Below are 50,733 nucleotides of genomic sequence, written 5' to 3' on the forward strand. Positions count from 1 at the left end.
GTCAGTCTCTCTTTTATTATGATTTGTTGCGCATCACACATATTATATTTATAATTTGTAAATTACATAACTCATTACAAATTTTATTATGGGTACGTATTGATAGATTTGCTTTACATGAAAACGAGGATTCATTTGAAAATATGCATATACCCATAAATTGTTTCATATACTTGTATATATTATAAGCCATATCATATCATATTCATAAATTATGTATTTTATGACTCATTTTTTAAACATCATAAAAACACAGAGCAAAGCATCAAGCATGCATATATATATATATATATAAAATATAAAAGTTATATCATTTATGGATCATAAAAATATAATTTATTCTTTTTTGATCGAAAATATGCAACTCAATCTTTAAATTATATATACGATGTAAATTATGTACAACATATTGCATGGTTTCCAAAATAAGCAAGGAAAAAGAGTGTGAAAGGCAGCTAAAGCGTAAAGAGATGCACGTTCCACGTGGAAAGATCAAAGAACCAAGAACCAAGAACCAAAACGTGGGTTCTTAAAAATTTGAAAACTATAACCAAATTTTTTTAAAACTTAAATATAATTTAAAATTAGACTGTAAAAATAATAATATTTTTATTAAATATATATTTTTAATAAACATATATTATATCAATTAAATAATTAATTTATAATTACTTTATCAGTAATTTATAATTATAGTTTTATTTCTTACAACTATAACTTCACATATTCTATAGTTAAATAATCATGTGTTACGAGCAAAAGTTTAATATTAATTATTTATAATTATTTTATTAATAATTTATAACTATAACTTCAACTTTATATAAATATAACTTTACATATTCAATAATTAAATTGATTAGTTTAATTATTGGATGTATGAAATTATAATTGTAAAAACTTAAAATTATAATTATAAATTATTAATAAAGTAGTTGTAAATTATGTGTGTGATATAATGTATATATATTTAATAAAAACATTATTATTATTTTTTATTTTAATTTCAAATTACATCCAAGTCTCAAAGGATGTAATTGTAATTTGTGAATTCTATAAGATTTATTTATAAATAAGTTTGTTGCACAAAATTTATATGTAATTTTTTTATTTTGAGAGGGGGTGGGGACATGCCTTTTCTAAGCGTCAACTTTGTTTCCCACACGCAACTGAAAAAGAAAATGCAATGGGCAATGCTCCTTTAATAGTTCAGGTTTCACATTATGAATTGTTATTGTTATTTTGTATGAAAGGGAAGGAAAAAAAATAAAGGTAAAAAGTAAAATGCTGGAATAAAGCCACCAGGCATATGCCACTCCAAAAATCCACTCTTTATTACAAAATATTCCTTCTATTATGCGCCATCACTTCCCTCTGGGTTCGTGGTTTTAGCCTTTTGGGCTCCCACGTACAACTATTTCCAACCCACTCTCCGAGTCACCAAGTCTTTATATTTTTAAGCATTGATAGAGTCTATGTTGAGCTGGTATTTCGGATGAGCCAAGCTTATTGGGCTGGGCTTTGGTTCGTCAGAATTTATAAAAAACCCGAATAAATAACCTTGGGAATCTGATCTTTTGTTGGTGTCGTTGGATTGTTAGGAGGGAAAATATCGTGCCACGTCACCCAACTCAAGTGGCGGGAGACACCATGGTTCGACGAGACGTTGCACAATCGTAGTGCTAACCTCGGCTTCAGTGGAGGAATAACCACAGTTATGATTTATGAACACCGTTCTTTTAGCTTTTGGAAATTGGAATCATTCTCCATACAGAAGAGAGAGGCCTAGGACCCGAACAAGCAAGAGAAGAAGAAGATGAAAGGAAGAAACTTTCTCCACTTGAAAACTTCTAGAACTATAATTATACTATAGTCTCTCAATCTCAACAAGGCAAACGTCAAGAATTTAAGGAGTTATTTGAAATTATTTTCATTTTATTATTATAAAAATTAATGTTTTGTAAAATATGTCTTAAAAATAAAAATAATAATAAAAATAAATATTTTTTTTCATCCTTCCTTATTCTTCAAAACAATAATTACATAACACTTAAAAATTATTTTTATTTTTTTATTTTTTAAAATAATATTTTATTTTTTATTTTTTAAAATACTTTTTGAAAATTCGTTTCTAAATAAATTTTTTTTATTTTGAAAAATAAAAAACTATTTTCAGAACATATTTTCAAATAAGTCCTAAACTTTTTGTAGCCATACCTGTAGTTCAGAAGTATAACGTCAAAGGAACTAAAGAAAAATCAATTTTAAATTTGATGCATAACTTGATTTACATACTTTATTCAAGTTTTATTATAAATTACTGTATTTTTTTAATATTTTAAATTTTCATATTTTTCTTATCGACACCTTATATCCTTTCACAATCAATGTTATAAGAATTTATAATATAAATTAAAAAAATTATAAAAACTTAAAATATTGATAAAAAATATGAAAATTTATAATAAAATTTGAATAAAGTGCATGAACTGAGTCTATAATTTTTTTTGGGAGAATCAACTTATTTTTCTCCCGTATGTAATATGAGGAGAAAAAGAAAACGCAGAAAGAAGGCCCCCGGCCCCCGGCAAGTGAGCCAGCAAAAACAAACAATTTACAGTGAACAAATAAAAAGGACAAGAAAAAAAAAAACTAAGACTGTACTCATGACTCGGCCTAGTTACCAGTTCACTCGCCCGACAAGCAACGGGTCCGACTCAGACTACTCAACCCCGAGTCAAGAAGCGCCTCCCAGTCGACATCGTCCTCTTCGGCTTCCTCCTGCACTCTCATTGTCTCCAATATCCTTTTCACCTTCTCTCTAGCCCTCTCGGTTCCCACCTTCTCCACCTTCTTCAACACCTCCACGACCCCCGCCGCCGTCCCCACCGCTTTAAACCTCAATCCGCCCTGACTCAATGCATACAACACCGCCACGCAGCTCTCCCGGGTCGACCCGGAACCCAAGTCGCCACTGCTCAACAACCCCGCCAAGCACTCCACCGCCTGCGCATCCAACATTGCCGCCCGCCCATCCCCGCAAGACGCTAAGTTGCATAGTATGAGCAGCACGTGACCCCTCATTTTACCCGACTTTAACATGCTCATCAGGATCGGCACCGACCCGATTTTTACCATCTTGGTCCGGTTGCTCTGTACGAGGGAAAGGTGGTAGAGCGCGAGCGCCGAGTCATTCCGCGTTCGCTCGTTCTCGGATTGAAGCAAGTGGAGCAGCGGCGGCAGAGCGCCCAGCACGCCGATTGCAGTCTTGTTATCGTCGTGAATGGCCAGGCTGAAGAGTGCACCGGAAGCGTGTTCCTGCACCTCGGGGGATCCGCCCTTCAATACGTCAATCAATGGAGGAACGATTCCGGACCGGAGTATCTTTACTTTGTTCACTTTCTCCAGTGAGAGGTTCACCAGAGCTGCCACCGCGTTCACCTGAATATTAGTGTGCTTGGACACGATTAAGGATCGAAGGACGGAGAGTAAACGAGGACTGCAGAGATAGGCCCTCGTATCCTCTCTGGTTTTCGTGAGCTTTCTGAGTGAAATAATGGCTTCTTCGATCTCGGACACTTGCGAGCTCTTCAACTTCGCCAAGGTTTCCTCTTCTTCGTGTGAGCTAGGAATTATGATTTCGATTTCTGAGGATGAAGCAGAGGAGTAGCAGCTCGGTCGACTTGAAAGTTGCATTGGCGGAGATGCAGGAGAGGAAGCCGCCGATTCCTCTGAGTTCCAGTACGGGTGTGCTGGCCGTCGAGTGACCTCAGTCGCAGCGTGATTAAAGTTCACTCTTGGGTCCTTCATTCCTTGAATCAGCTCTTCCTCTGTGATTACTGCCTTCTGCGCCTCTATTTTGTTCTGGACACTTGAATCTGTCTTCCGGGTCTTCATCATTAGTCCATGCACGAACCTCTCAGAAGAAGAGACATCAGGCGGCTCGGGAGGGAGGTTGGCGGAGTCCTGACACCATTTAGCAATGGCAGATTTGAGGGCAAGGTTGGGAATTACAGTAGAAAAATCAGGAGTGGAGCCATCGGAGAGCAGTGGTGTGAAATTTAAATTTTTACAAGCTTGAACAGAGACTCGTTCGAAAGTATGGCCAGAGGAGATGATGACGGGGTCTGCCATAAGAGACCCCGAGATAGGACAGAGAAATTCCTCCGGGGCCTGTTTCTTTTCATGTTTTGAATGCTTGGAAGGGAAGGTCGACGACGACCTGTAGAAGATCTTCCATTTCCGGCCGGGGGTGACGGCGTCGTTAAATTTCTCTGGTTCTGTTGCCTTGTGAGAAACCCGATTCTTCTGTATGGATCCGTGGACCACGAAACTCACAGCGTCCTGAAACTCCATGTTTTTGCCCATCGTCGAGACGTTCAAAGGCGCGTGGCGGAGCAGAGCAGGGCTATGACTAGTTCAGAACTTTACCACAAAATCGGATTATGAAATCCCGGAACGTTTAGGGACATTGGTTTCGAGGAGCGTTGGGCATTGGATGGGACTCGGGAAGAGCAAGCCAAGGATGCTAGAGAATGATTGTCCGTAGTTGTTCCGAATTTTTTTTAACAGAAGTATTTATATTTTTAGACCAATCTAGGTCAGAACCCTTCCGAGGAAAAGCTCTGCTATCAGTATCAACACTGTATTCCTAGATTTTAAATTTAAAATCTCTAATTAAAATAATACAGTTAAACTAAGCGTATAATAGTTATAATATATATATATTTTTCAAAAACAAAGAAACAAATATGTACTGTGAAATTAAAGTAATTTAAATCACTGGCTCTCTTCACATATATTATGTGAAACCAATTGATGCAGAAGTAGAAGTGAGACACTAAGATGAGAGAAAATAGCTGATCATTGATCAAGGTTTAGCTTTGTTTCACAATTGAGGAAGAAAAGATATGTGATGCCTATGAATTTAGAATGAGATTAAATTATTGTATGGAGGAATTACAGCTGAATATCATCTGCTGATCGATGATGAGTTGATAAAATTGAACATATTGCGTTGGACACGTGATTAATAGGATCAGTGTGTGGTGGTAACTGGAGAAGCTCCCATGTGATAACTCAGTCCATCCCCAGCTATGACCAGCTTTAGCATATCTCAACAACTTTGGCCTTTTGGTCTTTTTGTTCTGTACAAAGCTTCTTGTTTGTTTCCCACGCCTGCACAGATCTCACACGGCTCTGATTCAAGCAACCAACCATGTTCCTACAATTCTGGTGTTGGGATCATGAGCACCCTCTCTGTTCTCCATTGTACTAAACACACAAAATCGTTAATGACCCTGACATACCCTTCTTATTCAATCCTGTTTTTGCATGAAAGGTAAATATTTCGGCTAAAAGAGGTTTTATTTTTACAAGGTACCTGACTGAAGCGTTGGGGTCCTCTGCAAATAAAAGATAAATGAATAAGCACACAAGCTGCATTCTGAGGATTGAAAACGACGTCAGGTGTTGAAAATTACCAGGATCTCTCTTTTTTTAGCTGTGTGTGTATATAATACAATGCTCGGGGTGATTAATTAATTGACTTAGATGAAACCACTTATCTACCTGCATCAAAAAGACAAGGGGGTGTTTTCTCGGTGTTGGGTGGGCCGAGGTGTTCACTTTAGCATTTTAGCTTTTAGAAGTGAGGAAAAGGGAAATGGGATCTGGCAGACAAGCATTGGCAGGAGAGCGAAGAATTTCCAACGCACAGTACCCACAAATTGCATAATTATTGGATCCTTAATGGCCAAGTTTCTTTTGAGGGCTTGCTTAATTGAACCCTTTATGAGTGTCCTAGGCTGGACGTACATCTATCTCCTCCTTTTCTAAAAGTGATTGCTTACTTTTTCCTTCCCTGTCCCACCCTCACCCCATCTCATCTTCCTCTCTTTCTCAATACAAAAATATTCTTCTTGTTTCTTCTTCTTGGTTTTTTTTTTTTAAATCATGTTTCTCTCCTATGTGCGTACATGGGAGTGTCCCGAATTAATGATCGCAGCTCATTATATTACTTGTCTGGAGATATTATGCATTATTAATATTATTATTAATCGGTGGTTTGCATTGTATTACACTCCTTCATCAAAGTGTCGAAGTTTAGGACGTGGTGGGGTATCAATTGCAATCACTCTTTGCGGTTTGGGACATTCATAGATTTGTCTTTGTTTTTACATATGCCTGTTCATCATGTGAAGCTTTCCATGAATCAAAAGAAAGGCATGCCTTTTAACTTTACAGTTTGTTAATGCATAATTTCGGTTGCTAATAGTCAACATGTTCATTCTTTTAATCTTTTTATTGCCGTTGAAAATTGAGGTCCAATGTGAGATTTATCTTTAACATATTCGGATGAATGTTAAAGTCCAAGTCCCCTTAATTTGATTTTTTTTTTTTTTGGAAATGGGAAGCAATCGTATGCTTCATGTAAATAAAAATTAAATGAATATCAAATGCGGGTAAATTGATGCTTGATTAGAGTTTGGGATAAATTCGAAAAATTTGTTATCTTTACAATTTATATTTTGATTGACATCTGAACATATTATCTTCGTTTGTATCTCCCACTGAAATCTCAACTTGTCCAGTATTATTGTATAATATAAATTTATACAATAAGGGTAAGATTCGATCGTCATATTTAAGAGGCCCATTTATGAACAAAAAATATCGAGTTATATGTGAATTTATTGTTTTTATATCATATAATATGAACAAGGACAAGCTATGAAAGATAAAGAAAAATATTATGATAGAATGCCTACCAATTTAGACATGCCCGCAAAAAAATTGAGATATTATGAGATAGGAATAAAGTAAAATAAAAAAAGAAGGGAAAATGATAATAAAATCTTTGTAAATTATATAAATATTAATTTTATCTCTTAAAATACTATAATATCACTAAAGTTTATAGGAATCTTTTTGTTAATAACTTTTGTAAGAAAAGGGTCATTTTACCTTTATTGATATTATTATTTTTTGTTCAATTATTACACTTTTAAAAAAAATTATAATTTTTTAAACAAAAGTTGTGAATAGAGTTTATTATTTTAAAAATTTATTTTTTAATAATAGAAATTATACTTGATAAATTATGATTTTTTGTTCAATTATTGCTATTCATAGAACAAAAGTTGTTATTTCTTAAAAAAATAATGATTGAGGCTTTTTTTTTTGATAATATAATTATATTTAATAAATTGTTATTTCTTATTCAACTCTTACAATTTATAGAACAAAAGTTATAATTTTTTAAATAAAAGTTATGATTGAATCTCATTATTTTTAGTAAGGATAAAATAATCTTTAAAAAAAATTACTAACAAAGAGGTTCCTAAAGACTTTATTGATATTATGACATTTTAAAATATCAAATTATTATTTATATAATTTGAAAAAATTCTATTATCATTCTCCCAAAAAAGATTGATATCAGATTAGAGTGTCTCACTCTTGGATGCTTGACTTAAGATTAGAGCCAATAATTTGAGCAAAACTCGATGGGCTAGCTCAATCGTGCCTGAAAAAAATTAGAATCAGGCTTAAAAAAAGATACTTTTTTATATTTAGGTCGGCCCAAATACTCGAATAAGAATATTTTATTTTTAAAAAATATATAAAATATAATATATATTAATTAATTCTTTAAGTTTTTGATCATTTTATATTAAAATACTATATATTTAAGTTCTAAACATCGTTTAAGTATTACAAAAATATATTATATATTTTTATAAAATAAAATAATTAATTTAAAAGTAAAAATTAATTAAAAATAATTTTAAAAATAAAATTTGGATATTCAGGCCGCTAAAAGCTCGAAAATATTCAGGCCGAGCTTGACTATTCAAGCTTTTTAGAGAGTCAGACTTGTTTGAATTTAAATTTATTTAAATTAAACTTATTCAAACTGAGTGTAAATAGGTTCGATCTATTTAAATTCTCAGCTCTACTTAAAGTTTTTATATTTCTACTTTCTGCACATTTCACAAAAAAAGAGTTTTCATTGCAATAAAATGAATGGGTCAACAGTTTGATTTGGAATGGGCTCCTGAAGTGGTTGCCGACCACGCAGTTGCTTCCGAAAAAAAAAAACAAAACAAAACAAAACAAAACAAAAGAGAAAGACGGCGCTTGCGTGTGGGAGTAGAATCCTCTACACGATTCTGAGAAGATACCATAACCCACACGGTTTCTTCACCCTGACTTACCCTCCAAGTCATGTCAAAACCTATATGAGCGAAACCCTCCCTCTTGCGTGTTCCAACTTCATCCGTTCCTCAATTCTCTGAACCCAGCCTGAACAACAATTATTAGCTTGACAAACTAATCAATGGCGGGCGGAACTGAAGCTTTCCCAGATTTAGGAAGACACTGCCAACATCATCATTGCAACCTCCTCGACTTCCTCCCTTTCACCTGCGACGGTTGCCACCATGTGTTCTGTCTCGAACATAGATCTTACAAGTCCCACAATTGCCCCAAATCCGACCATAACAGCCGGAAGGTTGTCGTCTGCGAAACATGTTCCGTGTCTATCGAAACCACCGGAGAAGACGACAAGGCAATCTTAGAGAGGCATGAAGAGTCCGGACTTTGTGACCCCAGGAAGAAAAAGAAACCCACCTGTCCTGTTAAGAGGTGCAAGGAGGTCTTGACGTTCTCTAATACCAGCACGTGTAAAACATGCCACATGAAGGTGTGTCTCAAGCACCGTTTTCCGGCCGACCATGCTTGTAACAGGGCCGCTTCATCTTCCTCTTCAGCTGTTAAAGCTGTTAACGGACGATGGAATGATCGGTTCTTAACTGCTCTGTCGTTAAGGAATGGAAAAGACTGTGCAAAGAGTCCTACTTCCCCGCGTCCTCCCGCTACTTCGTCTGTCAAAGCCTGCTGAGACTACTCTATCATGGCATTGTATGAATAAATTGTTCATTTGAGATGCAAGTTGCTCGGTTTTTTATTTGGTTTTATACTTTGTAATTGAATCTTCATTTCACTGTCCTATTTTTTTTAAAAAAATAATTTATAAAAGTCATTCAATTTTTAGTTTGATGCTAAACTTTGCTACTGAAGCTAGCCACCGAGTGTCAGAAATCACAATACATCTGCAATGCTCAGGAATAAACTCCGTATCTAAACAGAATGATTACATATGATACTTTTTAAAGATAATTATGCTGTTGCACGGCAATCTTTCCTAGATATTGGATATTGATGTCCATCGACCTCAACTCGTAACAGACAAAGCATTATTCATCGTCAATTTACACCCGGCGAACTAGCCAAACAGGCAGTTGAGAGATACAGGGAAATGCTCTGCAGTCTCGTCTATGTCGCAGCTATTTCACGTTGCCATCTCGCGGAGCTTGCTGTTTTAAACGGGGCCAGAGACAGAAGAATCTTCTTCCTTGGTCCCTGAAAATTCAAGCGCCTCATCTGAGAAATGAGAAGGAATCTAATACGGATGTGTTGTAGTTAAAATAATTACATCCATTTCACTTCTGCCTCTGGATCTTTCACCTCTTGTATTATCCTAATAAAGCACTCAATTTACGTTCTTATACAATCAAAAATAAAATTCAATGTAGGCTCACGTGTCCACCAAGAATATTAGAATTGTTTATCTGAACATCTCCATTAACGATGTAAGAATAGCAAGCCATATAACACACACACACACACACAGTTTTGAAGTGATATTGAAATTGCAATACCATTGGTATCCCCAAGTCTTTGAGGTCTTTGTCTCCCATTTGCTTCAACACTGTCATATCTACCTGTAGACCAGGTAATCCAACAATTAAACGAGGAACAAAACAGAAAGTACAAGTGCTGATTTAAATGGAATAATAACGGGGCGGAGATATCTACAATAGGAGCAAGGTCCTTACTTCTTCAGCACGGAAAGCGATCTCATACTTTTCCAGTCCAAGTGAATGCAAGAGACCAGAAACAGTAAGAGGTACTCCCCCCTGCGACAGCATAAAGTGAGAGACCAGACATGGAAAAAAGGGAAAGAACGGGTTAAAAGAAGACGACTACGACGACAATACTTGTGAGTTTTTCTCCCCAATGCCATTCATCTGTGCAAGTTGTCGAACTGGTTTGGCATTCTCATCAACTGTGCCTTTGAATGTGGTAGGTGTGAACCTGATGGGCATTGAAGAATGAAAAACACGAGTTGCACTTTTGGGTGAAAACCGTTGCGGGCCATCATAATTTGTCAATGAAGTCACAGCCCCAGACGAATTTAACCGGATGCCTGAAGGTCTAGCTCCGGCCTCATTTAAAATCCTAAAAGAAGTGTTAAGTTTCTGCACTGAATTCCCCACATGCATGTGATCAGCATTTTTTGTGTAGGATATTTGCCTTAGATGGAAACTTTCTTTTGCCTCAGGCATTGGCTGGAACTTGCTATTACTTGCTGATGGTAGTGCTGATTTGACTATATTTTGATTCATGTGGCCTATGTTTCGGCGTTCTTGTATTTGAAGATGCTTCGACCTTCGGCGCATTAGTTTCAATCTGAGGTCGTTTGCACTCAGCCCCATTTCTTTGCTCATCTCAAGAAAAAATATAGCCAATGAAAATGGGACAAAAATAGAGAAAGAAAAATGATAAATCTTGAATATATTATCGACGAGATCTGAGATGTTACCGTTTCCTCTGTTCTCGGGAGCACCCCAATATGTGCCATCTCCTCGCTGCCTGAAAATTCGTGTTTCATCATTACATAGCTGTAAACACATGTTCTCGCAACCACGATGAAAAATAATTAAACATGCATTCCTCTCAGGCAATAAATTGCCCAATTTTAGGACACATCGAAATTTTGTGCAGCAATGTTCCTAAGTACTAGCGTTGCAAATGTGGAAAAGAAATAAATGCTACAAGTGAGTCTTTTCAACCATTCTTATCCTCGAAATGAAAACCCAATAAGCACAAGCGCATGGTATCACAAGGAATCTAAAACGTTGTATACTCGCAAAGTCAAGACTATTCCTTAGTAAGAAAATGAAAGAATGAAACCGCACGAAGTTAGAGCAGAAAGCCAGAAACATAGCAGGAGAGAACCACCTTTTCCTCGAGACAGACGAAAGATGAGGATATATTCTTAATCCATTCCCTAGAGATCGTTTGCTTCCAGACCGCGGCCAAGCATCACAAGGTGCTTCTCTAGAGTTTGACGCTGTTCCGCCTCTCTCTACCACCTGCAAAAAATATGTAGAGTGAGATTACTATATCCATGCCCATTCAGTGACGCAAGTGCGACTCGTTCCTATAACGGGAGAGTTACTTCTCCAGAAATTTAACACACAAATTCCGCTACCATCAAACAGCACGCGGGCTTCGGTAATCCCAACACAAAATGAAATAAAACAAGCAGCGTTGACTTGATTACAATTAGAATTACGCCAAATAGAAGAATAATCGAAATGTTCTCCAGCTAATAAAACATGATTGGATCCTTTGGCAGCTCAACGTTGCGGAATGAAAGTAAAGAAGGGAAAATCTCAAAGTTGTTTTGATGGCACACACAACAATACTTCTGTATCTTGTTCTGGAGGACTTATGGGCACAGAATGTACCTGACCAGTGCGCCCCAACGTGATGAAGACTCTGGGCTGAGACATTAGCGATTGAGCAGGGAAGACGATGAAAGGAGAAAGCTTGTTAGTTATCCAAATCAAGGAGAGAGCCGATCATTCATGTCGCAGAAGGAAAAGAAGGGGCACACTCTGAAGCAGGTCGCGTTTCATAGGAAGAGAGTCCACTCCAAGTCAAGCACTGCAGTGGTCTTTATTCGTTTCGTGACCGGTAGACAGTGTTATAGCGTCTCTGCATTTGCTATATCAAAACGCTACCTAAAACCTTCATTTTATTCGATAAAAGAATATAGTAATAGGATGCTGAGATAATTGGGCTCTACTTGGCAGTCTGGAAAGGAAAGAAGGTAGATTTTTTACATGATTTTCAACCCATTTATGGTTTCTATAGTTGTAGTCATGAATTTAGAGAAATAAAATGGTAGCGTACATCTATAAAAAAATGTTAGTGTGCATTTTAATTCAAGGGGAAGGGAAAATCTTTTATTTTATTTTATTTCCATTCATGTGATTATCAAATATGCCTTTTATATACCTTTATTTATAGTATTCCCTTTTTATTCCATAAAAAGTATTTCCTTTCAAAAGTACAAGATGTTATTAAATATTTTAGTGGAGACCATGTTCTTAAAAATTAAATATTTAATTTGTATTTTATTTTTGAAAGTGCAAAAAACAATAAAAATTAAAGACGGCAATGCTCCGAATTAACTGTCCGTTCTTTTCTTGAATGGTATACCATAGCCTTCTGCATTAAATAATAATAATCGACGCGGATTGTGGAAAACAGCTAGCGAAACTAGTCAAATAGAAGATAATACATATTACTTCCTGTAGATACAAACATATCATCGGATGAATATAATAAGGATTTTAACGAGCAACTCAGTTGTCGGTACACAATAGCTTGTGTGTGTTACATATTTGCCGTTGCTGATTTAATCTCTTCCATGGTGATCGTCTGCAGTAAATGAAAATGCCGCATTGCATCAGATAAGGAAATCAAATTTAATCAAAGTATGCACAGTCGAGTAATGTCGAGGAAGAAAAGCCAATTACTTTTAGCCAAAACAGCATAAACAAGCAGCTACTATGGTAGTTCATTCATCTCAAACTGAAGGACCGAACACCAAATCTTAACTAACAGTTGAAATTTTCCTTTGAGACGTCTATTTAGGAGATAGAATTAAAGAATTACCTGTTCATTGCCAGCAAAATCGTTGTCAGAAGTGAGAAACAACATGCAGTGGCACTCCTTCCTGTTCAAAAACTGACCATAAAAAACCAGGCGAGACAAGGGAATTTCGTAGTTCAACTTTGACAACATATCGAGTACAAAATACCAAAGGGCTCTCAATTGCATAAAAATATTCTACTAGAGTGGAGATCATAACAATTCAGCGAAACTCGTGAAGCCCTTTCTTACTCTCAGACAGAAGGAGATTCGAATGCATACGACTAAAGCATGCCATTCAATTATTTTCACATACAAAAGAGAATATTTGCCATTCAATCTATTAAAAATCCTCCACGGCAATTATTATCAAAATGAAATGTGATCCCTGTCAAGGACAAATTAGTTAAACAAAATAAGTAAAAATTCCTAAATAATGTCATGGTTGATATCCGCCCTTTAACCATCCATTGACCATAGGGACAGAGCTAATAAAGCTTACAATGCGTAACCAAAGTTGCAAGATTTTAAACATACCCCTTCAAACTTCAATGTTTTCTTAAAAGCTCTCAACTCTTTTATTTGGCCCCTTTACATATCCAATCCAAGTTGATGAACATCTTCAGCTTACACGGAACAAGAAGCCAGGGGATACTTCAATGTTCTTTTTAAAGTTGAATGACCTTATCCTAATCAAGAATCTCAAAAATCCTAGCTCACTTCTACCCTGTTTAAGTCAATAACGCATTTTCTAAGAAATTTCTGGTCTAGTAGTTGTCATCATGTCCATGCATACTTTCTAAAGAGTTAGTAGAAGTCTCTAGCTTTTTGTTAGAGAAAACCAATGGATTTCATCTTCAGGAATGTTGTATAGCCTATTTACTCTAACTTGTTCCATGTTGCTATCAACTAATGATGTTTAAATCAATGTCAAATTCATATATTTTGCCCTGTAAGAACAAACGGCAAGTTTGTAGATACAGATAAAAGAACAGTGCGGAAAATATAAATGCGGTAAATATAACACGCCCAGCAATAAACATTTTGCTTATGAAAACAATGGTTTTCGGCTTGACATTTTACGAACATGAAAGCTGTAAGTTCTCTGGTGGTTAAGGAGATAAGCCTACCTCTCTCTCATGGGAACACAAGGACAATTCCAAAAGCCCTGCCCAACCTCAGCAGCTTTATCATCATAATGTCTGAAGCACAATAAGTTTGTTATGGATACCAAGTCAAATTATCTGTGCAGTTGCCTGCAGAACTGTAGGATGAAGACAAAACTTCTGGTTGGAAACAAGATAAAAGAGTGAGTATTTACCGGCAAGGGCACAATGGTGCACCTAATGCATCTTTATGATCAGCCAACCCCTATTTTATAACAGAAATGACATAAGAAAGAAACATTACTAATAAATGCAACCACGTTTGAAATCCTTTATATATTGTGAATTTGTGATGTAAAAGTAAATGCAAAATATATAAATGTAAATGATATGGACACATCATATTTATATGAGCATATTCATTTCTCATGTTAAAGATTGGAGCATGTGTTATTACTGGAACATACTTCTTCAGTAAATTACCATCTGAGAAAGTCATTTTCTGAATGTTTACAGTTGGGAAAATGCAAACATAGAAATGTGGTTTTCTGCACTGAATAGCAATGAATCAAGATAGATAGCTTAATCAGATGGCTATTTCGTTGCTCTAAATTACAGCAAGCTACAGTAATGTCTAAAAGGGTTCTCGGGGTCAAGAAAGGATAATCAGTTTTCTAGAAGTAGTGAAAGCCCTTAAAAGACTGGCTTGCAAACAGATAGGTAAGAGAATGGGCAAGAGGGGAGGCCAAACTGATATCCTAAAAACCAAATGGTCAGCCTACATGGTTTAAGATTTGATCATCAGACCATCTTATCAATCCATGTGATTAACCATCTAAGCCCATACCCTAACATGATCCATAAACGCGATTAAATTAGCAGCAACCATAATTTCACATGCTCATAGCAGATCCTAGAAGCCTCATCAAATTGGTCACAAGAGCAGAAAAACAGCATTCCTAACCATCCTCTGGTTGATGAAACAAAGTTAAGATGTTCACACCCTAATATACAAGCATCCAGCACAACAGAATCCATATTGCTGATCTAAGGAGGAGGCAAGGCCCACTCAGTTCCAACCTTTGCACCTTATGGCATCATTCCATATAAGATATGATGCATGCTGTTCGAGATTGCACCTTTGCTAAGGAGAAGTGGAGAGCTGTTGTCAAGGAAGAATACCGGCAAGAACTTGTCTTTCAAAACCAAGGATTGGATTGCTTGGAACCTTAAGAAGGAAGGGAGGAAAGCTTACACAAGACACATCAAGTGGGAGCGAATCTTCACCTATGTTGCCTGGGACATTTGGACAACGAGATGCCATAGATTGTTTGATTCTGAAGATATGGACATGTCAGAGATTGTCACTGCGACCTCATTCAGATTTTGACAAGATAAATAACTACTGGTACGTTGCAACATGTTTATATGAGAGGAAGTAAGGAGCAGTTTAGAAAACCCGAAGGGAATACTATGCTTCTAGAAGGAAATGGTTCAGTTAATGGAAGAGGCATGAGTTCCTGTGGGGGAATAATTCAGACAGGACAAGGGGCATGGATTTTGGGCTTTAGCAAAAAATTAGACCTCTGCCCTCCTACAATTGCAGAATTGTTAGGAATCAAGTTAGGATTCGAAACGTGCTGGTACAGAAACTACAGGAATGTGATAGTGCTGTCAGACTGCATAGGAGCAATAAACTTAATCACTAGAGACAATATCATTGATCATCCATACAGCGACGTTGAAGAAATCAGGAGACTTATCACAAGTGATTGGAATGTGCTCTTCGAGTCGCAAAGTTCGGAACAAGCTTCTCGAGCTGATGGTCCAGCCAATGTCGTTCACTCTATGTCAAACACCTTTTGTTTCTTTGATCAAATCCCACCCTGGCTGCCTGTGGTGGGAAATTGATGAAAGGCTTTTGTTTTAGTTTGTAGTTTGTAAGTGACTGTTGCTTCCTATCCAAAAAAATATATATATACAAGCATCCATAACCTCTACAGAAGGTTTCCTAACACGAAAGTCATATCGATAAGATAATTAATGCTCGGTAAAAGGTGAATATACCTTAATGACAACAGAAGTGACCCCCTTGTCAGCACAAAAGTAAGTTCCTGACTTACGAGCGTATTGCTCTGAGAACTTCCTCATTATTTCAACAGATTTCTCTGATGGCTCCACTGGAAGAACAAGCAAATTACTTCCACATATATGTAACGTCGACAAAATTGGTCCCAAAAAAAAAAAAGAAAAGAAAAGAAAGCATACAAAAAGCTGAAAGCATAAACGTAAAACAAAAACCATGAAATGCTTTCTAGTTTGCAAAATTTATTTAAAAAAAGATTAAAAAAAAAAGGCAACCGATGTATTTCTTTTATGCACATAGATACGCTGCAACGCTTAACCAGTTGACCACTTTTGATCTGCCCAAAGGCCCCGAAAAAAAAAAATTCAGCTTTGACTACTGCAGAGCTAACATGCAAACCGAATTTGCACATAAAAAATTTATTGTGGATACTTTAGTCAAACGAAGAATTCCTCCACTCAGGTAGAGCACAGCACAAATTGCAAACAGAAAGAAATACAAGGAAGTGGCCGCGAAAACAGAGGAACACACCAACATCCAATTGAGCTCTGGAAGAATTTTCATCTAAATCCATATCGTCACTGATGACGAACTACGAAGAAAGCGAATTGGAGCTTAGATTGGCGAATTCTGCAGTACCGCGATTGAAGCAGGAATTACCTTGGGCTCGAAAGACAGGGAAATTGCGGTGGCCTCGAAAGGGTGACGAAATGGAAGGATTGCCAACGGCGAAGGAGGAAGCTTGTAAAGTCATTTCCAAAGATTTCCGCAACAGAGAAGAATTTCTGTGACTGATCAGTGTGGGCGACGAGAGACAGAAAGAAGAAAGCAAACGATGCTGTGGTTTTATATTTTATGGTCTGACTCTCAAATTAAAATATTTATTTATGTGTTTTATCTGATTAAATTGAATTGTGGGATTATTTGTAAAGTCATCCTTGCCACTCGTGAGAATATCGGCCAGGAAATTATACAGACCACTTGGTTAGTCTAAATATCTTTCTATCTATCTATGTATTCACATCACCCCCGGGCCCAGCTATCACCTTTTTGCAGTTCTGGCCCACTTTCGGCCCATCTGCCTTCAACAAAGCCCAATAGAGTTGGATATTTTCTGTTTTACCCCTAAGGACATCTCTCATGCTCACCACTGTCACATGATAAATGGAATAAAAGATGATTTAATGTTAAATATTTTGAAGTGAGAAACCTACATATAATGAGAAAAAATATGTGTGGAATTTATTTTTTATTTTTATTAATGGTATTTCTTATTCATTTGTCTCTCTTCTTGGAGTGTGAGGTAAAAATTTGCGTACTGAGAAGTCAGAAAAAAAGACTTTCTAGTTCAGAAAGCAGAATCAGAAATCACATGGCTAAAGTTAGAACGGTAGATGGCCACCTCAAGTTCTCGACCGTTATACTATTTATTTACTTGTTTTTTTTTAAATGTATATGATTAATAATCAAGATGAAAATTAAACAGCTACACACATGAAAATTGATGATACTACTGTTTCCCATAAAACTTTTATCAACCGCCAACTCTTTCATGAATCAGTTTTTTCTTGGGCATATTCTGCAAAATCATAAGCATTTTGATTACATTACTCATCAGCAAAACTAAAGAGAAGAATGACAGCAAGGTCCTAGAACTTCAATTTAATTACAATTGAGTTGCAGGGAATTTTTTCTGAAAAATAAATTAAAAATGACAATTTGGTGGTTGCATATATGAAAATTTCAGTTACAAATAAGGAGACTAAATTATTATTAATTCATGATTTATAACTGAAATTCGAATCAATATTGTAAAAGATAATATTTCAGTTCCTTTGCGAGAGCATTCTGGAAGGGGCCGGAGTGATGTAACTGACAGCCTGCCCACAATCTGTGTTGACTTCACAGTTTGCTTATAAGTTTCCTGCAGCAAAACTCAGGACCAGAAAATGACCTTCTCCTTCACATGAGGGCTTGCATGACTGTCTCATCTTCTACAGTCAACAGAACCAGACAAGCCTCTACTCCTTCATATATAGATCTGTACTATATGTATGAACCCTGTTATGAGTAAGTTCTCGACTGTCTTATTCTTCACCTCTCCCACGGGAAATCCAATTTTGATCACCATTTTTTAAATGGTCAGTACGTTAGAACAGAATAAATGTGTTGGTGATAAAAAAAAAAGAGTGCCGCTTCTAGCTAATAACCTGAACTTATATGTGCAGCTGGAAGATTTGTACATCATTCATAGAGAGTTGGCGTCGTGGCTGCGGTGAAGAGAATACAATAACAGGGAAGAGGGGGCACATGTTTCGAACTTGAGTATTAGTAAATGGATCCTTTTGAGGTCATGTTCTTTCATGTCTGACATTTCCCTCTTTAATATTAATATTTAACCTATTGGGTTTCCCAGTCCCCACGCAGCGTCATAATTATTTCTACCAAAGGCTTCTTCGCTGTCTCAAGGATTAAATTTAAAGTATTAGTACTGTGCATACCCAGACGATATGGTCCCCTCCTTCATCAACCCTCTTCTTTTTCTTTCTTTCCTTCTGTCATCATCGTCTGAAACTCCTTGTCATGAATCTGCGCCGACCGATTACGGGGATGAAATTAAAACTGATATCTCAGTTTTCGATTGTGTCTGGTAGTATATTAAGTCTCATAACACACCAACTAGAGCTTTTCAAGTGTTTTACACCCCGAATAAACCCCGTCTTAGACGTAACTACCAAGTTTAATTTTCAATGCACTGGTCAATATCCAAAGGAGAATGTAATTATATTCTAAGAAAATCTGATAATAGAACATGTTATATCCAAAGGAGTAAGTAATACGTATGGTATTCTTATATACAGGCATGCATATCTAATAGCCTGTTACTGAACTGATTGACATTGGGCGAGCAGATATCAACGCTATCAGTTTAAGTAGTTCATAAATTGTTGCATGCAGAATGAGTACGCACTATTAGTAGTCGCATTAAGCAAGTTACCGTAAAATTAATCTGAAATAAGAGATTTCATCGTTATAATTACTGAATCAATAATGAGAATCCAAAAGAACTTAACCCCATGACAATTCGAACTTCTCGTATGGAATAATCATCACCCGCTAGGACCGCTACAAAATTGCGTGTTTGTGTTATTTACATGTTATTAGGGCAACGGATATGAATGCCAACAAAACATGCTCCAAAGTTCCGAGTGTTTGACACCTAATAACAAGGGCCCTATATATGTTCTATAATAATCTTATATGTCTTGTCCTTTCCTTCTCGTTTGATTGTTTAGAGCTTAGACATTAAAACATACACGGTATTTCTTGATACAAGTGAGAACTTTGTTAATAAAATTTAGAAGTCCTATCGTCTTCCTCTAAAATGCCAACAAACATGAAAAAATTAACTCATTCATCCTTTCTGCCTTATTAATTAGTTGCCCCTGGAGATGCATAGCTCAGAATCATAAGCACATTTATCACCCGTACGTGAACCAACATAATACACATATACTGTAATGAAAAATATCGTTGGTCATGTATAAAAGTATTCATGCTTATTAACTTAACCACTGCTTAAGCATTGGAGCTAAAGTAAGAATGAATCCATAATTTCATACGCACATAAACACAATGTATCATATGTGCTGGTCTGAGCTTTTCAGATAATATTTACGGAGATGAATGTATTTGAAGGTGCACACAGAGACGAGAAATAGAATGATCACAGCCAAAAAGGGATCCGATATCCTCATGTCCCAGATCAATCGTCACCCAAGAGTCCGATTAGCTTCCGTTATGCTAACAAATTTATCCGCTAAGAAAAATTAATTGAATCCGATACTCATCTGGTCATCAGCAACAATACAACTCTTGAGTATATACAGCTATGGGTTTTCTTCCGGAAGTCGAATAATATGGTTTCTTTATAATCATGGGCATGTTCTCTTTTTCATTGAGTTTAGCTTACGAGTTTCCAAGAAAAAAGCTAATAGAAAGGCGATCAACGTAGTCAGAAATAAAGATCTAATTACAGTACTGCTGGTGGATAGCATTCAAGCAATTTTTCATTTTAGAAGCATAAAATTAACTTGAAGAGTTCTTTACCAGCCATCAAAATGGAAACATGTATCATATCATAAATATATATGCTCCTTCAAGAGATCAGAAATCTTCATACAAAGAAAGTAGCAGTAAAAGCATAGAAAAACAAGTCAAACGGCCGACAAATGTAAATATCGTCTCTTACACACACACACACAGAGACTCACACGATAAGAGAATAACAGTCAAACATCCAACTCTTGAGAAAAACACGGAGCTTATATTATCCTATAAAACTAGATTCGAGAAGTCTACCCGAGATCAAAAGGAAGGAAAAGTTTGGTAAAAGGAACAGTATTACAGAGCAATAGTAGAGAGAGTATGCGTAATAAATTTGCTTGATGAAGCAAATTAAAATCGGACCAGGATGCTTGATTCCCCAAAAGAAAAGACGATGAAGAGATCACCATAGAAGGCTTCTTCCCCTAGAAAGAAGAAGCAAAAGGCTCAAAGATGAGAGGAAAGGCCAAAGCGAGTCTTGTAGGAAGAAGTGCTTTTTCTTTCGGCCATGTTTGTGTGAAATGGAGGGCAAGTCTGAATCGTCGTCTTCTCTTTCTTCTCCTGACGTCGTAATGATGGCTGCTTTAGGCTTGTGGGGTGAGGATGATGAGGATGGAGGACCAAAGAGAAATGGAAGGTGTGGGAGCAATGATGGCGATAGAGCACAAAGCAAAGAGACATGATGATGACTGGCGTTGAATCAAATGCCAGAGAGAGAAAGAGAGATTCAAGGTTTTTTGTGCACCCACTCTTTATCCCCCTGACATGGTAGGGATAGATTAAATACTTGAGCCACGAAAAGAAAGGGAGAAAGAGAGAAAGGATCATCATCAAACCTAGGGTTTATCTAGGTTAATAGTATTAATATAATTCGGCTCAATAGTAGTACTAGTTTAATTTCTATGTTTCTTTAATAATGTCGACTCAAAAGCAAGAGGCAAGTGATCCATGTAGGTTGTAAAAAGGTGCACAGACGATTTTCTTTTGTTACCAATTCATATTCATAAGATTTGGGAAGGATGACATTTGTTTTTTTTTTTAATAAGGGATATTACTGATATATGGGTATCTTAAACATATATATTTATACTTATTATTTAAAATTTACATCCATATCATGTCATATTAGGAACTATTCTTTTGAAATGGGATGCCGAATGGTTAACGTTTTTTAATAAAATAATTCTCCTAAATTCTGATGCTTTTGTAGATTTTTCCAGCAGCTTTGCAAGTTTTAATTAAAGGTAAAATTCAAAAATAAACTAAACTAACGAAGTCAAACGTCTTTCCACTTTATACGTACAAAGTTCAGTGATTTGAACTAAAACCTAATGGAACTCAGACTTCGAATCGTCATAATCGTGGTGGAGACAGCGGTGCAGTTAATTAATGATTGCTTACATGTAACACAGTGCACAGTACGTGCTTGAAACCCCCCCCCCCCCCAAAAAAACAAAAAACAAAAAAACGAGGAACTTAGCAAAGCATAGTACAGCTTCATGGTGTTCGTTCACAGGCAATGACTCATTCTTGCCTCCCGTTTGTCAAGTGTCATCATCCCATGGATTTTAATTTTGATAATGTCTCATTAAATAAATAAGATATGACGGTCAGAAATTTAATGTTGTTGTTGACTCGCCATACGTGTCAATCGGTTAGGGCCGGGGGGGGGGGGAGGCATTCCACAACAACGTTGAAGCACTGGAAGGAACACAGATGGCCTATATATTTGGTTTTTGTGAAGAGAATTTTAGAAAGCATGGAGATGATGCCAGATTCGGAGTAAACTTTGGTATTGAAGGAACGGTGGGTGAATAATGCAAGCTTGATATAATGATATTCATCTTATGCTGCTAGGCCTAAGAGTAGCTTGGATTGTGTGTAGAGACAATCTAGCAATTGAACTTGAATGAGTGCTGTGGATACCGAAGCCCGCCTTCCCCTGCACCTGCACCATTTCGACCAACAACCTCATTAGCTGCGTCATCGCCATCAAGAGTGCTTGGACTCATCACTCATGGCTGTTTCGTTATATTTCTTTTTTACAGTGCACATGTGTCTTTTCATCAGACATAATCTCATTTAAAATACGGCTAAGTACTAAATAATTTTTTTAGTTATTTCTTTTATATATATATATATATATTTTAGAGAGTTCATTTGTAATGTTTTTAAAAATTTATTTGTCAAAAGTTTATTTGAGTTTGTTTTCAAAAATTATTTTTGACCTTTTGAAATTTTTTTAACATAAGGCCATTGGAAAAATGTACAAAGACACAAAGGGCAAGTTATATCCAAAACCATTGGGTTTCTATAGTTAGTAGATGGGCTGTCAAAAATCAAAATATTAAAATTTCTTTGACATGTCTAATGAGCTATAAAATCGTCGCATCTATTTGCTTCTTTATAAATATGGTTAATCATCTTGTCCCTTATGGTGAGATCTTTGATTTTCTTGATAATCATTGAAAGGTGATAGTTATCAAAATGATTGCGTTTAATAAGTGATAAAGCATCCACGAAATCAAAGTAGATGGTAATTTTAGAGAACTTTTGCTTCTAGCAAAGGTCTTCCCTTTCAGGATCCTCATAAGTTTTGTTGTGATGTGATGATAGTTGAGGTATTAGAAAAAAAAAAAAGCTTAATCCAATTAACCTTGTCATCTCCAATGATGTCTCCAATAGCAATAGCATCGCTAACGCTGGCTGAGCCATTGATGTTGATTCTAACCTACTCAAAATTTAGACGGCTCCATTTGGCTTTATATATCGTGTTTATTTTTCTCAATTGGTTAATTGATTTTGCATTGAAGCTTTCGATCATTGATAATCTATTTGAGTGCCCGAGAAGATGATGTTACTATTCAAGATATCATTTTTTGAGTATAATTTTTTGCATATAACTTTTCATATATTCCAACAAATACGAGCAAGAAGTCTTAGCTTTTAAAAGTTGTGAGTATAACATTTTACATCTAGCTTTTTATATATTTCAGCAGGCATGGGCAAAAGGTCTTTATTTTTAGCAAGCACAGCCTTTTGAAATTTGAATGTTCGAGCATTTAATATATCTAATGGTAAAAACTTGTCTTTTTACCTTCCTGTTTATCTAACTGATTTTCTCAAAAATGTATTCAAATATAAATTTTATTGTAATAACTAACTTTTATTGAAGCTAATTTATGATAAACGAACACAAACTTAGAGCCATTGCCAAATGCCAAGAATAAAATTAGTTTTTAAATTACAAATTATGGGATTTTGGTGTGCAGTTAATGGTTTATGCATAAGTTTTTTATCTTCTAGGGTTAAGGATTAATTTTGCTCTTAAACTAATTACCAAAGCTCACAAATGACCCTAAACTCAACTATAAATCATTTATATCTTAATTGCTAAGATTTGTAAATTTATCACCTTGCCGTTTATAGTGTCAACTTTTTCTGGGCTTATATTTTGATTTTTTTTATTATTTATTTATTATAAAACATTACCTTCACAAATATTTTTTTTATTTTTTAATAATTTAAACCTCTGTCTCTCTTCATTGTCCTACTAAGATCTTCGAATGAGCCACCTTAAGATCAACCTAACCCACCTTCATGCATGCAATCAATCTGAGTAGGAGTACAATTTATACAGTCGTGCATCTAGATCATCATTTATTGTTGTCTAAATTCAATCTATTTCTTAACAACAATTACACTTCCTCCTACTACTCTCAAGCCCTTAAATCCTTCATGCATCTCACCCAAGTCGAGCTCAACAATCTCTTCATCATTAAAGATGTTGAAAGTCTTTCGAACTTCTCATTAGCCTTACTTCTGATCATTTCTCATGGCTGGGTCGGCTAGGGAGGTGTAGGTGCTTTGACTTTCTATTTATCTCTATTTTTTGAATAGAAAACAGAGGTGGATGATGGAGAAGAATTCATTCTCCTCAATACTCATGTCATGAAAAGCTGCTATGAGTGGTATACTTAGAGTCAGGAATAAGGGTTGAGTTTAAAGGCCTTGTTTAAATAAAAATTTGAGCTTTTAAAATTAATTTTTTTTAAAGTAATCTAGCTTGAGGGCCTAACCCTGTAGAAAAGGGCTCAGGCTCGAATGGCCTTTCAAGCCCTATTATATTATTGTTAATTTTTTTTTTGTGGAACATGCATTTGAATCTAAGAAGGACCTGCTCGCTTAAAGCCCTGATCCTACACCCATTACATTATTATTAATTTTAATTTATTCTAAAATTAATTTAACATAATTTAATAAATATCAGTGTACAGTATACAATTTTTTATATTTTTTATTTTTCTATAATTATTATGTTTGTGTATTTATAAAAAACAAACTATTTTTTAAGCAAGATTTGAATTTTCTTCCTAGAATTCTAAATGTGTATTGTTTTGATTTTTTAATTTTAGAATATTTTAATTAATTTGTAGTGCTTAATTTTATTTTAATTTTTTTAATATTAGAATAGGACTTACAAGCTCGACCCTTAGCCCTTTAAACAAAGGCCGAACCTTAAAAAAGAGGTAAAAAAATGGAAAACCAAGCTTAAAGGGTCGAGCCCACCCGTTCCTTAACTTTATATATGCTTTACATCACCAAGATCTTACCTTATTAATTAACTGATATACTAAGCAAGTATTTTGTAATGAGATAAGCTTCTTGTTATTCTTGTTGAGCTCTTGACAAAGACTATGGGCTATCAAAAATTCGCTCATGAATTCCAACTTCCATAGGATGAATAGAGCTAAATTTTAGGATAAAGGATCTGACCCTATTATGTTGGATCGAGTTTTGAAAGTGGTGTTGTGAATGTTCAAGAATAGCTTAGTAGCTTTAGGGGATAAAACAACAATGGCAGGAACTTATCCCAGCTTCAACAACATGATGGGATCATAATTTTAGGCTAAAGTTTGAAGGCTTTGATATGGGTGTTCACCTAACATGTAGAGGTTTTTGATATCAGCAGGCTTGTCACTCTTATCAAGCCAGATTATGGTCTTCTTTGAGCTATTGCACGAGGAGGATATGGTGAGAATGGATGCTCATATGAGTTGAATTGTGATGAAACTATGCTTGTGGGTTGAACTCTATGGATGAAGGCTCGGCTATGTTAGTGGCATGGCCTTCGATCTTTAGCTCAATCAAGCATAGAAAGTTGACATATTACATTATTAGCATCCATTTTATGATGATTTTCATGCATTATTGCATTCTCGGGAACTCAATTCTTGCATATTTAAGCATTTCTAGGCCTTTGGAATCAATTAGGGTTCATTCATAACCTAAAGGTATTTTAGTCATTATGATAATTTTTAGGCAATTTTGAGACATTAGCTTAGTTTGTGTCCTTTGTCCCTAAAATCAATTGAATAAGTTTGAAATTTAAACTCATTTTAGGTTGCAAAGAGACATCAAAAGACATAAGTTGTAAAATGTTTCAAGACAAAGACATTAATATTATGTTGTTTTGTTTTATAATCTAAGAGCTTGGAAATAATATTATATCTTGCAATTGGCTTTGAGTTTTGATTTAAAATTTTTCACACATGCTTTGATCACTTTTATGTGTATAATTATAGGTGCAAACATGAATTTGGATAAAGATTGAATAGCCAAAAATATTGCATTACAAGACAAGCTATAAAGCAAGAAAACCCTAAAGTAATAGATGTGCAAGAGTTGATTTAAAGAATTTCTAATGACTTTAAGCATTGAGGATTTCAACCAAGCAGCCCTTTATCATACTTTGATCATCTTTTTATAAGTGTTTCATGAGTTTTAATCAAGTGTGAAGCATCCTATAAGAGCTACGTGTGCATCTAAGTTAACCTAACTTAAATAGTAGCCACATTCATTTTTGAACATCCTAATTAAATTTGTTAAGTAGTTTCAGATATTTTATAGCTTTGATCACCTAAAAATCCATCCTATTTTACTCATTGTATACCATCACAAGCTGAATATAGGGATTTTAAGTCATGTGCACACTTATTCACCTTATTTTACACATTACATTTTCACACATATTCTCTTTTACTTTTCTAAAATTTCCAGCACCACTTCATTTAATTTTCTCTTATTTTCCTACACTTTCTCAGCCATAATCCTTCATCTTAAGCAAGTATTAAAGTCATAAAAGTCATCTCAAGTAGGATTCAAACTTGGATTCAATGAGTATTCACCATGAGAGACTATATTCTCAAAGCTTCTGAAGAAAGATGAAGCCACATCTTGAGTCCTCTTAAACTTTTTTTCTTGCTTTCAATTGCTTTAAATTCTTTTATTCTCCTTCTTTAATTCTGTAATTCACGCTCTTGATGATTGGTTATAGGTCTTAGATTAATTATTATGGCTTCCAAAGAGGAGAGGATGTACATTTGATTCTTAAACTAGTCGTACACTCTAAACATTTATGTTTATGCCTCAAGATTTAGATGAATGAATACATATTTCCATTTCAATCTCTTATTGTTTGGACTTGTATTAGCTATTGTTTAGGTCTTAAACTCTAATTAATATCATAATTTTAATTGGTTTAAGGTATTAAATATGATCAAGGCCAGAACTAGGACTAGTTTCAAGGATTGAATCACAAATTAGTATATCTATTTTTGGTAGTTTGTGTATTGGATTCTAAGTGATTACTAGATTCACACACAAAATGAAAAAGGCAATTGAATCTAAAACAAAGTGAGGAAAAAAAGGATTGAAATGGTGGATTTTAATCTTAAAAAGCCACTTTGACACTTGGTTGATTCCTACATATTTTTTTTACATTAAAATCAAACATAAACATTTAAATTTTCTAAAATGACCTAAATTGCTTCTTAAAGATAAAATGATTTAAAATGCTCACGTTATTATACCTTAATTTTTTGAAAAGCTTAAAAGTTTTTAAAAGTAAAAGAGACAGTGCAAGAAGCATCAATCAAAAATTGATTTGAGGAAAATGCAGGCCCTGTCAAAGACAATTGCAGATCTGACAATCTGAGACACTCAATCTAAAGCCGATTAAAGACAACAATGCAATCACAATGTGACAACGCATGGGTGATTGGTTGAAGAATGGCAAAGATAAAAAGTAAACACTGAAACAGAGAGGAAAATAGTCTAGACAGCTTCACAAACAAGCACATGCACCAAAACCACACAAGGACACAGCAAAATGGATGATCAGAACAAATGAAAATGGAAGGAAACGAGTGTTCAAAAAATGAAAGGGGGGGGGGGAGGAAAGAGGGGAGATGGGAAGATGATGAAGGGGAGATGAAAGTTGCATGGAAGGGGAGAGGGGATATTTTTTGGAGGTAAAAGTAACGTGCACTCACAAATAATATTTTATAATAAAAAATATAAATATATATATATATATATATATATAAAAAGGAACCCACACCAATCTATGTTTGCCATATTTAATGTAAGAGTGATAATGGGAGAAATCTATTGAGAAATATAATTGACTCATAATTAAATGTAGAATCATTTGTAAGTTTTCATGACCAGTTTAGAAGCAAAAATAACCCTCAACCTTATCATATTATGATCTTTTGTTTCTCACGTCTTTCTGCTTGCAGCTTCTTCCGCGTTCCTCTGAGTACTATACTACTGATTACCAGAAGTACTTAAGTTAGATTATATATTGCATTTAATATATTTCCTATTTCTCACAGCCTCTCAAAAATTCTAAAGGCCTCAACAAATACCAATTTTCATTCGTTCATGATTTCACAATTCTCTGACAAATTCCAGCGCAAAACCGCCTCCCAGACAGTGCTTGTGGACAAGTATTCGCAGCAGAAAAAGTCGGGAGAAAGCCTGAGCTCTGGATTGTTCACTGTAATCCACATTCAATTCTAATGGCTTCCAGGAGTTGAGGTGACACAATGGGCTTTGCCGCCTCCTCTTTATCCTTACCCGAGCTGTTAGCATGCGTATCATATTTCTCTCCGGCGCCCCATCCCCTGTAAAGTATCACTTTGCTGGGTTCTTGAGACACTAGAACTGCCCCTGTTGCTTGCTGTAACATTTACGGCACAAAATTATCAGGCCTTGTGAACAAGGAAGATAAGTGGAAGAGGGAAGACGCTTGCTTCCATACCTCTAGCTTGAAAACCACCTCTTGAACTGACGTCCCTTTTGCCCTGCCTTTGACATTGACTATGGCAAGAGGGTGCTTTTGGAAGTGAGCCTTGATTGCTTTTGCGATCCCAGTCACAACATTGCTTTTTCCTGAGGAGCGGCCACACGACACAAGAATAGAAATGTCATACCTCTGATTTTGAATTAATTTTGAGGAAATACTAAAGAGAACATATATATATATATATATAAAGAAAGTAAAGCATGGCATGGGGCAGCAATTTAGGTAGGAGCTGTCAGCCGTCAGTGCTTGCTTAATGCCATCCGGCGGATATCCAGGATGAATCGTTATTCAAGATGTTGATAACAATATTTACCAAAAACAAAAGGCTCAGATATGGTTTCCACATAAAAGCTGAAAACCATAAGGTATTACAATACCTACGGCAAGGACAGGCCGTTTCTTCATTTTCAAGGCCTGCTTTCGCAGAAGAAGCCTCTCTTTATTGGACAGATTCAAAGGTCTAGAAGGCAACTTATTTGAACTCTTTTCATCTATAGTTGGAGCTGATGATTCTGGACCGCTTTTGGATAATTTGATTGATGATTCAACTGCTTCGTTGCTAGAAACACAATGCCTGGTATCAACGCCAGATCCATCCATCTCATCCCACTGAAATCCACATCAATTTTGCAACATCAGAATTCAGAAAAGAGATAGAACAGGAACAAATACACAGCCAGTAAAAAAACCAAAAGTGAAAAAGCCGAGACTCGAGGAGGGAAAGCTCAGACATAACCATACAACATACAGGGTGAAAATTGCAGTCAATAATTACTTTCATTAGTCATGTTCATGAGGTGATTGCCTGAGTCTCTTAATGAATCCAACTAGACCTTAACAAAAACTCCATCATTACCAATCAGCTTGTTAAAATTAATAATTTTAATATTCCTGGGGCTAAGATCATGAACGTTTTTATTTCTAGTGAACAAGCTCAAATAGAGGACAATCTCCATGACAAACTTAAATTGCAGATAGAAAATTTAAAATCTTTGGCAAGTATGATGTGTTCACATGTGATAAATACAAAAAATAATCAGATATGGAGATCAGTTACTTCACCCCTGTCTGTTTTTCTTGGAAAGCAGGTACTGTAGAAGAAGGCTTAAATTTGAGCGCAGTTGTTGATCTTGAATGTCCAATGGATTGCAAACTCTTTTTCTCCTCTTTGACCTTATGGAACAAAAGTACTATACATTTCATTCTTGTAACTAGGAGAGGAAAGTTCAGAGTTAGAGCAGCATGACATAACTCACCAACTCAAATCTTGATGCATCAGTTATTTGCATACTTTTAGCCTCCTTATCTTTAACCTGGTAAAGGGAATTATTGATAACTTACCTTAAATGAATTGGACAAAGCACAAAGTATTTCAAGAAAACAATGATAATAACAAAATAGTTAAAGAATTATCAAAAGAGGACCGCTTACCAGTTGAAGTTTCAATTCGTCTATGTTCTTATTTAACTTTAAAACATGCAGCTTCAATGACTGCAAGAAAAAGTGAGGAGAAAGGAATTATATGGTGACATGCATATAGGATTGGCAAGCAGTCGGTTCCCTTCTCAGAAATTAAAAAGGATGAACTCAAGCATGATTATAATTAACCAAGATTAGCAGCATAGATTTTGTCAATCTACCTAGTCTTCATTTGACAAGTGGATTGACAAACAAGTGAGCGAATGACAATCAACTACAACTACACCCAGACAACTAACTCTCCGATTTCCCATTTTTCTTTGTATGTGAAGGGTAGAAAACAAAATTAACAAACACTCCTGCATCAATACTAGAACCAGACAATGCAATTTTTACCTCCCGGCGCTGACTCTCTATAGATCTCTTCATTGCTTCTCTTTTGTTTAGAAGTGTCTGTGGCCTCAAACGTGCCGGCCTACTATAATTCTTTCCACGATACACAATGATTGCATAACCTTTGCTCACTCTTTCTACTGCCACTAATATACCACCACTTTCTGTTTCCAAGGTCCGAGCTGTTTGGTGGACATCTTCCAGACTTCTTTCTTTACAAATTATCTTCACAAGTTCCCTGTACTTCCAGTGAAGGTGCATATTTTCAACAGTTCCATCAAAAACCCCTCGTCTACCTGAGGATGGAGAAATCCATCAGAGAGAGACTAGCTTGACTTAAATGTTCTCCATAAAGATTCTATTTATACAGTTCTAACAAAAAACCATCAAAGATCTGTGACTGAATTTGAACATCTTATTCTATACCCACCCATTAGCAGGAAAGGCTTCATCTTCAAGCCAATCTTCCGTAGCATGTACCTCTCTTCTTCAGTTATACCCTCTTTATCTACTTCTAATTCCTGGGGTTTCTCAGCCTTCTCCAGTTCTTCTAGAAGTTTTTCTGCCTTTTCTTTATTCTCGAATGCCTGTATGTGAAAAAGATCATATTTATAAATCTAAAAGAGAAAAGGATTGAACAAAAAACTGCAAACGGGGGTTAACAATGAATTCATGCCTTTGACAACTTCATGCTGGTCCTTTTAATAGCTGCCTCAATCAACCTTCTTTCTCCAGAGATAGATGTCTCTTTCTGGATGGGAATATCATTGCCTTCAAGACCGTCTACAATTCCATGTTTCAGTTCTGGAGTGGTTATCACTGACGAACTCGTTTCCAACTTCAGTTTTTCCTTGTAAATTGCACTATTCCTCCGCTCTTCAATTGCTGAAGACACTGCAGATGGCAAGAAATCCTTTCCTCTATACAAAACAATGAACTCCTTATCTCTAGCAAGAAGAGTTGCTCCAGTCAAAAGCTGCAGAGAAGAAGATCTTATATCAAACTGACATCCAGAAAGAAAAATAACCTAAGGTTTTACTCATTTTAAACAAGATTGTGCTGAGTCAAGTTATTTCGTACAGACAACTCAACTGTTATCATAGCATAAATTAATAAGATTGATTTACTGCTGCCACAAAACCAGTGTTTTGCTGAAATAATTCTCATTCTGGATCAGTAATGCAATTTAAACTACAGGCAAATCTGTGTTCTTTTTCATCTTTTTGGGACCAAAAAACAAGAAGAAAGGAAGGTTTAAGAAAAATAGCTTGCATACATGTCCTTTGACAATTTACAAGTTGTTAACACGTAATTGCATCAATGATTTTCACTCATACCATATGATACTTAAAAAAGGGCATAGGCATTTACAGGTTATACAACCTTCATCCACTATTCTCCTGTGATAAAAATCCTGAAGGACCGTACATTTCATCATTTGCATTGTTGAAATTAACTGCAAAAAAAGTGACTGACCTTCAATTCTTCAGCCATAATCTCACTATTAGTATTCTGCACCCCTCTCTTTATAGCAATCTTAGCAATTTCACATCTTTCCCAGAGCTTAACAACTGCAACAGCCAATCCTTGAAGGTTTCTGTTTCTACCTGTCAACCCCCAAAAGAAAAACAAAAGTCAAAGAAATCAAACAAAATTTTGGTCACCTTACATCAAAGTATGATGCCAGAGGCCTAACCCACCTAATGCAAAATGGCAGGGCAATGGTTTCCCAAGTCTCCTTAACGTGGTCATTTCATCATTTGTTAGTTTAGGATTCACACCATATGGAAGAAGGCGGAAAGGCTTCCTATATCCAGGAACAATAGCAGGTAAAAGATCAGCATCAATAGGTAGAGGGTCATATCCCCACCAATCAGTAAATCGTGGACCGAGCCCCATTAACAAGCGGTCAGCTTCTTCTGCAAGCTCTGCCTCACCTGGCAGTTGAAATCGTACTTTGTTGGAACTACCAACACCTTGTATTAAACCTGGCTTTTCTGTTTTAAAGTCTAGTATTTTCTCAGCATATGTCTCTGACTTTATACCAGATGATTGGTTCTCTGCTTTGCCCCTGTCTGAATGCTGTAAATCATCATCAAGGGTGTCATCTCCTGACAACTTATGAGCAAGGAAGTAAGGATACTTATAATCAGTCCCTCTGTACAATATTATCTTACTTCCAGATCTCCAAACAACCAGACCTCCAGTTTTCCTCTGAGAATCACACAGTAAATAAACTAACATCAGATAATTATTGGCTAGTCACCAGCACCACAAGCATTCCAAAAGAAAACCATATAATTATTGACATTTGCAATGAATGCTAGAAATGAAAGAAAAGATTGACCACTCATTGATAGAAGCCACTCTCAACTCTCAAGTCATACTGTTTCATAGAAAAAAGACACTAGTTATGGTATGTAAAACTATGTTATTTGAACATGCTCTATCTAATCAATATATAATAAAATTTATGGGAAGCTACATAATACATAAGCCGTAAAAAGTGCTATTCACCTGAAACTCAATCTAATTTGTCATAAATATGGACTGGGTGAGGCTTCTGGATTTGCTGTCAGACTTTCCATAGAACACTCAATCTTCTTAACAAATCATTTTTAGGGGAAAAAACAAAAGAAAAGAACATTCAGTTTATGGTATCATCAATGTTAGTGGCAATGAAAATGAAAATGGAGAGGATTGTAGTACCATGGTGTTAGAGACAGGTGAGAAACAGAGAAACAAGACAGAGGTGCAAAACTTAATTTCTCATTAAGCATAGCTTCTGAATTTGCCATACAATCCCTTTATATAGATTCCCAATCCCTGCAACCCTTAACAGCTATTAACTAACTAACAATTATTAATTTTACTAGTTATACACCACGTTGTTTCTAAAGACGAAGCTAGAAGAGATGGCAAGGAGAAGGCACTAAAGAAATTAACGATGATAATGAACTTGAAGAAGACAATGAGGATGATGATGAACAGATTATAATTATTATTAGCATTTAAATATTTAGTTGCTTAATTTCTTCAGGACTTTTAAAATGATGATGGAGGATGAAATATTGCTTATGTTATACGTTGCTTCATTGCTTGTTAACTTTTAGTCATGTTTCACATTTAAAAATAAGAATATCTCTTGTTTATATGAATTAAAACTATTGACTTTAGTGCCTGAGTGTAACTTTATATACTTATCTACCAACCATATATGCTTATATATCTCAATTATCTATTAATTGATGTTTCATATAGCATGCACACTGGTCCAACATTAAATAAAATTAGAGAAATTGGATGAGAAAGATCTGGTCTTTGAACAATAATATCCTCATGACATCACAGACAAAGCATCCAAAAAAGAAAATATGGGGCAAAATGAATGCAAAGCCCAACACTCCAACTGTTCGAACAACATAAAAATCCATGGCATCCAGTCTAGAATTGTCTAACAAAACTCAAGTTAGCCGAAACAAATAAGAACATTGGGCTGTCTGGACAGGAGCACTGGTAATCGCACTAAGATCATAGAAAATTTGCAGCATAATGGATAACTTGCAAAAGCAAGCCCCATAAGTTTTTTGGTTTTGCTTATGGAAAATGGTAAGTTACCTTCAAAAACTATAAATACGTTTGATGTGTCCAGAAGCTAACTTCGACATGAGCAGAAGGGAAACAGAATGGCCTCTCTGTTCCCCCCCCCCCCCCTCTCAAAATAGAAAACGCAACTGTCATTGAAAAAAGAAAGTTACAGAATGGTCTCATTTTTAATATGGCCATGTTGCTTGTACGCATAATAGCCATCAAAAAATATTTCAATTTTCTATCTTTTCGACTTCCCAGATATAATTTATAACTCACTTTGTTAATATCTCTCCACATATCAATAAAGAGTCCCCAAAGTTTATTACGCTTCTTAAAAGTAATAAAACTATTTCAATGATCGCAATAGCTCACATTTGTCGCAGGCTACCAAGAAATTAAATTACCGTCAATTACTTCTCTACCATGTGCACAAGGAACTGGAACATAGAGGAGAATCATATGTTTCGAGAAAAGCCTCTCACCTCCAATAACTCATGAGTCCTTTTCATGTTCAATCTAGAAATATCCTCGCAAAAAATCTTCACAACTTCCGACCGTCTCCAACGCTCATGAATCCCATTCACAATCCCTTCCGTGATCCCAGCCTTCCCTATCTTCAACTTCTGCTTCATACGAATCCCCAGAGTCGTCAGCCTTCTCAATTCCACACGCGATAGACTCAACTCCGCCAATGTGGGCACCTTTTCCTCTTTCTTATTCTTCCCCAGCTCCTTCTCGAATTTCTTCCGCTTCTCCACCTCGCTTGTGAGTTCATTATACCTCACTATCGCAGTTCCTGTTCCTGGTTGAGGAATTGGGCTCTCGGGTGTACTCCAACTGGAGTCAATTGTGTGCCCAATTCGGTACTTAGGCAGCTGTTGCGGCAAAGGAACAAATATTTCTCCTGCCGAGCTGTTCAGAGCGGAATCACCTTCTGGTTTAGAAGAATGGCTATCCTCGGTGTAACCGAGGCTGCGGAGCTTCTCGGCAATTCGTTGGATGGCAGATTTGGGTAGGGTCTGCGTGTCAGCCGAACAACGGACAAATAATTTGGGGCCTCTGGATGACCGTGGAACTAGTGTTTTAGAGATTGGAACAGGGAAGAAGAATGAGGAAGAAGATTGATGTGACGGGAGTTTTGGTGGGATGGCGAAGGTGTGGAAGTGAGTTGCCGGAAGCGACATTTCTGTAGTTCATCAAGGCAAGAGATAGTGGGCAGAAGGCCAAGGCGGGAGCTAGACACTCGCATAAAGATCGGATTATTGGATCACTGAGATTATTATGTACTTTATTTAAAAATCTGTTGAGAGAATCAAACTCTACCAGAACACACGAGTTATCCAACACACGTCACACCCTAAAAATGCTTCGACTTTTATGCACCAACACATTTTTATCCGTGTCTCTGTTGAGATTCAGGAGTTTGAGTCTGCTGATGTTTTAATTAGGTTTAGGAAAAACATCGGTATCTTTATTTAGTTGTTTAGTCTTGGGGCCTGAATAGAATTGGGCTAGACAATGTTGCATGTTGTGAGCTTCAAAACAGATCAAAGGCTTTGACCGCAAGTTCCTTACGAATAACCTTCTAATTGTTACTATCAATAAAATTAAATATTTTATTATAAAAAATTATGCGGTCAACTTTGATCAAGTCTACAAAAAAAGTTAATAAATGCACAGATTAACTAATATATTAAGTTTTTATCAACAATTTTAATCTTCACATTTTTAACATTTCATCATTTGGATGTATAAATTTTTTTCTACAGTGACATGACATGTCATCTAGGCAGTATTTTCATAGCCTTTTTATTCCAAAAAAAAAAAAAACAGACCAGGGTTTAGCAAAACAAACGCACATGATCATAAACCCATTAATGTGTATCATTTTGAGAGGCTACTCTATGTCATTATCGTTCTATCATATCATTTCGAGAAGCGTGGGGTAAATTTTTTTCATTTTCTCCCAAGAAAATGACTTGCGTGCTGCTTTCTTTTTCATGTATATTTTATATCTGTCTGCCGGGAATTTTTTTTTTCTTGTGTTTTTTGGCCAAAGAATGTTTTTCTTATGTTCGCTGGTTCCTTCTTCTTGCTATTTTCTCTGCTGACAATCTCGTGTTGAGTTTTTTTGGATAGAACGGTAATTTGATATGCTTGATTAATTAATTTTTCTGTAATTAAATTTCTCATTTTTAGTTTTAATTAAAAAAATCTAACAGTGGAATATAAATATGTGCGCCCGAACGCCACAAGCAGGTTCGTGTGGCACACGGGGCCAGGAATAGGTGTGTGGCCAGAGAAATTGGTAAATTATTTCTGCATTTCCCAGAAAATTAGAAAAGCACACGGCACCGAAAGGGATCCCAACATTTTCGAGCCTCATCCATGGCATCTCTTCTCGCCAACGGTGTTTCAAGCTTCTCTCCGCAACCTAGTTGCGAATTGAAACTCCCGAAGGGGTTCTGTCCGAAGCTTGAAGCTCCTAAATTTCCAATTTCAAAGGTCAAACTCAAAAGTGGAGGGCTTCTGAAGATTCGAGCTGATGTTGGTTACGATCTCAGTTCCTCACCGGGTAAGTCCTCGTCTTCAACCCTCAGCTCTGATGAGAAGATTCGAGAAATTCTCCGCAATCGCGACTACGATAAGAAATTCGGTTTTACTTTTGATATCGACTCGTTTTCGATTCCCAAAGGGCTCTCGCAAGAGACAATCCGATTAATTTCTACCTTAAAAGAGGAACCCGATTGGATGCTCGAGTTTAGGTTGAATGCTTTTGAGAAATTCTTGAAGATGAAAGAGCCTAAGTGGTCGGATAACAGATACCCGCCCATTGACTTTCAAGACATATGCTATTATTCTGCGCCCAAGAAGAAGCCCGCTCTGAAAAGCCTAGACGAAGCCGACCCAGAACTTCTCAAGTACTTCGAGAAACTGGGCGTCCCTTTAAATGAGCGAAACCGTTTGGCTAATGTTGCCGTCGATGCTGTTCTGGACAGCGTATCTATCGCAACGACGCATAGGAAGACACTGGAGAAGGCGGGCGTTATCTTTTGTTCTATATCTGAGGCTATTAGGGAGTATCCAGATTTGGTGAGGAAGTATTTAGGGAGAGTTGTGCCTAGCGAGGATAATTACTACGCAGCTCTGAATTCAGCAGTGTTTAGCGATGGATCATTTTGTTATATTCCTAAAGACACCAAATGTCCTATGCAGATTTCAACGTACTTCCGAATCAATGCATTGGAAACGGGACAATTTGAGAGGACTTTGATAATTGCGGATGACAGGAGTTTTGTGGAGTATTTGGAGGGCTGTACGGCACCTTCTTACGATAGGAACCAGCTTCATGCTGCTGTTGTAGAGTTATATTGTGCCGAAGGTGCAGAAATTAAGTACTCAACTGTGCAAAATTGGTATGCTGGGGATGAGGAAGGGAATGGGGGGGTATACAATTTCGTCACAAAACGAGGCCTTTGTGCTGGGGCTCGCTCTAAGATATCTTGGACACAAGTGGAAACAGGATCAGCCATTACGTGGAAATATCCAAGTGTTGTTTTGGAGGGAGATGATACTGTTGGCGAATTTTATTCTGTTGCTCTGACAAATAATCATCAACAAGCAGATACAGGAACGAAGATGATACACAAAGGGAAGAATACAAAGAGTAGGATTATCTCAAAGGGCATATCGGTTGGCAATTCAAGGAACTGTTACAGAGGGCTTGTTCAGGTTCAATCAAAAGCAGAGAATGCTCGAAATTCCTCCCAATGTGACTCAATGCTCATTGGTGATAAGGCAGCAGCCAATACCTATCCTTACATACAGGTAATGTACCTTTTTTGTGTCTAATTAATACTTTATTCATGTATAATTGTATGTGCTTGCAATGTAACCATAAGTATAATGCTTTTGGCTCAAACTGTTTAAATGGTGTCGATTATTCACATAAAGATTCAAAAGAAGGGAGCGATAAGTAGATGTTCTTAGGGGGGAAAATCGTTTTGATTTCTTTTCTTTTCAATTAATTACTGTGTCAAGTTAGAAATTTGCTAAATGTATTACATAAAATAGTACTCCAATAAGTCTGGAATCAGATATGAGATAATATATATTTTAAAAAAAATAAACACTTGCAATTGAATTAGACTGGTAAGGCTTGTATTGTTTGTCTTATCTAATACTTTATTTATGTACATGCTTGCATCAGTAGCCATCAATATAATACTTTTGGCTCAAACTGTTTGAAGGGTGTCAATTATTTACAGAGATTCAAAATAGGGAATGACGACAAAGAGTGGTTTTTCATAAGAGGAAAAATGTTCAGGTTTTCGTATTTCAGTTAATAATGGTGTCAAGTTAGAAAATTGCTAAATGTATTGGATAAAACAGTGCTCCAATAATTTCGGAATCACATGAGCTAATATTAAAAAAAATAATAGCAAACAATTGCAATTGAATTAGACTGGGTTGAAAGTCATCTGATAAAACCCTAAATAGATTAAATTCAGAAGAATCCGTATGTCTATTCCTTTTATAAGTGTTCTTCTTCATGGAAAGAATTATAAGCATCTTGGATGTTGTTTTACAGCATAAAATCAATGGCGGAGCCACATGTAATTGAGGGTACTTGGGAAAAATGACATGTTTGAGAGTATAGATTTTTATATTTTACAATTTGTACCTTTTACTTGTCATACTTTGCACCCCTTATTTTCATATTTTAAACTTTAAACTATTTCAATCTTACTTTTTTAGCCCAGATCTATTCAAATTTTTAACTGAGTCTCATAAATATTAGCCCACAATTTCACTCTACCTAAATATCAATATTATTTATTAATTGTTTAAAAATAGAAAAAAAAATTTAATCTGACTAAATAGACTCACTCCTCATCCTGAATACTACTCAGGGACTAGTTAAAAAAAAGACAATGATAAATAATGAAAATTCAAAACTCAAGAGTAAATTAGGTGAATGTTTTTTGCTATGTCACTGCACGTACGAATCTACAATTGAAAGCTTGATAGGGAACAAAGAAAAAGAAAGAAGAAAAGAGAAATAGTTGATTTGAAAGTGATAGAAATGTCTTCCTTTTATAAAAAATCCTGACTATGTCATTGCCCTCCCTGACTCAGGATCTGGCTCTGCCACTGCATAAAGTTATAGTACTTTTAATACAACTGAACAGGTAGTTTCTTCCGGGGCAATCCTGTTTGAAGAAGACTGAAAATTTTAGCATCCTTTAGTAATCCAATACCGAGTCTTCATCCAGATTCTCATATGCATGTTTTTCAATCACCTTGGATTAAATGAATTTTCTTTTTTTTTTTGGGGGTGGGGGGAGATGGTCGGAGGTTTAGTTTTGTTTCGGAGAGGCTGGAAGCTTTTCTGAATGAAATCTTTGCATAGGAATTTGGTCATCGGGTATCTTTGGCGAGTAAGGGTCCATCTTTTGACTAAGAGTTTTCCTATGATAGGGCAACGAGTTATATGTCTCTCGCATGTGTCAATTTATAGTCATGATGTTGAATTTCCTATCCTAACTGATCCCTCCCTCCCTTGTTCTCTCTCTCTCACCATGTCTGGTTTGTGTACAGAAAGTCAGAGTTTCATGCTTGATGTTTTAACATTGCTTAACTTTTTGCAGGTTAAAAACCCCACCGCAAGGATTGAACATGAAGCTAGTACCTCCAAAATTGGTGAAGATCAATTATTTTACTTTCAACAGAGGGGAATAGAGTACGAGAAAGCCATGGCTGCTATGATATCTGGCTTTTGCCGTGACGTATTTAATGAGCTTCCTGATGAATTTGGTTCTGAGGTGAACCAGCTAATGAGCCTGAAACTTGAGGGGTCCGTAGGTTAAGCAGTTTGTGAGGATCAAAATTACAAGTTCTTGAAAGGAAACTTGTTAGGGCCAGCGCTCGAATTTTGATCGTAGGAAGTCTTTAACGGTATTGCAGACGAAAAAGTAGTGTAAAAGGAAGGAATTATAGACGATGTAAATAGGTGGTCTCAGGTTGTGTGGCGCAGGAATCATGACTATGTATCAAATCTCAATAATTTGATGTGTTCGTGGCGGGAATGTGTTGCGTGGCATAGCCGATCATTGTATAAGCCGCATTATGTATAACTTATATTTTGTGTTTTTTTTTTTTTTGCCATAAATTATATATATCGATTCATATTTTAGGTTATATCGTGTATCATTATTTGCTTATCTTGGCGGCATCAATGTATGAATTGATGTTAGGTTAGATGAGCAGTATAACATTTTTTTAAACTTCACTTATTAGAGATGAAGCTGAGGTCAAAATAATCTATTAGAAATGAAAGCTTAGATTGATTTATATCAGAAGTTTCGAAAGATTTAGCTCAATTTTTAATATTTTAAAAAAGAATTATTTCATTCATGATTCAGGAGGGTTGGCTGTATGTCTTCTTGAAAAGGTTTCACGTGGGAGGGGGCAACACTCATGCTGGTGCATTCGATAGTTGGACAAAATACTGTCGCGGACAAGATTTTTATCATTTGGCAGAGAGGAAAAAAAAAAAAAAAGTTGTGCCTTGTGAAGTATTCAATCTATCTATATATACTGGCGCTTACTTTCCTGTGCATGGCACGAGAAGATGAAAAGGAAAAAGAAGTACTTCAATGAAATACCAGTTACAATGCATCAATATATTGTATTTAAAATGCCAAGTTTTAAAATGGCACAATAATTCCATCCAAATAATAAAGATATGTCCAATGAGAATTATTAATCAGCACAAATTATGAAGTTGTATGTAAACGCACCTTCTTCATGTCAAATTACAAAATATTTTAGAATATATCACATTTGTAGTTGTACTTCCTTTACTATGACTATCATCATTTAATAGTATTCTTGGCCCATCACTTCTTTTAATTTTAACTTGAGAAAGAGCAATATAAAGTTGTTCATGTGTGAAAGCTAACTTTGTCAAATACAATCTTACAAAATTCAACGATTGACATTGGCTTTTATTTATTAGTAAAGGATAGAATAATAGAAAGTTGTCTTCTTTTCATTAAAAATGCCAACCAACTTTTTAAAAGATTCATATCCATTTTATGAATTAGGACCTTTTGCCTACTCAATGTTAAACTTTCATATATAACTTACTAAGTTTTATGATCTTAAGTGTTTATTTGGTTTTCAGTTTATTAAGAGTTCATTTGCTAAAATTTTATTTGACAAAAATTAGTTCAATGAAAGTCAATAGGTGTAACGAAATTTATATTTAAATATATTTTTTTTAAAAGTTAGCCTGGTAAACTTAAAAGTTATTTGGATTATAGTAGTGAAATGTACTTTTAAAAAATATGATGCAAATGTAATATATTTGAAATATTTAAAAAATATGATAAAGATTTTAAATAACATAAAATTTGATCTACAATATTAAAAACTTGATCTCTAATTATTTTTATTTTTTAATTTTTAATGTTAAAAAATGTGATAAAGATTTGTATTTTTTGTTATACATTAATGTTAAAAATTAATATAATTAATTATTCAATTTATAATGCTAAAAACTTGATATCTAATTATTATTATTATTTAAATGATAATTATATTTTTTATAAATTAACTACATTTTAAATACAAAAAATAAGACATTAAACTTGTGACAGCATGATCAAATAATATTTCACTTTTTAAATTCACTTTGAAAAGTTTAATCATTTTACATTCATCAAATCCATTTTCAATAACATCCACAAAGCACTTTTAGGATACATTTTCATCTTCTTATTATTTTTCCAAACAACATTTCACATCCCAAACATGAGAAAGTACTTCTCAAAGTTAAAAGTGAATTACCCAAACACACCCTAAGCCTAATTTCATTACATAAACATTGTGAAACATTCAATCTATCCATATATCTATAGCTATACTCTATCTATACACTTACACTTATATTCTACACATCTATATCTATCTATTCAATCTATATCTATCTATCTATCTATATATATATATCATTAAGCACAATGTTAAAGCATTGTAGATCTACAATGCTTTGAACAGTGAGCTTTACTTTTTTATTTTTTAAAAATTAGTTAATAGGTGATTTTATTGAAATTGTGACACCCATGGTAAAAAAGTGGGTGTTAAATCTGTCATTAAAAAATTGTGGATAGGAGGCCCATAATTTAATTAATAAAAAACTTTTGCTACACATTTATAAATGTTAAAAATTTAGACAAGGTGTAAAAAATAATAAAATTTTATATTTTGAAAGATCATATATGATTCATGATAAAAATTAGCAATGGATATAAAATTCTTAGTAAAAATAATAAGTATTAAATATGCAAATAAATTACCAATGGTTAAAAAATGGATGTGGGATCTATGATTTAATTAATAAAATTTATTTATATAGGATGAAAAATCTTTTCCATATAAATTCTCATTTATAAATAAGCTTGTATAACTAATAAATTTAAAATATGAATAAAAAATTAAAAAAATTTATCAAGAATGATATTTTAATTCAACACATATAACTTCACTGCTAACTAATAGTAAGATGAATAAAAATAAAAAATTTAAAAGTAAAAAATATATTTATATTTTATAACTCTTGACTATTGATTTTAATAGAGACTTGTATAAATTTTAAAAATAAAATAGAGATCTTTACAATTAAAATAAAATAGAGGAGAGAGCAATGTATTTTACTTTAAGTAAACTAAAATAATTTGTTAATATTTATTTTTATTTTTATCTTTTAAAACTAAAACACGGGGCATAAATGTAGTTCAATTGTGATAGTAATTCAAAAACACTGAACATTTGACCCCAATGATTCAAGTCAGCCGAACAACAAATATTCAGGGGTACACATTTTCTATATCATTTACTCCATTTTACCCCTACGATAAAAGGGGTGTAATAGTGATCATTTACAACGAGTATACATCTTATTTACAAATGCTCCCAATTCATCGGGCGCCCAATAACAGATAGTCAATGACACGAACCGCCATGAGAAGAGCGCTCATAGACTGGCGGCAATACCGTTCCTGTAATAGCAGTCGCAAACGGGAAGGAACAATGAATCAGCAAGCAAAAGATCAAGCAGCTGAGAAATGAAAGTGAAAAAGTCGGTTAATTTTCAAGACTTGTAGAAGAGGTGTGACCATCTTTTCCCAACGATTTATTTTTGGTGCTATATCATTGCCATTACAAACACAGAATCTCTGCTCCCATACTCACAAATTGGGGTGCAAGTATTCTGCCACTGTAAGGGGTTTAGGACCGCCAAACCAATCGATTAGAAATATATTATCGATTTCTAATTTGTAGACTTCAAAGTCGTGATCCTCAGGCCAGCCTGTTGAAATTAAAGAAGCCTCGATCAGTATATTAGCAATCAATAAGAAAAGGTAAGAAGGCGGCAATCACAAGAAGTCATGCGAACACTGAATGAAAATATGCTTCTGATCCATCAATTCTGTTCGGAATTTACCTTTCATCTCCGAGTGCTTGGAAAACAAGGCACTTCTAGCAAATTCGGCTTCCGCAGATTTCTTGTCAACTAACTTCAGCTGAAACGAAGATGCAGCGATATCAAATTCCAAGAGCCTAACTTATAAAAAAGGCGTCCCAAAAAAATAGATTTCGTTATGGTTTTCCCCTTTGCCAAGGGAGTTGATGTAGATTTATAGGTAAATGTATTTTGGACTCTGGAGAAACCTAACTAAACAAATAAAAGCAACAAAATATTATTTACCCTAAAAAAGGCAACACAATATCAAATTAACGACTTCCAGTTTCATGATATATAAATTGCCATGACTTTTTCTTATATGATCAAGGAGGCTCCCTCACCAAACCTAATTAATTGAATACTTGCAGCTATTTGCAGGAAATGAGGCAAGGCTGCATCATGTTTTGAAAGATGCCACAAAATTATAGCTGTCTTGTTATTCTGATGATAACATTTCAAATGGTCATGGGAAAGTAGGACACATTAAACACTTACAATTAACGTCATGGAAGAGCAATATAGTATACAAGTAAAAAGGGGAAAGTGTTGCACCAAAAAAGGTGTTTTTTTTTTTGGGGGGGGGTGAGAACATGAGATAACTATCATAAGGAAATCGTCTATTACCAGGGAATAGAGGGACAGCATGAGATAACAAGGTTGAGAACCTTCTTGGTGTCAGCTCACTTGATAAACATACAAAATTATCAACTACAGCAAAAATATGATATTCTAATGGGGCATGCACAAGAATGAAGACCAAATAGAATATAATTTAGCTACAAAGTGTAAATTCCAGAAAGAAAGGCGCAGAAAATGTAAGATTTTGATGTCAGGGTTACACATGCTGTGCAATCAGACTCAATAGTATTCATTTTCTCCAGTACCTTTCCAATTAGAGTAATTTTGGCACAAGTAGGATTCTCTGGATCTATCTTGCCACAAGATCCAAGAGGGTACTCACTGACGGTAAACGAAGCTCTTTCATCCTTCAGAGCATTTCTTGCTGTTGGATCTAGAGCTGTCAAGTAAAAGTATGGGATGCCACTGCATTTGTCAGGTAGTCCATCGCTAAACGATACCACATTCCTGCAAATAGTTAATGCCATGTTACAACTTCTTTTGAAACAGATTATGCTGGAGTACCATTAAGATGGAATACATGAAAAAATTGTTGGAGTACTTTAAACTTCTCCTGCATAAGCTAGAAGGTTGAAATGATTATTGATTCGGTATCATTATAATAGTTCTTGTCCTTGAAATTATTGAACACAGTTTTCCATATATCTGATATTAATCAGTGAAATTTTATAAAGCATGTGATATTAGTAAATGTGTATCTTCAGCGCAGGAATTGTTAAATTCGAAAAACTGGTGATGTAGAATATTAAAATAAAAGTAATATATCATTACCCAAAGGGCGCTCCACCCAGTTCACTTGAGATAGTACTGCAGAGAAACAAAGGGAATAAGATTGTGGCTTCGATATTTGAGTTTCACAAGATAAATGTATGACAAAGATCAGAGTACAGATCACAATAACGAGTTTCCAAGAGGATATGCCACTGCATTTGTATAACAAAAAGCTTCCATTAACTTGACCAATATTTGCAGCAAGGAGATGATCTATATAACAAGGGAAGTGAAAAAAGCTATATGCATTGAGATTCAACTTTGGCTCACAAGCGAAGTCAGGGATAGGAGTCAAAATGGAAGGTGAGATCATTCACAATTTATCAACCCCTAACCACAACGCTGAAACACTCAATTCCAACACTTAACATTGAAGAAATTGATTCACGGTTAATATGATCACAATTTACTGATAAACCTAGCTCTGCCAAAGTATTCCTGCACAATATGTGGCTTTAATGACCATCAATAAGCGTTACCCAACAAACAGTCAATCATAAGAAAAGGTAACAACGGTACAAACAGAAAATGGGCGAAAAGAGAGAGAAACAATGAAATTGGGTCAGGCACTTGGGGACGGAGAGAGTTACTTTAAGACGCCCCAGGAATTTTGAGAGACCAGCCAGCGAGCAGTGGCGGCAGCATCATTCGGGTCGGGCTTCGTTGGGATAGAGAGTGATCGCCCATGGACGCCCATTGAAAAGAAGGTGAATTGAGCAGCGTAGAAGAGAAGTAGGGCCCTGAGAAAGATTCCCATATTCTGTGTGGAAGTCGAGAGGCAAAGTCAAGTCGAAGAACCCAGGAGAGGGAGACGATAAGATTATTGATAGACCCGGCGGCATTTTTGTATCCGAAAAAGAACCTGAAAATATAAACGCAATCGTAATGATAAAAACTAAAAAGAGAGAGAAAGGGATATTATCCGTGGGAATCAGAGTAAGATAGGACATTTATTGGAGCCAAAATTTCGGAACTTGTCAGGAAACGCAACAGTATATAGCATTAATGCCCTTCAGATTGTGGAAGATTTTTTGATGAAATTAAAATTAAAATTAAAATTAAAATTAAATTTTAAAAATGTGTTTAATATAAAAATAAAATTTTAATATTATTTTAACAAATATATATTTAAAATAAGAAAAATCTAAGATCCCCTTTTCAAAATAAAAAAATTTACCCCCTTCTAAATGTTATAATCACTTAATTAGCAAGAGTACGGTACTGCTCTCATTCTAAAAAGAACTGAATAGTGATGTTGGAGGGCAGAGACATCTCGTGGCTGCAATTCTTTGGAATCAAACTGATTTCATCCTTGTCCTGGTGGGATTGAATTCCAACAATTTTATTAAAATTATAATTTTTAAAAATTATAATTTTAAACTACCAAACATATCTAGAGTCAGATTTCATTTTTATTTTTGTTTTCAAATCAAAAATTCAAGGATATCAAATGGGGTCTATACTATCTACCCAACATGTATATGTGTGTATGTATGTATATACATATAAGTGTGTGTATCCTTAAACTAGACTATTTATTTTCAATTAAATTAATATATGTGTGTTGTTTATAGATTATTAATTTTATAATAAATTTTTGATATAATGTTATTAATTAACACATTAAATTTTTTTTGTTTTAATCTGATTAGATAAAAGTATATCAAATATATAAAATTTAAAACATAAGCCTTACTCTATTATATTTATTTCACTCTGAGATATAATTAAAAAAATTAAAAAAACTTAAAAAATTAAAATTTTAACTCATTATTTTTCCTTTAGTTCAAAAATATAAGACATTTTTTAAGAAGTTTAATGTTAAAAAATATAAAGTATTTTTAGTCCTTCAATGTGTAATGATTGCCTTTTTTCAAAAAGTGTCCCTATTAATAAATAACTTTATATTCATTGTAGAGTGTTTAATGGAGGTAAATATGAAAAGATTAAGTTAATTTAAAAGTAAGTAACTATTTTATTAAAGATAAAATTAGATTAAAAATATCTTATATTTTTAAATAGATGAGTAACAATTATTTATATTGTGTGGTCTAGAGAGAGTATAATACATTTTTTATAAGGTAAGATGTTAAAAAATACATAACATTTTAGGTCTTTCAATTTACAAGTAATGAGGCTTTTAAAAAAAAATACACTTAATTAATGATATAATTGATAAGATTTTGTAATTGAGATAACTTATTAAAAAAAAAAAGGTAAACACGCAAAAAGTATGTAATTTTAAGGATAACTAACTAACTCTTTGGAATTTTAATTTAAAGAGTTTTCTCGGTCCTTTACGCAAGTCACTTTCCCTTGTTTTTTTTTTCTCTTTTTGTAATATTTGATTTACAATTTCAAAATTACATACTCCATCAAATCCTAAAAAAAACAATGCAATATTTTAATTCTCAATAAAACTCTTCTAGTGTATCAAATCACTATTTTTTAAATTCAGGTGCAAAATTAGAAAGTGATTTATTTTTAAAAAACAAGTTTACGGCGAGTTGGTTGAAAGTGGCCCAAAAAACATACTGGAGGGAGTATCAATAATTAATTACTTTTAAAAAATACCAAATTTTATTGAGGAAAGGGTGAAAATTAGATACTTAGCATTATATGTTTAATGTATTTTTATCCAATCAAATAAAAACAAACAGTTTTTAATGTATTAATGGAATTAAGGATTAACGTATAAGTTTACGTGTAAAGATTTGAGCCAAGCGCAATTAATATATTGGAGTATTTTTTGGCACAATGTCGCTTTAGCTTTTTTTTTTTTTAAGGGTTTGAATCCTATGCCTGTATCAACTACAAAAATTGGGTGCCTATACCCATGTCGCAAAATCCACGCTTTATCATAATTTTTTTGGAGAATCAAGTGACTTGCAAGAATAACAATGAAAATGCTGTGAGAGAATGTAAAGCTTGATGATATTACTTGAAAAAGGCAAATACAATGAGGAGCTCTGTAAATACGAAGAAGCAAATAAGTTTGGGAAACTAACATAAGAATTTAAGTTTGCACAGAAAAAGTGAGTTACACAGGGCAAGGCTGAAGATGACATAGGGTCGAGAACAGAGTGACTGCACCAGGCAAGTATAGTGTAAATTTGATAAAATGTTGAATCCCATTTAGTTACTCATTTGTTGGCTACTTATAGCAAAAAGACAACAACACACTCCTCTTGAATTTTGATTTTGGCACCATTTGGAGTAAATAATTATTTGTGTCCCTAACTTTTTGGGGGAGTTTCATCATGTGAAGTAGTGGGTATAGGAGGAGAGCCCCAATAATCTTAAAGAGTCTAACTTTCCCTCAAAATACATTGTCCTACTTATTTTCGCAAAGTTAAATCGTAATTGGGTCAAGTTTTCTTTCCTCTTATTTGTGCTTTGAGAACCTTTTTAATTGGGCCCAACGCTTTGATTCTTGGTTCAAACATATTTTTATCATTATATTATTGTTTTTTTTTTGCAAGATTATTGTTTATTTCTCCTAGATATGTTACTCGATGGTATAGGAAATCAAGGAATATTTTATACTAACAGTAACTAAGGAATTTGATAATGTAGAAGATGTTGTAATAGTTGAATGATGTGTCAAAATGCGGAATTCCACGTTGCTCATCTAAAAGGAGCTCTAAGGTATAAGTATCAAAGAATAAAAGTAACTAATAAAAAAAGTTTGAAAAAGAAGTAGACTCACACACATAAAACATGTCAATGCAAGCAGTTGTAATTGAAAATAGTTAATTTCTCCCGCTGCGTGCGAGTCAAGGCAGTATTGGGACACTTTTTATCGGCTTAATTTTTCACAAAATTAAATGATTATTTATTTCAGATAGCTTATCCGAAGGTCCTTAGATTTGGCTGTTTGAAATTCGAATGTGAACCTCTTCAAATTTTTGGGCGTTAAACAGAAATCTTAAATGTATTTCATTAAAGTTAGTTATCGTCCAATGGTCCTAGACAAGCACTTAATGGCGGTTTTATACAATTGCAAGCGATATTTTATGGCTTTTAATCTGGCATTTTAGTCCCAATGTGTCCTAATCACAGCCTATGTATAGGCTTACATGCAGACAGAACAAATATGCTAGCCTTTGAGTTTTTGAACTATTTCTCTCCTCGTCCTGTCATGTTCTTAAGTAAATTTTTTGTTTAGTTTCTTCTGTTCTATTTTCCTACTTATTTTGTAGGATAAATCTGTTTAATTTTAAAAAATTATCATGCGAACATACTAATATGTTAAAATAATTTTTAAAAATAATGTCTTTCTGCATGATTTAAGCTTGAATTTGTTACCTTCCGCCAATAGAAGAGAGCATGGAAATTTTGGCTTGATCAAGAAAGTTCTGAATTTGAAACTAAAAATGGGATGTACATTCATCACGTGATGTTTTAAGAGATTTTAATGTATTTAGATTCGCTGTTTCCTAATTCTGTCTGCAATAATATTCTCCAAACCCTTAATTTAATTGACAATATAAATTTCGTCACGCAAATATAGCCCCTCAATACTTGTCCAGATCCATTTTCAAAAACGGTACAACTAGCCTTGAATTATTAGGAAGCATGGATGGCATTAATTTATTACGTGAGTCCCACAAAATGATCCCACCTGTGCGTCCATTTGAAATGAAGTAATTCACGTGTCAGCCACTTTTTTTGTTAACTCATTTCTACTTTTTTTACGCTTCTTCTTTGTCTTTTCAACTTCATCCCACCACTCTCTGGAAAGAGATAATCAGATCTCTTTTATTATCTTATTCGAACTAAACCCAGCCATGAACTTTGGCGTGTTATTTTGGTCGAACTCAACCTACACTCGCCTCATCTCTAACCCAATGAACATGGTGGCCAACTACACACTCGCCCTCTACACCCGCGACACCAAGTTCGCTCTTGGTTAACATATTTTGGAATGGAATCAACCCAAAATGGTCTTCTGCTCTGAAATGAGAATTACAGAGGGATTAAATTGGTGTGTTAATCTCCATTAATGGTGGAGGTCAAGTCGCAAACTACGGGGTTCGTGAAGCAGCTCCTTGTGCTGGTGACGGTGGGGAAATTAAACTGAAAGGTGAATTTGCCGCGATCTCGCCTTCTTCAAGTCATCAGAATCATCCCCACCAGTTTTGATTCGGATCTGTCCATGATGATTCCATCGATCTGATAGCCATGTACCTTAATTTCAAGCAAGAAACTTGAGCAAGTGTGGTGCTGAAAAAGCTTGGTGACGTTCCCACCATCTCCAACCTCTGCTTCATCCTCTACTCTTCTTCCCCTGCGATAATGGAGAAGAAGGGTTGAAGAGGTGAGATTGAGGAAGAAGAAGAAGTGGAGAGCTTTGGCCGAACACGGGTTCTGAACACGAGCATATCTGAGATGGAGAATGTGTGATATGCGACATGTGAGTACGACCGCTTGACTGAGTGAGTGAGTGATTGAGGTTAGAGTCGGAGATGGAGGATCCTCATGTTCATATCGTGATTTGAACTCAATGAACGCCAGTTGGGAGTGTTGAGTGAGTCATCCACGACTACAAGTGGAGATGGTTCAACTAGCGTTCGAAGGCTTCGTCGTCTGAAAGGGGCTCGTCAGCATTGGAGAAGAAGAAGGCGAGGAGGAAGAAACATTGACCTGCTCCACTTTAGGAAAAGCAAAGGAAAAAGGAATTGACCTTGCTGCTCATCAGTGTGATGTAATCGAGAATGCTTAGATTTTAATTTAAATAGTTTAAATTTAAAATATTATTTAATTTTATATATATTTAAATAAAAAATTATAAAAATTATAAAATGATTTTAATAAATTATTTTATTTTTAATTTAATCTAGATTTAATTTAAAAAGTTCAATTTAATATTGGAAAAACATAATTTTGAACATTTGCATTTTGTTATAAATCACTGTATTTTTTATGTGTTTTAGGTCTCTCCATTTTTATTTTTTGATGTTCTAAATCTTTTTAATATTCCTACACTTTGTTCATTTAGGGGCATAAAATATTGAAAAATAAAAGTGTAAAGATCTAGAATACTGAAAAAAATGTAAGGACCTATAGCAAAACGTGAATAAAATATAAGGATCTAAAATTATGTTTTTTCCTTTCATATTAAAATTTTTACAATTGTTATATG

General features: G+C 35.0%; 7 protein-coding genes across 7 annotated transcripts; 2 read left to right on the plus strand and 5 right to left on the minus strand.

Moving 5' to 3' along the window:
- Nucleotides 1–2,470: 2,470 nt before the first annotated feature.
- On the minus strand, nt 2,471–4,558 carry LOC129320639 (U-box domain-containing protein 40). Its single transcript, XM_054966180.1, has one exon. It carries the CDS (start codon nt 4,366–4,368, stop codon nt 2,689–2,691), a length of 1,680 nt encoding a protein of 559 aa, XP_054822155.1. The 5' UTR covers nt 4,369–4,558; the 3' UTR covers nt 2,471–2,688.
- Nucleotides 4,559–8,250: 3,692 nt separating this feature from the next.
- Nucleotides 8,251–9,070, plus strand: LOC129311940 (zinc finger AN1 domain-containing stress-associated protein 12-like). The gene has a single exon (XM_054954454.1). The coding sequence runs from the start codon at nt 8,342–8,344 to the stop codon at nt 8,903–8,905; it is 564 nt and encodes a 187-aa protein (XP_054810429.1). The 5' UTR covers nt 8,251–8,341; the 3' UTR covers nt 8,906–9,070.
- Nucleotides 9,071–9,096: 26 nt separating this feature from the next.
- On the minus strand, nt 9,097–12,276 carry LOC129311933 (uncharacterized). Its single transcript, XM_054954443.1, has 7 exons — nt 11,601–12,276; nt 11,089–11,222; nt 10,670–10,719; nt 10,065–10,564; nt 9,903–9,983; nt 9,726–9,788; nt 9,097–9,426 (listed from the first exon to the last, which is right to left on the minus strand). The coding sequence occupies exons 1-7, from the start codon at nt 11,643–11,645 to the stop codon at nt 9,340–9,342; spliced, it is 960 nt and encodes a 319-aa protein (XP_054810418.1). The 5' UTR covers nt 11,646–12,276; the 3' UTR covers nt 9,097–9,339.
- Nucleotides 12,277–12,418: 142 nt separating this feature from the next.
- On the minus strand, nt 12,419–16,850 carry LOC129311948 (ferredoxin-thioredoxin reductase catalytic chain, chloroplastic). The gene is made up of 6 exons (XM_054954467.1): nt 16,645–16,850; nt 15,966–16,078; nt 14,114–14,163; nt 13,923–13,994; nt 12,817–12,877; nt 12,419–12,579 (listed from the first exon to the last, which is right to left on the minus strand). The coding sequence occupies exons 1-6, from the start codon at nt 16,736–16,738 to the stop codon at nt 12,535–12,537; spliced, it is 435 nt and encodes a 144-aa protein (XP_054810442.1). The 5' UTR covers nt 16,739–16,850; the 3' UTR covers nt 12,419–12,534.
- Nucleotides 16,851–27,543: 10,693 nt separating this feature from the next.
- Nucleotides 27,544–35,002, minus strand: LOC129293703 (CRM-domain containing factor CFM2, chloroplastic). The gene is made up of 12 exons (XM_054931791.1): nt 34,129–35,002; nt 31,756–32,269; nt 31,532–31,662; nt 30,732–31,031; nt 30,486–30,642; nt 30,059–30,351; nt 29,675–29,734; nt 29,500–29,556; nt 29,306–29,416; nt 28,621–28,852; nt 28,199–28,329; nt 27,544–28,117 (listed from the first exon to the last, which is right to left on the minus strand). The coding sequence occupies exons 1-12, from the start codon at nt 34,828–34,830 to the stop codon at nt 27,932–27,934; spliced, it is 2,874 nt and encodes a 957-aa protein (XP_054787766.1). The 5' UTR covers nt 34,831–35,002; the 3' UTR covers nt 27,544–27,931.
- Nucleotides 35,003–35,907: 905 nt separating this feature from the next.
- On the plus strand, nt 35,908–39,847 carry LOC129288196 (UPF0051 protein ABCI8, chloroplastic). Its single transcript, XM_054924670.1, has 2 exons — nt 35,908–37,474; nt 39,298–39,847. The coding sequence occupies exons 1-2, from the start codon at nt 36,035–36,037 to the stop codon at nt 39,514–39,516; spliced, it is 1,659 nt and encodes a 552-aa protein (XP_054780645.1). The 5' UTR covers nt 35,908–36,034; the 3' UTR covers nt 39,517–39,847.
- Nucleotides 39,848–42,460: 2,613 nt separating this feature from the next.
- Nucleotides 42,461–45,468, minus strand: LOC129319464 (uncharacterized). The gene is made up of 6 exons (XM_054964541.1): nt 45,179–45,468; nt 44,589–44,624; nt 44,063–44,264; nt 43,158–43,236; nt 42,905–43,022; nt 42,461–42,711 (listed from the first exon to the last, which is right to left on the minus strand). Exons 1-6 carry the CDS (start codon nt 45,343–45,345, stop codon nt 42,687–42,689), a joined length of 627 nt encoding a protein of 208 aa, XP_054820516.1. The 5' UTR covers nt 45,346–45,468; the 3' UTR covers nt 42,461–42,686.
- Between the last annotated feature and the right edge of the window lie 5,265 nt (nt 45,469–50,733).

The sequence above is a fragment of the Prosopis cineraria genome, unplaced genomic scaffold, assembly GCF_029017545.1.
Source record: "Prosopis cineraria cultivar Desert tree isolate PC_DT_omini unplaced genomic scaffold, ASM2901754v1 PC1, whole genome shotgun sequence".
In the NCBI taxonomy this organism is placed as follows: Eukaryota; Viridiplantae; Streptophyta; class Magnoliopsida; order Fabales; family Fabaceae; genus Prosopis; species Prosopis cineraria.

Bases quoted from the DNA above. Each gene is read 5' to 3' on its own strand.
- LOC129320639 (XM_054966180.1), bottom strand. From the start codon at position 4,368: ATGGGCAAAAACATGGAGTTTCAGGACGCTGTGAGTTTCGTGGTCCAC.
- LOC129311940 (XM_054954454.1), top strand. From the start codon at position 8,342: ATGGCGGGCGGAACTGAAGCTTTCCCAGATTTAGGAAGACACTGCCAA.
- LOC129311933 (XM_054954443.1), bottom strand. From the start codon at position 11,645: ATGTCTCAGCCCAGAGTCTTCATCACGTTGGGGCGCACTGGTCAG. The intron at 9,984-10,064 runs GTATTGTCGTCG...ATGCTGTCGCAG, and splicing joins TTGGGGAGAAAAACTCACAA to GGGGGAGTACCTCTTACTGT. The intron at 9,789-9,902 runs GTAAGGACCTTG...CCTGGTCTACAG, and splicing joins TCGCTTTCCGTGCTGAAGAA to GTAGATATGACAGTGTTGAA.
- LOC129311948 (XM_054954467.1), bottom strand. From the start codon at position 16,738: ATGACTTTACAAGCTTCCTCCTTCGCCGTTGGCAATCCTTCCATTTCG. The intron at 16,079-16,644 runs GTAATTCCTGCT...TTGTTCTTCCAG, and splicing joins CCCTGTCTTTCGAGCCCAAG to TGGAGCCATCAGAGAAATCT. The intron at 14,164-15,965 runs GTATATTCACCT...GTTATAAAATAG, and splicing joins TCACTTCTGTTGTCATTAAG to GGGTTGGCTGATCATAAAGA.
- LOC129293703 (XM_054931791.1), bottom strand. From the start codon at position 34,830: ATGTCGCTTCCGGCAACTCACTTCCACACCTTCGCCATCCCACCAAAA. The intron at 29,735-30,058 runs GTAAAAATTGCA...TTTTTCTTGCAG, and splicing joins TAGAGAGTCAGCGCCGGGAG to TCATTGAAGCTGCATGTTTT. The intron at 29,557-29,674 runs GTAAGCGGTCCT...TCCCTTTACCAG, and splicing joins ACGAATTGAAACTTCAACTG to GTTAAAGATAAGGAGGCTAA.
- LOC129288196 (XM_054924670.1), top strand. From the start codon at position 36,035: ATGGCATCTCTTCTCGCCAACGGTGTTTCAAGCTTCTCTCCGCAACCT. The intron at 37,475-39,297 runs GTAATGTACCTT...AACTTTTTGCAG, and splicing joins ATACCTATCCTTACATACAG to GTTAAAAACCCCACCGCAAG.
- LOC129319464 (XM_054964541.1), bottom strand. From the start codon at position 45,345: ATGGGAATCTTTCTCAGGGCCCTACTTCTCTTCTACGCTGCTCAATTC. The intron at 43,023-43,157 runs GTAAATTCCGAA...TAATTTCAACAG, and splicing joins CAAGCACTCGGAGATGAAAG to GCTGGCCTGAGGATCACGAC. The intron at 42,712-42,904 runs GTGAGTATGGGA...CTGCTATTACAG, and splicing joins GAATACTTGCACCCCAATTT to GAACGGTATTGCCGCCAGTC.